Source organism: Mobula birostris, unplaced genomic scaffold (genome assembly GCF_030028105.1).
Source record: "Mobula birostris isolate sMobBir1 unplaced genomic scaffold, sMobBir1.hap1 scaffold_1923, whole genome shotgun sequence".
Taxonomy (NCBI): domain Eukaryota; kingdom Metazoa; phylum Chordata; class Chondrichthyes; order Myliobatiformes; family Myliobatidae; genus Mobula; species Mobula birostris.
In genome coordinates, this window is record NW_027274971.1 from 7,733 (window position 1) to 73,674 (window position 65,942).

At 51.1% G+C, this 65,942-nt stretch overlaps 1 protein-coding gene across 1 annotated transcript; it reads right to left on the minus strand.

Annotated features, from left to right (window-relative positions):
• Positions 1–7,648: 7,648 nt before the first annotated feature.
• LOC140192641 (growth factor receptor-bound protein 7-like) lies at positions 7,649–59,815 on the minus strand (the record flags this gene model as incomplete). The annotated part of the gene is made up of 5 exons (XM_072250172.1): positions 59,704–59,815; positions 37,873–38,032; positions 30,841–30,973; positions 13,525–13,681; positions 7,649–7,770 (listed from the first exon to the last, which is right to left on the minus strand). Coding segments are annotated over exons 1-5 (684 nt in total), but the record flags the coding sequence as incomplete, so codon positions are not given.
• Between the last annotated feature and the right edge of the window lie 6,127 nt (positions 59,816–65,942).

A 65,942-nucleotide genomic window follows, 5' to 3' on the forward strand; every position in this document is an offset into this window, starting at 1 on the left:
AAAGGGAAGGGAGAGGAGAATCATGGTTGGGAAAAGGGGAAGGGAGAGGGGAATCACGGTTGGGAAAAGGGGAAGGGAGAGGGGAATCACGGTTGGGAAAAGGGGAAGGGAGAGGGGAATCATGGTTGGGAAAAGGATAAGGGAGAGGGGAATCATGGTTGGGAAAAGGGGGAGGGAGAGGGGAATCATGGTTGGGGAAAGGGGAAGGGAGAGGGGAATCATGGTTGGGAAAAGGGGAAGGGAGAGGGGAATCATGGTTGGGAAAAGGGGAAGGGAGAGGGGAATCATGGTTGGGAAAAGGATAAGGGAGAGGGGAATCATGGTTGGGAAAAGGGGGAGGGAGAGGGGGATCACGGTTGGGAAAAGGGGGAGGGAGAGGGGAATCACGGTTGGGAAAAGGGGGAGGGAGAGGCGAATCACGGTTGGGAAAAGGGGAAGGGAGAGGGGAATCATGGTTGGGAAAAGGATAAGGGAGAGGGGAATCATGGTTGGGAAAAGGGGGAGGGAGCGGGGAAGGGAGAGGGGAATCATGGTTGGGAAAAGGGGAAGGAAGAGGGGAATCATGGTTGGGAAAAGGGGAAGGGAGAAAGGAATCATGGTTGGGAAAAGGGGAAGGGAGAGGGGAATCACGGTTGGGAAAAGGGGAAGGGAGAGGGGAATCATGGTTGGGAAAAGGGGGAGGGAGAGGGGAATCATGGTTGGGAAAGGGGGAGGGAGAGGGGAATCATGGTTGGGAAAAAGGGAAAGGAAAGGGGAAGGGAGAGGGGAATCATGGTTGGGAAATTGGGGAGGGAGAGGGGAATCATGGTTGGGGAAAGGGGAAGGGAGAGGGGAATCATGGTTGGGAAAAGGGGAAGGGAGAGGGGAATCATTGTTGGGAAAAGGGGGAGGGAGAGGGGAATCATGGTTGGGAAAGGGGGAGGGAGAGGGGAATCATGGTTGGGAAAAAGGGAAAGGAGAGGGGAAGGGAGAGGGGAATCATGGTTGGGAAATGGGGGAGGGAGAGGGGAATCATGGTTGGGGAAAGGGGAAGGGAGAGGGGAATCATGGTTGGGAAAAGGGGAAGGGAGAGGGGAATCATGGTTGGGAAAAGGGGAAGGGAGAGGGGAATCATGGTTGGGAAAAGGGGGAGGGAGAGGGGGATCATGGTTGGGAAAAGGGAAGGGAGAGGAGAATCATGGTTGGGAAAAGGGGAAGGGAGAGGGGAATCACGGTTGGGAAAAGGGGAAGGGAGAGGGGAATCACGGTTGGGAAAAGGGGAAGGGAGAGGGGAATCATGGTTGGGAAAAGGATAAGGGAGAGGGGAATCATGGTTGGGAAAAGGGGGAGGGAGAGGGGAATCATGGTTGGGGAAAGGGGAAGGGAGAGGGGAATCATGGTTGGGAAAAGGGGAAGGGAGAGGGGAATCATGGTTGGGAAAAGGGGAAGGGAGAGGGGAATCATGGTTGGGAAAAGGATAAGGGAGAGGGGAATCATGGTTGGGAAAAGGATGAGGGAGAGGGGGATCACGGTTGGGAAAAGGGGGAGGGAGAGGGGAATCACGGTTGGGAAAAGGGGGAGGGAGAGGCGAATCACGGTTGGGAAAAGGGGAAGGGAGAGGGGAATCATGGTTGGGAAAAGGATAAGGGAGAGGGGAATCATGGTTGGGAAAAGGGGGAGGGAGAGGGGAAGGGAGAGGGGAATCATGGTTGGGAAAAGGGGAAGGAAGAGGGGAATCATGGTTGGGAAAAGGGGAAGGGAGAAAGGAATCATGGTTGGGAAAAGGGGAAGGGAGAGGGGAATCACGGTTGGGAAAAGGGGAAGGGAGAGGGGAATCATGGTTGGGAAAAGGGGGAGGGAGAGGGGAATCATGGTTGGGAAAGGGGGAGGGAGAGGGGAATCATGGTTGGGAAAAAGGGAAAGGAGAGGGGAAGGGAGAGGGGAATCATGGTTGGGAAATGGGGGAGGGAGAGGGGAATCATGGTTGGGGAAAGGGGAAGGGAGAGGGGAATCATGGTTGGGAAAAGGGGAAGGGAGAGGGGAATCATGGTTGGGAAAAGGGGAAGGGAGAGGGGAATCATGGTTGGGAAAAGGGGGAGGGAGAGGGGGATCATGGTTGGGAAAAGGGAAGGGAGAGGAGAATCATGGTTGGGAAAAGGGGAAGGGAGAGGGGAATCATGGTTGGGAAAAGGGGAAGGGAGAGGGGAATCACGGTTGGGAAAAGGGGAAGGGAGAGGGGAATCATGGTTGGGAAAAGGATAAGGGAGTGGGGAATCATGGTTGGGAAAAGGGGGAGGGAGAGGGGAATCTTGGTTGGGGAAAGGGGAAGGGAGAGGGGAATCATGGTTGGGAAAAGGGGAAGGGAGAGGGGAATCATGGTTGGGAAAAGGGGAAGGGAGAGGGGAATCATGGTTTGGAAAAGGATAAGGGAGAGGGGAATCATGGTTGGGAAAAGGGGGAGGGAGAGGGGGATCACGGTTGGGAAAAGGGGGAGGGAGAGGGGAATCACGGTTGGGAAAAGGGGGAGGGAGAGGCGAATCACGGTTGGGAAAAGGGGGAGGGAGAGGGGGATCACGGTTGGGAAAAGGGGAAGGGAGAGGGGAATCATGGTTGGGAAAAGGGGAAGGGAGAGGGGAATCATGGTTGGGAAAAGGATAAGGGAGAGGGGAATCATGGTTGGGAAAAGGGGAAGGGAGAGGGGGATCATGGTTGGGAAAAGGGAAGGGAGAGGGGAATCTTGGTTGGGAAAAGGGGAAGGGAGATGGGAATCACGGTTGGGAAAAGGGGAAGGGAGAGGGGAATCACGGTTGGGAAAAGGATAAGGGACAGGGGAATTATGGTTGGGAAAAGGACAAGGGAGAGGGGAATCATGGTTGGGAAAAGGGGAAGGGAGAGGGGAATCATGGTGGGAAAAGGGGGAGGGAGAGGGGAATCATGGTTGGGAAAAGGGGGAGGGAGAGGGGAATCATGGTTGGGAAAAGGGGAAGGGAGAGGGGAATCATGGTTGGGAAAAGGGGGAGGGAGAGGGGGATCACGGTTGGGAAAAGGGGGAGGGTGAGGGGGGATCACGGTTGGGAAAAGGGGGAGGGAGAGGGGAATCACGGTTGGGAAAAGGGTGAGGGAGAGGCGAATCACGGTTGGGAAAAGGGGGAGGGAGAGGTGGATCACGGTTGGGAAAAGGGGGAGGGAGAGGGGAATCACGGTTGGGAAATGGGGGAGGGAGAGGGGAATCACGGTTGGGAAAAGGGGGAGGGAGAGGGGAATCACGGTTGGAAAAGGGGGAGGGAGAGGGGAATCACGGTTGGGAAAAGGGGGAGGGAGAGGGGAATCACGGTTGGGAAAAGGGGAAGGGAGAGGGGAATCATGGTTGGGAAAAGGATAAGGGAGAGGGGAATCATGGTTGGGAAAAGGGGGAGGGAGAGGGGAATCATGGTTGGGAAAAGGGGGAGGGAGAGGGGAATCATGGTTGGGAAAAGGATAAGGGAGAGGGGAATCATGGTTGGGAAAAGGATAAGGGAGAGGGGAATCATGGTTGGGAAAAGGGGAAGGGAGAGGGGAATCATGGTTGGGAAAAGGGGAAGGGAGAGGGGAATCATGGTTGGGAAAAGGATAAGGGAGAGGGGAATCATGGTTGGGAAAAGGGGAAGGGAGAGGGGAATCATGGTTGGGAAAAGGATAAGGGAGAGGGGAATCATGGTTGGGAAAAGGGGAAGAGAGAGGGGGATCATGGTTGGGAAAAGGGAAGGGAGAGGGGAGTCATGGTTGGGAAAAGGGGAAGGGAGAGGGGAATCATGGTTGGGAAAAGGGGGAGGGAGAGAGGGATCACGGTTGGGAAAAGGGGGAGGGAGAGGGGAATCACGGTTGGGAAAAGGGGGAGGGAGAGGAGAATAATGGTTGGGAAAAGGGGAAGGGAGAGGGGAATCATGGTTGGGAAAAGGGGAAGGGAGACGGGAATCACGGTTGGGAAGAGGGGAAGGGAGAGGGGAATCATGGTTGGGAAAAGGGGGAGGGAGAGGGGGATCATGGTTGGGAAAAGGATAAGGGAGAGGGGAATCATGGTTGGGAAAAGGGGGAGGGAGAGGGGAATCACGGTTGGGAAAAGGGGGGAGGGAGAGGGGAATCATGGTTGGGAAAGGGGGAGGGAGAGGGGAATCATGTTTGGGAAAAAGGGAAGGGAGAGAGGAAGGGAGAGGGGAATCATGGTTGGGAAAAGGGGAGGGAGAGGGGAATCATGGTTGGGAAAAGGGGGAAGGGAGAGGGGAATCATGGTTGGGAAAAAGGGAAGGGAGAGAGGAAGGGAGAGGGGAATCATGGTTGGGAAAAGGGAGGGAGAGGGGAATCATGGTTGGGAAAAGAGGACGGGAGAGGGGAATCATGGTTGGGAAAAGGGGAAGGGAGAGGGAAATCATGGTTGGGAAAAAGGGAAGGGAGAGGGAAATCGTGGTTGGGGAAAGGGGAGAGAGAGGGGAATCATGGTTGGGAAAAGGGGGAGGGAGAGGGGGAATCATGGTTGGGAAAAGGGGAAGGGAGAGGGGAATCATGGTTGGGAAAAGGATAAGGGAGAGGGAAATCATGGTTGGGAAAAGCGGGAGGGAGAGGGGAATCATGGTTGGGGAAAGGGGAAGGGAGAGGGGAATCACGGTTGGGAAAAGGGGAAGGGAGAGGGGGAATCATGGTTGGAAAAAGGATAAGGGAGAGGGGAATCATGGTTGGGAAAAGGGGAAGGGAGAGGGGAATCATGGTTGGGAAAAGGGGAAGGGAGAGGGGAATCATGGTTGGGAAAAGGGGAAGGGAGAGGGGAAGGGAGAGGGGAATCATGGTTGGGAAAAGTGGAAGGAAGAGGGGAATCATGGTTGGGAAAAGGGGAAGGGAGAAAGGAATCATGGTTGGGAAAAGGGGAAGGGAGAGGGGAATCACGGTTGGGAAAAGGGGAAGGGAGAGGGGAATCATGGTTGGGAAAAGGGGGAGGGAGAGGGGAATCATGGTTGGGAAAGGGGGAGGGAGTGGGGAATCATGGTTGGGAAAAAGGGAAAGGAGAGGGGAAGGGAGAGGGGAATCATGGTTGGGAAATGGGGGAGGGAGAGGGGAATCATGGTTGGGAAAAGAGGACGGGAGAGGGGAATCATGGTTGGGGAAAGGGGAGAGAGAGGGGAATCATGGTGGGAAAGGGGAAGGGAGAGGGGTATCATGGTTGGGAAAAGGGGAAGGGAGAGGGAAATCATGGTTGGGAAAAAGGGAAGGGAGAGGGGAATCGTGGTTGGGGAAAGGGGAGAGAGAGGGGAATCATGGTTAGGAAAGGGGAAGGGAGAGGGGAATCATGGTTGGGAAAAGGGGAAGGGAGAGGGGAAGGGAGAGAGGAATCATGGTTGGGAAAAGGGGGAGGGAGAGGGGAATCATGGTTGGGAAAAGGGGAAAGGAGAGGGGGAATCATGGTTGGAAAAAGGGGGAGGGAGAGGGGAATCATGGTTGGGAAAAGAGGAAGGGAGAGGGGAATCATGGTTGGGAAAAGGGGAAGGGAGAGGGGAATCACGGTTGGGAAAAGGGGAAAGGAGAGGGGGAATCATGGTTGGAAAAAGGGGGAGGGAGAGGGGGAATCATGGTTGGGAAAGGGGGAGGGAGTGGGGAATCATGGTTGGGAAAAAGGGAAAGGAGAGGGGAAGGGAGAGGGGAATCATGGTTGGGAAATGGGGGAGGGAGAGGGGAATCATGGTTGGGAAAAGAGGACGGGAGAGGGGAATCATGGTTGGGGAAAGGGGAGAGAGAGGGGAATCATGGTTGGGAAAGGGGAAGGGAGAGGGGTATCATGGTTGGGAAAAGGGGAAGGGAGAGGGAAATCATGGTTGGGAAAAAGGGAAGGGAGAGGGGAATCGTGGTTGGGGAAAGGGGAGAGAGAGGGGAATCATGGTTAGGAAAGGGGAAGGGAGAGGGGAATCATGGTTGGGAAAAGGGGAAGGGAGAGGGGAAGGGAGAGAGGAATCATGGTTGGGAAAAGGGGGAGGGAGAGGGGAATCATGGTTGGGAAAAGGGGAAAGGAGAGGGGGAATCATGGTTGGAAAAAGGGGGAGGGAGAGGGGAATCATGGTTGGGAAAAGGGGAAGGGAGAGGGGAATCATGGTTGGGAAAAGGGGAAGGGAGAGGGGAATCACGGTTGGGAAAAGGGGAAGGGAGAGAGGAATCACGGTTGGGAAAAGGGGAAGGGAGAGGGGAATCACGGTTGGGAAAAGGGGAAGGGAGAGGGGAATCATGGTTGGGAAAAGGGGGAGGGAGAGGGGAATCATGGTTGGGAAAGGGGGAGGGAGAGGGGAATCATGGTTGGGAAAAGAGGACGGGAGAGGGGAATCATGGTTGGGGAAAGGGGAGAGAGAGGGGAATCATGGTTGGGAAAGGGGAAGGGAGAGGGGAATCATGGTTGGGAAAAGGGGAAGGGAGAGGGAAATCATGGTTGGGAAAAAGGGAAGGAAGAGGGGAATCGTGGTTGGGGAAAGGGGAGAGAGAGGGGAATCATGGTTGGGAAAAGGGGGAGGGAGAGGGGGAATCATGGTTGGGAAAAGGGGATCGGAGACGGGAATCATGGTTGGGAAAAGGATAAGGGAGAGGGGAATCATGGTTGGGAAAAGGGGGAGGGAGAGGGGAATCATGGTTGGGGAAAGGGGAAGGGAGAGGGGGAATCATGGTTGGGAAAAAGGGAAGGGAGAGGGGAATCATGGTTGGGAAAAGGGGAAGGGAGAGGGGAATCATGGTTGGGAAAAGGGGAAGGGAGAGGGGAATCATGGTTGGGAAAAGGATAAGGGAGAGGGGAATCATGGTTGGGAAAAGGGGGAGGGAGAGGGGGATCACGGTTGGGAAAAGGGGAAGGGAGAGAGGGAATCATGGTTGGGAAAAGGGGAAGGGAGAGAGGGAATCATGGTTGGGAAAAGGGGAAGGGAGATGGGAATCATAGTTGGGAAAAGGGGAAGGGAGCGGGGAAAGGAGAGGGGAAGGGAGAGGGGGAGGGAGAGGGGAATCATGGTTGGGGAAAGGGGAGGGAGAGGGGAATCATGGTTGGGAAAAGGGGGAGGGAGAGGGGGAATCATGGTTGGGAAAAGGGGGAGGGAGAGGGGGAATCATGGTTGGGAAAAGGGGAAGGGAGAGGGGAGGGAGCGAGAGGCACCAGAGAGACATTCTGTAATGGTCAATAAACAACTGTTTGGAATCAAATGACCTTGCCTGGTTTCTCAGGGCTGGGTGTGTCTGCACCCCCTTCCCCCAGCACTCCCCCTCCGCCACTTGTCCCCACATCCCTCCCACGGTGCCCCACCCTCGCCATTCCCGACATCCTTTGCTCCCAGCAGATTTACAAACTCGCTGTCCGCTCCACGCTGACCAATACAGTACTGTGTGCAGAAGTCTTGGGCACCCTAGCGATATGTACGTGTGCCTAAGACTCTTGTGGCAGTACTGTATATATACATACAGGTTTTATTTTAAAGTTATAGTATATGTTATGTGTTGCACTGTGCTGCTGACACAAACCAACATATCTCACGGAATTCTGATTCTGATTTTGATTCAGACTATGATGGAGAAGGTTGTAATTCAGCGTCGAGCATTCCTTTGGGAATAATTGTGATTTGCCGCCTGAGGTCCTGAGAGGGAGGGGGGAGGAGGCCGGCGTGGTCAATCTCCCTACCTCGGGGTTCCTGAAGACCTCGTACTTGGCGTAGTGCTTTCTGAAGATGAACTTGCTGCCGCTGTTGGGTGGCCAAGCGGCCTGTAGGTCCGCCAGCGGCTCGTGATCCTCCACGTACCTTTCTGGGGCGGGCAGAGAGAGCCGAGTTAGTGCAAGTTGGGAAGAGGAAGGCGGCTGTCTGTCTGTCTGTCTCTCTCTCTCTCCCCACCCACCGTGTCTCCTTCACCCGTCGGCAAGGTGTGGCCGGCCGGGGAGCTAACTGTCAGTGATGAGGCTTCCAGCATCTGCAGAAGCTCCTGTGTTTATGGTCTGCAGCTCCGGGGAAGTCCCCAACTGTTTCTGAGAAGTCTCTGAGGTACAATGCCATGCAAACGTCTCAGGCACGTATCTACAGCGGGGGTGCCTAAGACTTTTGCACGGTACTGTAGTAATTTGATGTCTTGCACTGTACTGTGCGTGGGCACTTGGCCAAGTGGTTAGGGCAGTGGACTAGCAACCTGAAGGTCGTGAGTTCGAGCCCCAGCTGAGGGAACGTGTGTTGTGTCCCTGCGACGACACTGGTGCCAAGCTGTATGGGTCCTAATGCCCTTCCCTTGGACAACATCGGTGGCGTGGAGAGGGGAGACTTGCAGCATGGGCAACTGCCGGTCTCCCATACAGCCTTGCCCAGGCCTGTGCCCTGAAGACTTTCTAGGCGCAGACTGATGGATGCTGCCACAAAAAAAAACAAATTTCATGACATACGTGAGTGATGATAAACCTGATTCTGATCTGGGTCTCTATTGTGGACTGAGAGAGGGGAAGGGGGCAGGGAGAGGGGGAATCATGGTTGGGAAAAGGGGAAGGGAGAGGGGAGGGAGCGGGAAGCACCAGAGAGACATTCTGTAATGATCAGTAGACCAATTGTTTGGAATCAAATGACCTTGCCTGGTGTCTCAGGGCTGGGTGTTACTAAACCCCCACCCAGGCACTTCTCTGCCAACCGTCCCACACCCCTCCACCCTCACCATTCCCAACACCCTCTGCTCCAGCCAGATTTACAAACTCTCTCTCCTCTCCACATTGACAACTGCAGTCCTGTGCAAACGTCTTAGGTACCCTAGCTACGAGACTTTTGCACAGGACTGTGGTTATGCCTGCCTTGAAGAAGTTAACATCTTCTCTTCAGTGGGAATTCAGTGAGACCCACCCCAACGTTCTCACCACCCCCACTCCTCAACGTTCTCTGCCCATTTCAGGTTCCCCCTTTCACCCCATCTGTTCTCCTCAGCAGCCCTTCATCTCCCTCCCAACCAGTTTCTCCTCCTCCTCCTTCCTCCACAGTCCACTCTCCTCTCCAGTCAGATTCCTCCCTCCCCAGCCCTTTACCTCTTCCATCTACCAGCTCCCAGCTTCCCATTTCATCCCTCACGAACCCACCTTTCTGCTCACCTGGTCTCAACTATCACCTGCACCAGACGCAAAATGCTGGAGGAACTCAGCAGGTCGGGCAGCATCTACGGAGAGGAATAAAGAGTCGACGTTTCGGGCTGAGACCTTTCAACCTATTCCAAGATCAATCTCACCCTTCCCTCCCACATAACCCTCCATTTTTCTATCTAAGAGTTTCTTCAATGTCCCTAATGTACCTGACTCCATCACCTCCCCTGGCACACCCACCACTCCCTGTGTGAAAAACCTGCCTCTGACAACACCTTTACACCTTAAAATTGTGCTCCCTGGTGTTAGACATTTTCACCCTGGGGAAAAACTCTTTGACTGTCCACTCAACCTGTGCCTCTTATCATCTTGCACACCTCTATCAAGTATCCTCTCATCCTCCTTCGCTCCAAAGAGAAAAGCCCGAACTCGATCAACCTTTCCTCATAAGACACGCTCTCTAATCCAGGCAGCATCCTGGTGAATCTCCTCTGCAACCTCTCTAATCCAGGCAGCATCCTGGTGAATTTCCTCTGCACCCTCTCTAATCCGGGCAGCCTCCTGGTGAATCTCCTCTGCACCCTCTCTAATCCGGGCAGCATCCTGGTGAATCTCCTCTGCAACCTCTCTAATCCAGGCAGCATCCTGGTGAATTTCCTCTGCACCCTCTCTAATCCGGGCAGCCTCCTGGTGAATCTCCTCTGCACCCTCTCTAATCCGGGCAGCATCCTGGTGAATCTCCTCTGCACCCTCTCTAATCCGGGCAGCATCCTGGTGAATGTCCTCTGCACCCTCTCTAATCCAGGCAGCATCCTGGTGAATCTCTTCTGCACCCTCTCTAATCCAGGCAGCATCCTGGTGAATCTCCTCTGCACTCTCTCTAATCCAGGCAGCATCCTGGTAAATCTCCTCTCTGCACCCTCTCTAACCCAGGCAGCATCCTGGTGAATCTCCTCTGCACCCTCTCTAATCCGGGCAGCATCCTGGTGAATCTCCTCTGCACCCTCTCTAATCCAGGCAGCATCCTGGCAAATCTCCTCTTGTGTTTAAAATGTCTTTACGAATGGCTGTCAACAGGTTAAAGAGCTGTGTTCTCAACAATTCAATTCTATACAAAGTCAGTGGAGGTTTAGGTGCCAGAGAGTTGTGTACAACCTGTACTGCAGTTCTCCCACTGTCCACTCTCCTCTCCAATCAGATTCCTTCCTCTTCAGCCCTTTGCCTTTTCCACCTATCACCTCCCAGCTTCTTACTACCCCCTCCCCACCCACCTGTCTTCACCTATCACCTTCCAGCTATTCTCCTGCCCCCTCCCCCCACCAGCCTTCTTATTCTGCCCACTTCCTTTCCAGTCCTGACGGTCTCGAATGGTCGATTGTTTATTCTCCCTCCACAGATGCCGCCTGACCTGCTGAGCTCCTCCAGTATTCTGTGTGTGTGTGTGTGTTTCACTCTGGATTTCCAGCATCTGCAGAATCTCTTGCGTTTGTGGCAGCATTAAAGGGGCTCTTTCGATCAGACATTTCAACACGTAGAGGAATGCAGACCTTGTGCAGACAGGTGGGATTCATTTAGTTTGACATCGGGGCAGCACAGATATGATGGGCCAAATGTTCCCCCGATTTTATTTTTAGGGCTGTGCGGACCAACCGTGGCTCTAAGCAGGAAATTTATATATGGCCTGAAAACTGCGCTCCACTTTAAATGTGGGGTTTTTTTTGGTGATATTCATATCCAGCAAACACAAACCACACCTCGCAATGCAAGTAAGCAATGTCAGGCGGTCAAAGCAACCGACAGGCACCATGACAAAAGTAAAATGTTTTGACTAGATGGCGTTGCGTTCAGTGGGTTGCCGGTTTATTAACAGTGAGCTACCGACTTCCATTCTGTGTTTATTGTTACAATTTGTAATGGTGTTGTAACTTGAAAAACTTATAAGGTGTGGACGTTTAAGCTCTAAAATGTTTCAAATTAAAGGTTGTGGTATGTTTATTATTTAGAAAATTTATGGATTATATTAATAAATGCATAATTATTCACAGGGTATATCACAATGATATCAACATAGATTTCAAAATTATATTAACATTATATAAAAGGAAATTCCAGCCGTAGGGTAACAAAGGCTATGTGCGTGGGGGCATTTCAGTTACCGCGTGGCCACACACTCACTCGGCTTAGAGGGCCCATTCTGTGTTCTTCTAACTCAGTGGTCAGGGAACGAGAGCCATGGAGTGGTCCGGGAGAACGAGAGGTGTTGGGGTGAGATGCATCAGATAGGGAGGGCAAGGAACGAGTTTGGTTCAGGGTTTCAGGGTAGCAGGAAGGGGAGGAGGTGTGTCAGATGGAGTGAGCGGCAGGATGTGAGGGGATGTGTGAAGGATGTGGGGGGCTGTTTAAAGGACAGAGCAGGGTGTGGACAGTGTGTGATGTCAGAGGTGCCACCGTAGCAGTTACTGTGACGCTATCACAGGTTGGGGCATTCTGGAATCCGAGTTCAATTCTAGCGCAGTCTGTGCGGAGCCCCTGTGGAATGAGTAGGTCTCCTCCGGGTGCTCCGGTTTCCTCCCACAGTCCAAAGACGTACTGGGTCGGTCAATTGGTCATTGTAAATTGTCCCGTGATTAGGTTAGAGATTGTTGGAAGCTGGAGGGTGGCAAGGCTTGAGGGGCCAGAAGGGTCCACTCTGCACTCTGTCGTTAAATAAATAAACAGATAGATCGATAGACGGATAGACACACAGATAGATAGACAGCTAGATAGATAGATAGATAGACACAGATAGAGAGATGGACAGATAGACAGATAGATGGATAGATGGACAGATATACAGATAGACAGATAGATGGACAGATATACAGATAGATAGATCGATAGACGGATAGACACACAGATAGATAGATAGATAGATAGGTAGACAGATAGATAGATAGACAGTTAGATAGATATACAGATAGACAGATAGATAGATCGATAGACAGATAAACAGATAGATAGACAGATAGATTGACAGATAGATCGATAGATAGACAGATAAACAGATAGACAGATAGATAGATACAGATAAATAGATAGATAGACAGACAGATAGATAGACAGACAGATAGATAGATAGACGAACAGATAGATAGACGAATAGATAGATTGACGAATAGATAGATTGACGAATAGATAGATAGATGGATAGATAGATAGGTAGATAGACAGATAGATGGATAGATAGATAAATTAATAAACAGATAGATAAACAGACAGATAGATAGATAGACAGATAGACAGATAGACAGACAGATAGATAGATAGACAGACAGATGAACAGACAGACAGATAGATCGATAAGCAGATAGATAGACAGATAGAGAGACAGATAAATAGATAAATAAGTAGATAGATAAATAGATAGACAGATAGTTAGACAGATAGATAGAGAGATAGATAGAGAGAGAGATAGACAGATAGATAGACAGACAGATAAATAGACAGATAAACAGATAGACAGATAGATAGATACAGATAAATAGATAGATAGATCGATAGACAGATAGATAGATACAGATAAATAGATAGATAGACAGACAGATAGATAGACAGACAGATAGATAGATAGATGAACAGATAGATAGACGAATAGATAGATTGACGAATAGATAGATTGACGAATAGATAGATAGATGGATAGATAGATAGGTAGATAGACAGATAGATGGATAGATAGATAAATTAATAAACAGATAGATAGATAAACAGACAGATAGATAGATAGACAGATAGACAGACAGATAGATAGATAGACAGACAGATGAACAGACAGACAGATAGATCGATAAGCAGATAGATAGACAGATAGAGAGACAGATAACTAGATAAATAAGTAGATAGATAAATAGATAGACAGATAGTTAGACAGATAGATAGAGAGATAGATAGAGAGAGAGATAGACAGGTAGATAGACAGACAGATAAATAGACAGATAAACAGATAGACTGACAGTTAGACAGACAGACAGACAGAGAGAGAGAGAGAGAGAGAGAGAGATCAATAGACATACATATAGATAGATAGACAGATAGAGAGATAAATGTGGGAGAGAGTTGGAGGGGTTAGCTTCCGGTGAGGAATAGGGATGATGATGAGTGGCAGCTGACAGGGTGAGTGTGATGTCGGGTAAGAGGGGGAAGGTTAGGGAGACAGGATGGGGCGAGTGACAGGCAAAGAGGAAGGAAGGTGAGGATGGGAAAGAGAGGAGGGAGGGAGGGTATTGGAAGGGAGAGTCGGGAGCAGGGGTGCAGTGTTGAGAAGGGTCGGTGTTGGGGGAACATGTAGGGTGAGGGTCCGGCTGGGGAGAGGGAGGCTGTACAGGTCCCTATCTCACCCGGAGCAGAGTTGGTGTGAGGAGAATGGCGGGGGAGAGTTGGGCCAGCGAGAAGGAGGGGGTAGGACGTCTGGGTCTCACCCAGAGCAGCGTCGGTGTGGGCCTCCACCAGGGCCCAGCTCTCCTCGTCCAGGCAGCGACCCCTCTCGACGAGCATGCTGCAGACATCGCGAGCTGTCGCCGTGGCCCCCACCTCCAGTGACCTCCGCGTCCCGCCCTCGCTGAAGACCGTGATCACCTGACGAACACAAAGGAGGTGAGTGTAGGAGAGGCCTGTGCCCGGCCGCGACTCTAGGCTTGAGGTGAGGGCGGGCCAGCTGCCCCATTCTGCCGCTCGAGAGCAAGGCTCGATCTTACCCGTAATATTTTATTTATTCGTTTTATAGGTACTGCATGGAAAAGGCCGTTCCTACCCAATGATCCACACAGCCCAGTAATCCCCCTACTTAACCCCAGTCTCATCACAGGAGAGTTTACAATGACCAATTAACCCGCCGACCGATACGTCTTCGGACTGTGGGAGGAAACCGGAGCACCCGGAGGAAACCTACGCGGTCACGGGGCTGGAACGTACACACGGTCCCCCCTCCCCCTGGACGCCGACCGTCACTGGCAGTTCCAACGTCATGACATCAGCACTCGTACGAACCAACACCCAGCTAGATTCCACTTCCTTACCGCACCTTCTAGTGACCAGTTCTACCCGCCCTATACCTTTGATCAAACTCAACCCTCCCACTGGCACTTCTCCCGAAGTGCGGAAATCCACCCCACTTAGCACGCACGTATGATTCACCGGTACGCCCTCTAACTCACACCAGCTTGCAATCTTATCTTGCTCCATCTCCGCACTACTTAATGTGGCAATTTATACAGCTTTACCGAAAATTCCAAACCCGGACGTCTGCCCCCACCAATGCAACGCTCAGCTACATTGGCTCGTATTTATCTAGGGGAACCCCGTCGGCCGCCCAACCTTGTTTCCCGGTTGCGTCGGTTGCTGTACAAATGCCACCTGATTCAGCCTCAAACATCAATCATCAGCCACCACACAATGTACGTTTTACCAATTACACTTTATAAATCTTACTAGGACTATGAGATTAATAGAGGTTCAATACAAAAAGGAACATCAAAGGCGCCAAACTTATCAAAGATCAATTTCTTCGTGCACACAGTTGGAGCTCAGGGACCTCTTCGGGACCACTCCAACCCCCTCGACTCGTAGCTCGGGACACCATCCGAAGGGATTGACCAGAGCACTCCCAGCACGTCCGTTGTCCTCCCGGTCTCTCCTCCAACTGCCCCCCCAAAAACCCCCATTTCCCAGCCACATGAGACAGCATATCACCCCAAGAAAGAATAACATGGACACCCATTGGTTCGTTCGCTCTGTTATCAATAATATAACCCAAGCAAACTGCTAGCAAGAGAACTTTCTCAGCATTTAACATAACAAAGAAGCCACTTTGATTAACATACGCAGTAACACTTGCTTACAGAGGACGCTGGAATTGGACTCCGAACTCCGACGTCTCGAGCTTCAATAGCATCGCGCTAAACCACTATGCTACCCGGGCGCCCCACTTAATCTCTCCATCACCGACTGATAACACAAGTTAATAGCCAAACCCTTCAACCAACCTGTTTCCTTGGCAACGCACACAGACACACACACACACACACACACACACACACACACAAATGCACAGACACACACACACACACACTGACACACAATCACACACACTGACACAGACACAAACAACTTCCCCCTCACCTGGTCTCACCTGTCACCTTGCCTTCCTCCCCTTCCCCAACCTTCTCATTGTGGCTTCCAAACCCCTTCCTTTCCAGTTCTGATGAAGGGTCTCAGCTGAAAGATGTCAACTGTTTATTCCCCTCCACAGCTCCTGCCTGACCTGCTGAGTTGCTCCAGTGTTTTGTGTGTGTGTGCGTTGCTCTGGATTTCCAGCATTTACAGATCCTCTTGTATCTTTCACTGATGCTAGACCACTGCTGGCAGTTTGCCATGAGATCTCAAGACCATGAGACGCAGGAGTAGAATTACACCATTCAGCCCATCGAGTCTGCTACACCATTCCATCACGGCTGATTTACTATCCCTCTCGACCCCATTCTCCTGCCTTCTCCCCGTAACCTTTGACACCCTGACTAGTCAACCACCTATCAGTCACCACTTTAAATATATTTAATGACTTGGCTTCCATGGTCTTCTGTGGTGATAAATTCCATAGATTCACTACCATATGGCTAAAGAAATTCCTCCTCATCTTGGATCTAAATTGACGTCCCTCTATTCTGAGACTGTGTCCTCTGGTCCTAGACTCCCCCCACTGCAGGAAACATCTTCTCCACATCCACTCTATCTGTGTCCTCTGGTCCTAGACTGCCCCACTACAGGAAACATCTTCTCCACATCCACTCTATCTGTGTCCTCTGGTCCTAGACTCCCCCACTATAGGAAACATCCTCTCCACGTCCACTCTATCTGTGTCCTCTGGTCCTAAACTCCCCCCACTACAGGAAACATCCTCTGCACGTCCACTCTGTCTCGGCCTTTTGAGAGAAGGTGAGGGTGGAGGCTGCAACCAGAACCTCGTTAATTCACAGGCCCCAATGAGCGGAGCTGGAGTGAAGACGGAATTCCACTGACTACACGTGCTACTGCTGCAGGCAGAGCCCCCCTCTGCCAGACCCGCACAGGCAGGCACCCGCTAGTCTCCAACCAGCTCACCGGAGTCACCATCACTGGCGGCCTACTTAAACCCAGCTCTCAGCCACAGTCCTCGTTCACCAATCGAACCAGCCAGCCTCAACCAGTTGCTCCTCGCCTTCATTACCCTTGCAAACTTTCTCTACACTCTTTCAATGTTATTGACATCTTTCCTGGTAGGGTAGGTGACCAGAACTCCAGATAATACTCCAAATTAGCCCTCACCAACGTCTTATACAACTTCAACATAGCACTCCCATCTCCTGTGCTCAACGCTATGATCTATGCAGGCCAATGTGCCAAAAGCTTCCTTTGTGACCCTGTCAGCTGGTGACATTGCTTTCAAATGTCACTCTCGTCTGTCAGCGGTGACAGGTGTGACAAAGGCGCGATTGTGGGCTCCATCTGATAACCAGTCCTGCAGATAATGCAGGTTCGTCAGGCTATCTCGTCTCCCTAGTAACAGGGAGGTTCTCGATTCTGCTCTTGGCTAGAGCACAGCTTTCTTTTAATAATTACAATGCTGTGTGAGCTCACAGCCTGCTCACTTACTGGCCGGCACTGTTTCGGGCTCCAGTGAATGTGCTCTGACTCTGTCTGTCGAAAACTGTGCCAAAAGCTCTCTTTACCTGTGACATCACTTTCAAGGAATTATGGACCTGTGTCCCCAGATCTCTCTGTTCTTCCACACTCCTCAGAGCCCTATCACTCACCGTCTAAGTCCTAACCTACCTGGCTCGCCCTCCCAAAGTGCAGCACCTCACACTTGTCTGCATTAAATTCCACCTGCCATTTTCCCAACCAGTCCAGATCCCGCTGCAAGATTTGACGGTCTTAACCCGTTCATCCTCTCCCCGCTGACTCAAATGTTTTTTTTCCTAATTACGGACACCAGATCACTCCCAGGCTCAGCTGCCCCTCGTTCCCAACTTGTCACCTGCAGCCTATTAAAATCCAGCTTGTCATGGTCCGAATTGGGGTCTCTGTAAATTTACTTTGTTTATGTTACGATTCGGACCGTTGACTCCCCGTTTCCCTTTGGTTCCCTGTTTTCCTGTGTCCCTCGGCTTTGGTGATTAGAGGCAATTTACTCTCACCTGAACCGGTAGTTTATAGTCTCCAGTTTTCAGCCGTTCGGCGTGAGAACGTCTGCAAAGTCACCAAGGTACGGCGTGCCAATGTCATCTGGCTGGAGCAAGCCTAGTCTCCGCCCGAAGCGAGTGCCGGTAATTCGCCTTTCCTCACCGGAGCAACCCTGTCCAGTTACCTCGCCAAAGCGAGCCTGCAAAGTTTCCTCACCGAGGTGGGTCCGTCAGTTAACCCGCCGGAGGGAATCAAGAACCGCTGTCTACTGTCCCCGGGCCGAGTCAAGAGCTCACCACTACCCAGAGGCTGCAAGTCAAGTCCTGGCTCCAGGGGCACCCAAGTTCCGAGTCAAGTCCCGGCCCTGGTGGCATCCAAGTACCGAGTCGAGTCCTGGCCCTGGGGGTCTGTGATTCCTGTCCTACCCCCCTGTCTGAATCCCTTCTCCACCCTCTCACCTCTAGCCCTCATCTGCAGCCCTCGCCTGCACTTCAGTCTAGTTCTATCGCCGGAGCTAGATAGGTATTGTCTGGTGTTCTTTCGTGTTTGTCTTGTCTTGTCCTCGCCTCCGTGGGGTAAGTCTGGCCGTCTTGCTGTTGCCCCGCGGGGGGTCATGAGTCCCGGCCCTATGTCCTGTACCCAAGGAGGGGTCCTGGCTCTCTGTTCTATGTGTGAGTCCCGGCCCTATGTCCTGTTCCCAAGGAGGGGTCCCGGCTTTGTGTTCTGTGTATGTGTCCATGGTTACATATACCTGCTCTCCCGAGACCGAGGCTCTGTTTTCCATGTTCCTCCTCTCCCTAGCCCATGTCATGTCCATGCCTGGTTCTGGGGTCCGAGCCCGAGGCAAGACCCAGGTACTGGGTCCTTGCCCAGTCTTGGGCTCGGAGTCCATACCTATCCTCCCATAGCCTCTTCATGTCTCCTCTAGTTCTGGGATCTGATTCCGAGTCCCAGCCCAGACCCTTAGTCCCAGCCTCGTCGTAGTCCTCAGTCCTTGTCTGGTTCGTTATTCCTGCTCCTGTCTTGCTCTCCTGGTATCGAACAATACACTAAATCTAAGTAACCTCACAAGATGTGTCTTGCATTTGGGTCCACCCTTGCTCCCAGTGCCCGCCCGCCCCCACTGTGACACAGCTCTGATCCACTGTCCTTCTTCACTTGATCAGCTGGCCACTGCCGGTTATTCCTAGCCTCCAGTTACCTGGTTTCGTTGTCGAGTTAGGCACCTGCTCTCACTTGTTTAGTCCCCCCCACCACCGCGGCCTGTTATTTTTGCAGTTGACTGTCCTGTGGATAGTCAGAGGCTTTTCCCCAGGGCTGAAATGGCTAGCACGAGAGGGCAAAGTTTTCAGGTGCATGGAAGTAGGTACAGGGGAGATGTCAGGGGTAAGTTTTTTTACGCAGAGAGTGGTGAATGCGTGGAACGGGCTGCCAGCGGTGGTGGTGGAGGTGGATACGATTGGGTCTTGTAAGAGACTCCTGGATAGGTAGATGGAGCTTAGAAAAACTGAGGGCTATGGGTAACCCGAGTTAATTTCTAAAGTAAGTACGTGTTTGGCACAGCATTGTGGGCCGAAGGGCCTGTATTGTGCTGTAGGTTTTCTATGTTTCTATGTTTTTTTTTAATATTAAAGTATGGCTCATTGCTAAGTCATCTCCACTGCTCTATGCTTGGGTTAAGCCTCATTACATTACCTGACGTGCTTTTGACTGATTCACTGTGAACTCTCCTCCAACATGTCTGTAGGGCTCTCAGTAATACTAGATGGACTGTTAACTGTTGATCAATTATTACCAGAATGGTTTCTCTGAAGTGTTATATTAAAATGGCTTCTCGTACTGTTAACTGCTGAGCAAGGGGTTCTCTGTAACTGCAATGTTTGGGTTAAACAGTGTGATCATGGAAACAGTATTCATTTGTTAGCCAGTGGAAGTCATGTTCTGTTATCTTGTACCTGCGTGCTGAGTTGAGGAGCGCGGGCTTTTTCGGGAGGCGAGCGGAGAGGACCGACGTGTGAGGAACGGACAGCGGTTCCAGGGCAGCGGACACCGGACCTCAGGGGTTCGGAGAGTGGCCGGAGTCTCGGAAGGACGTTGTGGATGGAGTCGGAGGCGTGAGCTCCAACGTATTAAAATATTGTGTGCACCAGACTGATAAGTTACTCATGTGGCGTCCTTTCCTGTAGTTGTTTCTACTAACCTAACACCAAAAATTTGCTATAGAGTACAATTCTTTACTCGCACTTTGTATATTGTCTCATATTTGTGTCGTGGCTGTTCATTGGGCGACTCACACCTTATCTGCACCAAAGCATTTGCACTGTTTGGCGGGGTTGATGGCTATTCACCCGAGGCAATGGGGGGGGGGGTCAGTGGGGCAAAGACCGTTACAGGATCATAACCTTCTCATAGAGTTTGGGAGGATTTCCTGTCTCAATGACCGGGGGGCTACGCAGGCTGGAGTCAGGGCTTTGTGCCTTGGCTCTTGGTCGGGTCAACCAAGCCAAACAGGTCAAAGGGTAGAGGCGGACTAAGAGCGGTCCGGGTTTGGGGGGTTCAGCTCAGGGCTAACTACCCTGACCGGTCAAACTTCAGAAGTTTTCGGATGACTCTGCCATAGTTGGATGCATCAGCAAGGGAGATGAGGCTGAGTACAGGGCTACGGTAGGAAACTTTGTCACATGGTGTGAGCAGAATTATCTGCAGCTTAATGTGAAAAAGACTAAGGAGATGGTGGTAGACCTGAGGAGAGCTAAGGTACCGGTGACCCCTGTTTCCATCCAGGGGGTCAGTGTGGACATGGTGGAGGATTACAAATACCTGGGGATACGAATTGACAATAAACTGGACTGGTCAAAGAACACTGAGGCTGTCTACAAGAAGGGTCAGAGCTGTCTCTATTTCCTGAGGAGCCTGAGGTCCTTTAACATCTGCCGGACGATGCTGAGGATGTTCTACGAGTCTGTGGTGGCCAGTGCTATCATGTTTGCTGTTGTGTGCTGGGGCAGCAGGCTGAGGGTAGCAGACACCAACAGAATCAACAAACTCATTCGTAAGGCCAGTGATGTTGTGGGGATGGAACTGGACTCTCTGACGGTGGTGTCTGAAAAGAGGATGCTGTCCAAGTTGCATGCAATCTTGGTCAATGTCTCCCATCCACTACATAATGTACTGGGTGGGCACAGGACTACATTCAGCCAGGGACTCATTCCACTGAGATGCAACACAGAGCGTCATAGGAAGTCATTCTTGCCTGTGGCCATCAAACTTTACAACTCCTCCCTTGGAGAGTCAGACACCCTGAGCCAATAGGCTGGTCCTGGACTGGTTTCATAATTTCCTGGCATAATTTACATATTACTATTTAACTATTTATGGTTCTATTACTATTTAATTATTTATGGTGCAACTGTAACGAAAACCAACTTCCCCCGGGATCAATAAAGTGTGACTATGAAACTATTCCAAAAACGTCAGTGAAGTCTCCTTCTTCATCCGAGTGAGATGTTTTGGACGGACAGAGATGGAGGACTTTTACTGGAGCCCTAAACAGCGCCGGTCAGTAAGTGAGCAGGCTGTGAGCTCACACAGCGTTGTAATTATTAAAAGAAAGCTGTGGTCTAGCCAAGAGCAGAATCGAGAACCTCCCTGTTACTAGGGAGACGAGATAGCCTGACGAACCTGCGTTATCTGCGGGACTGGTTATCAGATGGAGCCCACAATCGCGCCTTTGTCACACCTGTCACCGCTGACAGACGAGAGTGACATTTGAAAGCAATGTCACCGGCTGACAGGGTCACAAAGGAAGCTCTTGGCACATTGGCCTGCATAGATCATAGCATCGAGCACAGGAGATGGGAGTCTTATGTTGAAGTTGTATAAGATGTTGGTGAGGGCTAATTTGGAGTATTATGCACAGGTTTTGGTCACCTACCTACGGGAAGGAGATATCAATCAGGTTGAAAGAGGACAGAAAAAAATTTACAAAGATATTGCCAAGGCTAGAGGACCCGAGTGATAGGGAAAGGTTGAACAGGTTCGGAATTTACTCCCTGGAACGTAGGAGATTGAGAGGAGATTTGGCAGAGGACTACAAAATTATGAGGGGTATAGATAGGGTAAATGCAAGCAGGCTTTTTCATAGAAACATAGAAAACCTACAGCACAATACAGGCCCTTCGGCCCACAAAGCTGTGCCGAACATGTCCCTACCTTAGAAATTACCTAGGGTTACCCATAGCCCTCTATATTTCTGAGCTCCATATACCTGTCCAGGAGTCTCTTAAAAGACCCTATCCTATCCACCGGCAGCCCATTCCACGCACTCACCACCCTCCACTGAGGTTGGGTGGGGCACTGGAATGAGAGGTTTATGGGTGAAAGGTGGAAAGTTTTAAAGGGGAACGTGAGGGGAAACTCCTTCACTCGGAGGGAGAGCGTGGAACAAGCTGCCGGCACAAGCGGAGGACGAGGGTACGACGGTGACGTTTAAAGGGAAGCTCGGGGAGGTAGCTGGGTGGAAAGGGGTGCGGGTCGACGGGAGTAGAAAGGTTTGGCACAGACTAGATGGGCTGAAGGGCCTGTTTCTGTTCTGCCGTGCTCTATGACTGCTCAGGAAGGAAGATAATATGCGTGAATATTCCGTCAGTTCTTCCCACGAGTACTAAGTTAACCAATTCAATCTCTTGAAACTAACCTGAGCAGCTGTGGACTCTTTCTCTGCCACACTCTGGGTGATGTTGGGGGGGGTGGTGGGGAGCACAATATACTCTCTATATATATTTTTTTAACAGGTATTCACTCCCTCTGTGTCAAAGGCAGCCACGTATCTGATCAGACCGGTAATCTAAACCTGCCAACAAACCGGATGATCGAGTTGTTCAAAGTCCACCATTGCTCCCTCAGCACACTTCACCAGCGAGTGCAGAGACAAGCCAGCAAGGGAGATGGGGACCGTTCCGGTTTTCCGTGAGCGGGAACGAGGCCGGGCGGGTGGATGGGAGAACCCCTGAGGCGACCGGGACCAGGCAGGCTCGCGTCCCCGTCGCTGACGGAGAGGGTGTGTGCCTGTGCCCGAACCGGACGGGAACACTGAGGGAAGGCATTTCCTCCACAGACTCTGCCCTACAGCTCAGCTTACGGAACCAACCCACCGGCAGAGCCACTGGTGGTAACCGTACCACAGGCTGTCCCCACCCCTCAACACAGGCAGAGGGTTTACCCCATCATAACCTCTCCCACAGCCCACCCTCACCTCCTCATCTCACCTCAACTGCCTCAAAAAAAAACCTTCTACACTGTTGCTCATCCCCCCACCAAACCTACAGCCCTCACTGCCTCCTCCCTTGCCTGCCCCTCTCACCTCCTGCTCCCTTACCTTGTCCCTCACCTCATCCCTCACTTTGTCCTCCCCTACCACCTCCCTCCCTCCTCCCTCACCTCATCCATTACTTTGTCCTTCCCCACCTCTTCCATCACCTCCTCCCTCACCTCCTCTATCCTCTCTTCCTCCTCCCTCACCTCATCCTCACTTCCTCCTCCCTCTCCTTACACCCCCTCACCCTCATCTCTCCTCGCCTCACCTCCCTTCCCCCTTCACCTTATCTCACCTCTGGCCCCTCACCTCTTCCCTCATCTCCTCTCCCCATCCCCTCACCCTCACCTCCCCTCCCCCTTCACCTTACCTCACCTCTCCTCCCCCTCACCTCACCACTCATCTCTGCCCTTCCCCTCTGCTGGGTGAAGTCATTCCCCATTGTAGTGGCCGAGTGTGTTGGGACCCCTGGTGCTGCAGGTGATACGCTGATGATAACTGCCCTGAGATTTCTTCACGCAAGCCTGACCCAACAACGGTCTGAAAAGCCGTCAGGCCTGGCTGTATCTTGCTTGCTGACGAGAGCGTGCAGTACATTGAGTGTCTGATTACCATCGGCGTTTAGTGGTATGTAAACTGCATGGAGTGTGGTGCGTGGCCAAGTGGTTAGGGCGTTGGGCTCACGATCTGAAGGTCGTGGGTTCGAATCTCGGCCAAGGCAGCTTGTTGTGTCTTTGAGCAAGGCACGCACTGCTCCAGCTGAAAATGGGTACTGGCAAATGCTGGGGGTTAACCTCACGATAGACTGGCGTCCCATCCGGGGGGTAGTCTCGTACTCCCAGTTGCTTCACGCCACAGAAACCGGCATAAGCACTGGCCTGATGGGCCACAAAGGCTCGGGACAGACTTTGACTAAACTGCATGGAAGAGAATATTTTCTTCGGTTGGTCTGGGGATCAAGAGTTCCAGAAAGAGTTCATCATTGAACAAAGACTCCCTCCCTGCACCAACACTTCTCTGAATCAGCAGCCTGGCTCAACCTGCATATCAGGAAGCCCTCAAGTCTGACCAACATATCTGCAGTGAGCCACGTCTCCGTGAAATAGAAAACGCAGCAATTTCTCATCTCCCTCTGATATCGCAATCTTGCCCTCAACTCCTTGATCTTGTTCTCCAGCAACAACACATATGCTAACCGGATACTGGGAAGAGGGAGTTTCATACCCCAGCTTGGAGTCCACCCCTCCTCCCCCATGGCCATGGCGATGTATAGGAATCTTCACTTGGTCCTACAGCGAGCAGTTTTGGGCCCCTTATTTAAGAAAGCATGTGCTGATATTGGAGAGGGTTGAGAGGAGGCCCACCAGAATGATCCCTGGAATGAATGGGTTATCATACAAGGAGTGATTGATAGCTCTCGGCCTGTACTCACCAGAATTCAAAAGAATGAGGGGGGGATCTCATTGAAACATATTGAATGTTGAAAGGCCTCGATAGAGTAGATGTGGAGAGGATGTTTCCTATAGTGGGGGAGTCTAGGACCAGAGGGCACAGATAGAGTGGATGTGGAGAGGATGTTTCCTATGGTGGGGGAGTCTAGGACCAGAGGGCACAGATAGAGTGGATGTGGAGAGGATGTTTGCTATAGTTGGGGAGTCTAGGACCAGAGAACACAGATACAGTGGATGTGGAGAGGATGTTTGCTATAGTGGGGGAGTCTTGGACCAGAGGACACAGATAGAGTGGATGTGGAGAGGACGCTTCCTATAGCGGGAGAGTCTCGGACCAGAGGACATAGCTTTGGAATAGAGGGACGTCCATTTAGAACGGAGATGAGGAGGAATTTCTTTAGACAGAGGGTGGTGAATCTGTGGAATTCATTGCCACAGACGTCTGTGGAGGCCAATTCACTGGGTGTATTTAAGGCGGAGGTTGGCAGATTCTTGATTTGTCAGGGCATGAAAGGTTAGGGGGAGACGGCAGGAGACCGGGTTTGAGAGGGAAGTGGATCGGCCATGGTGGGATGGCTGGGAACACTCGATAGGCTGAATGGCCTGATCTTGTTCAAGTTTTAAGGTCTTATGTTTGCTTGCAGCAGGGAGATAGGGCCGCTGTGTCCTTCAGAAGACGGTTCAAATGAACATGATTCAGAGGGGAATTACAGGCTGCAGACTGCGGTGAGAGTAGTTCAAAAGAAGTTTATATAGAAGTTTTGTAAGCTGCCTGAAACACGTCGCCGTGGTTCACCAGCACCAGCGTCATCGTACTGTGACATTACTTGAGTGACTGGTTGGTTCTCCATCATATCCGACGGTGACAGTCAGTTTTGTGCAGTTCTGCCGTGTGTTGGGGGCCGAGGGGGGGGGGGGGGGCGCCTGCCGGAGACCAAGTCTTGAGAGACCTGGATGCCCCACCATAAGGACGTGGAAACCGTGCTGGACCTGGCAGTGGAGGTGCTGCTCCTTTTCCTTCCTTGTCGGGCAGCAATAGTACTGCCTGGCGTCTCTCCTAGAGGTTGCAGTGAACGGTTCTAAGCAAGGATCGGCGGACAATCTGGTCTCACGTGTCCTCTTTCAGATGTTCTGTTATCCAAGCAGCAACACCATATGTGTGTGAAAACAGATAGCATATTTTGCATATTACAGACAGTAATATGCAAAATTCTTGGACACATATATATTGCTAGGGTGCCTAAGACTTTGGGCTCAGTCTAGTAATTTTATGCATTGCACTATACTGCTGCCACAAAGAAAGAACAAATTTCATGACCTATATGAGTGATGATAAGCCTGATTCTGATATGGGACTGAGAGTGGGAAGGGGAGTGCAGAGAAAGGGGAGTCACAGTTGGGAAGAGGGGAAGGGAGAGGGGAGGGAGTGGGAAACACCAGAGAGACATTCTGTAATGATCTGGGAACCAATTGTTTGTGATCAAATGACCTTGCCTGCTGTCTCAGGGCTGGGTGTCTCTGTACCCCCCCATATCCTGGCACTGCCACTTGTCCCTCACCCCTCCCTTGGCGCTCCACCCTCGCCATTCCCAACGTCCTCTGCTCCCGCCAGATTTACAAACTCGCTCTCCGCTCCACGCTGACAAACACAGTAGTGTGTGCAAAGTCTTAGGCACTCTAGTTATATACAGTATTTGCGCCTGAGAATTGCCCACAGGACTGTATGTATTGCAAGGTCCTGCTGCTACAAAGCAACATATTTTTTGACAGATGCCAGTGATACTAAATCTGGTTCCGATTCTGACCAGGACAGCTCAGAGTTGGGAGCCGAGTGGCAGACACAGAACATAGAATAGTACAGCACAGTACAGGCTCTTCGGCCCACAATGTTGTGCCGACCCTCAAACCCTGCCTCCCATATAAGCCCCCACCTTAAATTCCTCCATATACCTGTCTAGTAGTCTCTTAAACTTCACTAGTATATCTGCCTCCACTACTGACTCAGGCAGTGCATTCCACGCACCAACCACTCTCTGAGTAAAAAACCTTCCTCTAATATCCCCCTTGAACTTCCCACCCCTTACCTTAAAGCCATGTCCTCTTGTATTGAGCAGTGGTGCCCTGGGGAAGAGGTGCTGGCTGTCCACTCTATCTATTCCTCTTAATATCTTGTACACCTCTATCATGTCTCCTCTCATCCTCCTTCTCTCCAGAGAGTAAAGCCCTAGCTCCCTTAATCTCTGATCATAATGCATACTCTCTAAACCAGGCAGCATCCTGGTAAATCTCCTCTGTACCCTTTCCAATGCTTCCACATCCCTCCTATAGTGAGCTGACCAGAACTGGGCACAGTACTCCAAGTGTGGCCTAACCAGAGTTTTATAGAGCTGCATCATTACCCCCGCGACTCTTAAGCTCTATCCCATAAGCTTTCTTAACTACCCCATCTACCTGTGAGGCAACTTTCAGGGATCTGTGGACATGAACCCCCAGATCCCCCTGCTCCTCCACACTACCAAGTATCCTGCCATTAACTTTGTACTCTGCCTGGGAGTTTGTCCTTCCAAGGAGTACCACCTCACACTTCTCTGGGTTGAACTCCATCTGCCACTTCTCAGCCCACTTCTGCCTCCTATCAATGTCTCTCTGCAATCTTTGACAATCCTCTGCACTATCTACAACACCACCAACCTTTGTGTCGTCTGCAAACTTGCCAGCCCACCCTTCCGCCCCCACATCCAGGTCGTTAACAAAAATCACGAAAAGTAGAGGTTCCAGAACAGATCCTTGTGGGACACCACTAGTCACAATCCTCCAATCTGAATGTACTCCCTCCACCACCACCCTCTGCCTTCTGCAGGCAAGCCAATTCTGAATCCACCTGGTCAAACTTCCCTGGATCCCATGCCTTCTAACTTTCTGAATAAGCCTACCGTGTGGAACCTTGTCATATGCCTTACTAAAATCCATGTAGATCACATTCACTGCACTACCCTCATCTATATGCCTGGTCACCTCCTCAAAGAACTCCATCAGGCTTGTTAGACATGATCCGTCCTTCATCACTGCCAACACGTTCTGGTCAAAATTCAAAGGAGCCTCTTGTTGTTCCACTGCGACGGGGAAAACCCAGGTGGAAGGGTCTCAAATGACAGCCTCCCTGGAGGTGAGTGACTTCACCCTGGAGGGGGTCGGGGTGGGGGGGTGGGGGGATACTCATCGCAGAACTGGTGGCGGACCTGAAGCGTTAACTCCGCTCTCCCTCCGCAGCCGTGGCGGACAGCGCTCCCGCTGAAGCGTTAACTCCGCTCTCCCTCCGCAGCCGTGGCGGACAGCGCTCCCGCTGAAGAATAATCTCATTGGTGGATGCATGATTATCGGCACCCAATTGCCCACCATTGAGAACATCTACCATAAACGCTGCGTGGGCAGGGCGAAAAGCATTATCAGGGATGCATCTCACCCTAACCATGGACTTTTTACTCTCCTCCCATCCGGTAGGTGCTACAGGAGCCTCCGCTCCCGCACCAGCAGGCACAGGAAGAGCTTATTCCCTGAGGCGGTGACCCTGCTGAACCTCACATCACAGTATTGCACCCGTCTTGTACTGTCTCAGTACTTTTATATTTGTGTGCTGTAGCACTTACTTTTTATTCACAGTTAGTTTGTAAATAACACTATTCTTTGCACTGATGCTAACTGCATTTCATTGGCTTTGTAACTGTACTCGGCACAATGACAATAAAATAATCTAATCTAATCTAATGAGCAGTCTGCTCCGCCGAGGAGCTGGGGAACTGACTGAGGACAGACTCCGAATCGTGCGTTTATCCGGGGGGGGTGGGGGGGGAGGGAGTGATTCACGTCTCGGCATAAAAGGGCAGGTTAATCTGCCAGTGACATCTGACCTGACCCTGATTACCGCATTAATATTGTGTGTTACGTGTACGACTGTGTTCTACACTCTACTCTGGGGAAACGCTTGTCTCGTTTCTACAAACGTTAAATGGTCACTTATGTTTTACATATACAGACAAACAGTTAAATGACAACGGGCTTCACTTGGCTCCTGGGGTGAGGTTGTTTAACCTTGGTTTCCCAAACTCAGCAGTCCGCCTTGTTTGCAGAGCAAATCAATCACAGCCACGTGACCGGTGTCCAGGCACGATTTCCACTGTCACCAGGCAACACCGAAAGTGGTTTCAAGCGTGAGTCAGGGACTGAACTTTGAGTTCTCAGGCAGAGGCTGGGCGCCCAGATGGGTTCGCCCGCGCAGTACAAACAAAGGGTAGGGGGAGAGTGTGTCGCGGCAAGTGAGGAGGTTCAAAGCCAACTTTTTTAAAAAGTTCAGAGTTCAAAGTGAATTCAGTATCAAGGTACATACCTGTCACTATACACAACCCTGAGATTCACTTTGTAAGCCCATAGGGCAGTACAGGAGCAGAAGTAGGCCACTCAGCCCATCTAGTCTGCTCCACCTTTCCATCATGGCTGATTTACTATCCCTCTCAACCCCATTCTCCTGCCTACCCCCCTTAACCTTTGACGCCCTGACTAATCAAGAATCTATCAACCTCCATTTAAATGTACCCAGTGACTCAGCCTCCACAGCCGTCTGTGGTAATAAATTCCACAAATTCACCACGCTCTGGCTAAAGAAATTCCTCATCTCTGTTCTAAATGGACGTCTCTCTATTCTGTGGCTGTGCCCTCTGGTCCTAGACTCCCCCACTACAGGAACCATCCTCTCCACATCCACACTATCTGTGCCCTCTGGTCCTAGACTCCCCCCACTATAGGAAACATTCTCTCCACATCCACTCTATCTGTGTCCTCCGGTCCCAGACTCCCCCACTATAGGAAACATCCTCTCCACATCCACTCTATCTGTGTCCTCTGGTCCTAGACTCACCCCACTATAGGAAACATCCTCTCCACATCCACTCTATCTGTGTCCTCTGGTCCTAGACTCCCCCACTATAGGAAACAACCTCTCCACATCCACTCTATCTGTGTCCTCTGGTCCTAGACTCTCCCACTATAGGAAACATCCTCTCCACATCCACTCTATCTGTGCCCTCTGGTCCTAGACTCCCCCACTATGGGAAACATCCTCTCCACATCCACTCTATCTGTGTCCTCTGGTCCTAGACTCCCCCACTATAGGAAACATCCTCTCCACATCCACTCTATCTGTGTCCTCTGGTCCTAGACTCTCCCACTATAGGAAACATCCTCTCCACATCCACTCTATCTGTGTCCTCTGGTCCTAGACTCCCCCACTATAGGAAACATCCTCTCCACATCCACGCCATCTGTGTCCTCTGGTTCTAGACTCCCCCACTACAGGAAACATCCTCTCTATGTCCACTCTATCTGTGTCCTCTGGTCCTAGACTCCCCCACTATAGGAAACATCCTCTCCATATCCACTCTATCTGTGTCCTCTGGTCCTAGACTCCCCCACTATAGGAAACATCCTCTCCACATCCACTCTATCTGTGCCTCTGGTCCTAGACTCCCCCACTATAGGAAACATCCTCTCCACATCCACTCTATCGCGGCCTTTCAATATTCGATAGGTTTCAATGAGGTCCCCCTCGTTCTTCTAAATTCTAGTGAATTGAGGCCTGGAGCCATCAGACACTCTTCATATGACAAGCCTTTCAATCTTACAATCATTTTCCCCAACCTCTTTTGAACCTTCTCCAGTTTCAGCACATCCTTTCTCAGATAAGGAGCCCAGAACTGCTGACAGTACTCCAAGTGAGGCTTCACCAGCACTTTTTAAAGCCCCAATGTTACATCCTTGCTTTTATATTCTAGTTCTCTGGAAATGAATGCTAATATTGCATTTGCCTTCCTCACCACCTTCCTCAGGGAATCCTACACAAGGACTCCCAAGTCCCCTTTGTATGTCTGAATTTGCTCCCTGGTTCGAAAATTAGTCTGCGTTTTTATTCATTCTAACAAAGGGCATGGCCATACACTTCCCTCTCTATCTCTTTCCTCACCTGGCTATCACCACCTCTCCCCTGGTGCTCCCCCCTCCCACGGTCCACTCTCCTTCCTTCTCCAGCCCAATGTCTTTTCTGCCGATCACCAGTGCCTTCAAAAGGCTCAACATCACACGCCTGCTCTTCCATGACAGCCACAGTCTCTCTGGTGAAGGTCCTCTCACAGTGGGGTTCGGGAGGGACGCCAGCACCTGAGCAGCCCCTGTGCTCGGCCCGGTTGAGTTTTTGGTCAGTGGCAGATCTCCCGGTAGGTTGGCAGTGGAGTTCAGCACTGGTCCCTTTTTTAAAAGTCCGTCCCGAGCCTTGTGGCCCATCAGGCTGCAGCTTACGCCGATTTCCGTGGCGTGAAGCGACCGAGAGTACGAGACTCCACCCTCACCCCCCGGATAGGACGCCAGTCTGTCGTGAGGTTAACCCCCCCAGCATTTTTGCCGGTACCCAGTTTCAGCCGGAGCTGTGTGTGGTTCAGTGCCTTGCTCAAGGACGCAACGCGCTGCCCTGGCCGAGGCTCGAACCCACGACCTTCAGATCGCGAGCCCAACGCTCTAATCACTTGGCCACGCTCTGGCGTAGTCCGTTAGAAATCCTGTGCCGCACGGGTTTCACACGGGTGAGGCGCTTACCGCCCAGAGACCAAAGGCGTACTGGATAACCGGTCGTTGTAAATCGTCGCCGTGTTTAGACTGGGGTTAAGTCGGTGGGCCGCTCGTAGGGCCTGTTCTGAGCTCTAGGTAGATAAATACTCATCAGACATTTCGACCGCAGGGCGAGGCAGGAGACGACTGCCGGTACTTACGAGGGTGGATCTGCTGGCCGGTGGCTTGGAGCTGTTGCCGAGGCTCGGGGAGCAGGGCTGGTTGCAGAGCTCCGGGAAAGGGTTGGGGATGGCCGGCATCGATGACGTGTGCAGTTCCCCCTCCTGCAGCGGCCTGTGGGAAATTAAAACCACAAACTGAGTGCTGTCGGATGGCTCTGGGCTGTACCCTCTGGAGCTCAGAAGAATGGGGGTGGGGTGTGGAGGTGAGATTTCATTGAAACCTATCAAATAATAATATAACCATACAACAATTACAGCACGGAAACAGGACATCTCGGCCCTTCTAGTCCGTGCCGAACTCTTACTCTCACCTAGTCCCACCGACCTGCACTCAGCCCATAACCCTCCATTCCTTTCCTGTCCATATAACTGTCCAATTTAACTTTAAATGACAACATCGAACCTGCCTCAACCACTTCTGCTGGAAGCTCGTTCCACACAGCTACCACTCTCTGAGTAAAGAAGTCCCCCCTCATGTTACCCCTAAACTTTTGCCCTTTGTCCGGTGAAATCATCGGACAAAGTCAGCATGGATTTGTGAAAGGAAAATCATGTCTGACGAATCTCATAGAATTTTTTGAGGATGTAACTAGTAGAGTGGATAGGGGAGAACCAGTGGATGTGGTATATTTGGATTTTCAGAAGGCTTTTGACAAGGTCCCACACAGGAGATTAGTGTGCAAACTTAAAGCACACGGTATTGGGGGTTAAGGTATTGATGTGGATAGAGAATTGGTTGGCAGACAGGAAGCAAAGAGTGGGAATAAACGGGACCTTTTCAGAATGGCAGGCGGTGACTAGTGGGGTACCGCAAGGCTCAGTGCTGGGACCCCAGTTGTTTACAATATATATTAATGACTTGGATGAGGGAATTAAATGCAGCATCTCCAAGTTTGCGGATGACACGAAGCTGGGTGGCAGGGTTAGCTGTGAGGAGGATGCTAAGAGGATGCAGAGTGACTTGGATAGGTTAGGTGAGTGGGCAAATTCATGGCAGATGCAATTTAATGTGGATAAATGTGAAGTTATCCACTTTGGTGGCAAAAATAGGAAAACAGATTATTATCTGAATGGTGGCCGATTAGGAAAAGGGGAGGTGCAACGAGACCAGGGTGTCATTATACACCAGTCATTGAAAGTGGGCATGCAGGTACAGCAGGCGGTGAAAAAGGCGAATGGTATGCTGGCATTTATAGCAAGAGGATTCGAGTACAGGAGCAGGGAGGTACTACTGCAGTTGTACAAGGCCTTGGTGAGACCACACCTGGAGTATTGTGTGCAGTTTTGGTCCCCTAATCTGAGGAAGGACATTCTTGCCATAGAGGGAGTACAAAGAAGGTTCACCAGATTGATTCCTGGGATGGCAGAACTTTCATATGATGAAAGACTGGATCGACTAGGCTTATACTCTCTGGAATTTAGAAGATTGAGGGGGGATCTGATTGAAACCTATAAAATCCTAAAGGATTGGACAGGCTAGATGCAGGAAGATTGTTCCCGATGTTGGGGAAGTCCAGAACGAGGAGTCACAGTTTAAGGATAAAGGGGAAGCCTTTTAGGACTGAGATGAGGAAAAACTTCTTCACACAGAGAGTGGTGAATCTGTGGAATTCTCTGCCACAGGAAACAGTTGAGGCCAGTTCATTGGCTATATTTAAGAGGGAGTTAGATATGGCCCTTGTGGCTAAAGGGATCAGGGGGTATGGAGGGAAGGCTGGTACAGGGTTCTGAGTTGGATGATCAGCCATGATCCTACTGAATGGCAGTGAAGGCTCAAAGGCCGAATGGCCTATTCCTGCACCTATTTTCTATGTCTCTATGTTTAACTCACAACTCATGTCCTCTTGTTTGAATCTCCCCCACTTTCAATGGAAAAAGCCTATCCATGTCAACTCTATCCATCCCCCTCATAATTTTAAACACCTCTATCAAGTCCCCCCCTCAACCTTCTACGCTCCAAAGAATAAAGACCCAACTTGTTCAACCTTTCTCTGTAACTTAGGTGATGAAACCCAGGTAACATTCTGGTAAATCTTCTCTGTACTCTCTCAATTTTGTTGACATCTTTCCTATAATTCGGTGACCAGAACTGTACACAAAACTCCAAATTTGGCCTCACCAATGCCTTGTACAATTTCAACATTACATCCCAACTCCTATACTCAATGCTCTGATTTATAAAGGCCAGCATACCAAAAGCTTTCTTCACCACCCTATCCACATGAAATTCCACCTTCAGGGAACTATGCACCATTATTCCTAGATCCCTCTGTTCTACTGCATTCTTCAATGCCCTACCATTTACCATGTGTGTCCTATTTTGATTAGTCCTACCAAAATATAGCACCTCACATTTATCAGCATTAAACTCCATCTGCCATCTTTCATCCCACTCTTCTAACTGGCCTAAATCTCTCTGCAAGCTTTGAAAACCTACTTCATTATCCACAACGCCATCTATCTTAGTATCATCTGTATACTTACTCATCCAATTTACCACCCCATCACCCAGATCATTAATGTATACGACAAACACCACTGGACCCCAGTACAGATCCCTGAGGCACACCACTAGTCACCGGCCTCCAATCTGACAAACAGTTTATTCACCACTACTCTCTGGCATCTCCCATCCATCCACTGCTGAATCCATTTTACTACTTCAATATTAATAGCTAACAATTTAATATTCCTTTTAACTGTTGAAAAGCCTAGATAGAGTTGACCTGGAGAGGATGTTTTCTGTAGTGGGGGAGTCTAGGACCAGAGAACACAGATAGAGTGGATGTAGAGAGGATGTTTCCTATAGTGGGGGGAGTCTAGGACCAGAGGACACAGAGTGGATGTGGAGAGGATGTTTTCTATAGTGGGGGAGTCTATGACCAGAGGATACAGATAGAGTGGATGTAGAGAGGACGTTCCCTATAGTGGGGAGTCTAGGACCAGAGGACACAGATAGAGTGGATGTGGAGAGGATATTTCCTACAGTGGAGGAGTCTATGACCAGAGGACACAGATAGAGTGGATGTAGAGAGGATGTTTCCTATAGTGGGGGGAGTCTAGGACCAGAGGATACAGATAGACTGGATGTAGAGAGGATGTTCCCTATAGTGGGGGAGTCTAGGACCAGAGGACACAGATAGAGTGGATGTGGAGAGGATGTTTCCTATAGTGGGGGAGTCTGGAACCAGAGGGCACAGATAGAGTGGTTGTGGAGAGGATGTTTCCTATAGTGGATCTAGGACCAGAGGACACAGCCTCAGAAATGAGGGACATCCATTTAGAACAGAGATGATGAGAAATTTCTTTAGTTAGAGGGTATTGAACCTACGGAATTTATTGTCACAGTTGGCTGGTGGAGAAGGCTTGATGGGTCTTACGGTTTTATCATCTGAAGGTTCTCAACACGTCACTTAGAACAAGATGATTAGGAGGTGACTTGCTCGAGATGATCTGAAGCACCAGTAGAGTGGAGAGCCGGAGACCTTTTTCCAGGGTAGAAATGGTTAATACAAGAGGGCATAATTTTAAAGATTGGAGAAGGTATGGGTTGGGGGGAATATCAGAGGAATTCTTTTTTTTTTTTACACAGAGAGTGGTGGGTGTGTGGAACACCCGGCCAGGGGTGGTGGGAGAGGCAGGTACATTAGGGACATTGAAGAGACTCTTAGATGGGCACATGGATGATAGAAAAACGGAGGGTTACGTGGGAGGGAAGGGTAAGATTGACCTTGGAGTAGGTTAAAAAGTTTTCACAATGTCGTGGACCCCAAGAATCTGCACTATGCAGGAAGGTTCTAAGCTCTCTTAAACACTGAGACCGAACCCGCATCCATCACTTGCATTGGCGGCTCATTCCGCACCCTCACCTTCCTCCCGGTGAAGAAGATCCCCCTCAGGTTCCCCTTGAACTTTTCACCTTTCACCCTTGATCCTTGACTTCTCATTCCTGTCTCTCCAAACCACGGTGGGTAAACGCCTGCTTGCATTTACCCTATCTCTACCCCTCGCAATTCTGTAAGCCTCTCTCAAACCTCTCCTCAATCCAGGGAATGAAGTCCTCGCCTGTTCTTCAACCTTTCCCTGTAACTCGGGTCCCCAAGTCCCGGTAACATCCTTGAAGAGTTCTGCGCGAAGTTCTGAGGTACAATTGTATAGCGAGGGTGCCCCAGACTTTTGCACAGTACTGTAGTAATTTTATGTATTGCACTGTACTGCTGCCACAAAATAACACAAATTTCCTGACACGTCTGAGTGACGATAAACCTGATTCTGATCTGGGTCTCTATTGTGGACTGAGAGTGGGAAGGGGGGGCAGGGAGAGGGGAATCATGGTTGGGAAAAGGGGAGGGAGAGGGGAATCATGGTTGGGAAAGGGGAGGGAGAGGGGAATCGTGGTTGGGAAAAGGGGAAGGGAGGGGGAATCATGGTTGGGAAAAGAGGAAGGGAGAGGGGAATCATGGTCAGGAAAAGGGGAGGGAGAGGGGGAATCATGGTTGGGAAAAGGGGAAGGGAGAGAGAGAATCACGGTTGGAACAGAGGATAGGAAGAGGGGAATCATGGTTGGGAAAAGGGGAGGGAGAGGGGAATCACGGTTGGGAAAAGGGGGAGGGAGAGGGGGAATTGTGGTTGGGAAAAGGGGAAGGGAGAGGGGGAATCATGGTTGGGAAAAGGGGAAGGGAGAGGGGGAATCATGGTTGGGAAAAGGGGAAGGGAGAGGGGAATCATGGTTGGGAAAAGGGGGAAGGGAGAGGGGAATCATGATTGGAAAAGGGGAAGGGAGAGGGGAATCATGGTTGGGTAAAGGGGAAGGGAGAGGAGAATCATGGTTGGGAAAAGGGGAAGGGAGAAGGGAATCATGGTTGGGAAAAGGGAAAGGGAGAAGGGAATCATGGTTGGAAAAAGGGGAAGGGAGAGGGGGAATCATGGTTGAGAAAAGGGGAAGGCAGAGGGGGAATCATGGTTGGGAAAAGGGGAAGGGAGAGGGGAATCATGGTTGGGAAAAGGGGAAGGGAGAAGGGAATCATGATTGGGAAAAGGGGAAGGGAGAAGGGAATCATGGTTGGGAAAGGGGAAGGGAGAGGGGGAATCAATGGTTGGGAAAAGGGGAAGGGAGAGGGGAATCATGATTGGGAAAAGGGGAAGGAAGAGGGGGAATCATGGTTGAGAAAGGGGGAGGGAGAGGGGAATCATGGTTGGAAAAAGGGGAAGGGAGAGGGGAATCATGGTTGGTAAAAGGGGAAGGGAGAGGGGAATCATGGTCTGGAAAAGGGGGAGGGAGAGGGGAATCTGGGTTGGGAAAAGGGGAATGGAGAGGGGAATCATGGTCTGGAAAAGGGGGAGGGAGAGGGGAATCGTGGTTGGGAAAAGGGGAAGGGAGAGGGGGAATCATGGTCAGGAAAAGGGGGAGGGAGAGGTGAATCATGGTTGGGAAAAGGGGAAGGGAGAGGGGAATCATGATTGGGAAAAGGGGAAGGAAGAGGGGGAATCATGGTTGAGAAAGGGGGAGGGAGAGGGGAATCATGGTTGGGAAAAGGGGAAGGGAGAGGGGAATCATGGTTGGGAAAAGGGGAAGGGAGAGGGGAATCATGGTCTGGAAAAGGGGGAGGGAGAGGGGAATCGTGGTTGGGAAAAGGGGAAGGGAGAGGGGGAATCATGGTCAGGAAAAGGGGAAGGGAGAGGGGAATCATGGTTGGGAAAAGGGGAAGGGAGAGGGGAATCATGATTGGGAAAAGGGGAAGGAAGAGGGGGAATCATGGTTGAGAAAGGGGGAGGGAGAGGGGAATCATGGTTGGGAAAAGGGGAAGGGAGAGTGGAATCATGGTTGGGAAAAGGAGAAGGGAGGGGGGAAGGGAGAGGGGGAATCATGGTTGGGAAAAGGGGGAGGGAGAGGGGAATCATGGTTGGGAAAAGGGGAAGGGAGAGGGGAATCATGGTTGGGAAAAGGGGAAAGGAGAGGGGAGGGAGCGGGAAGCACCAGAGAGACATTCTGTAATGATCAGTGAACCAAATCACCTTCCTTGTCTCTCAGGGCTGGGTGTGTCTGCACCCATACCACCTTCCCCCCACCCCCCCGGCTCTCCTTCTCTGCCACCTGTCCCACACCCCTCCTGCAGCGCTCCACCCTCGCCATTCCCAACATCCTCTGCTCCCCACCAGATTTACAAACTCGCTCTCCGCTCCCCGTTGACAAATACAGCACCGTGCAGAAGGCTCAGCACCTGAGCTATATATATGTGCCAAAGACTTTTGTGCAGTCCTGAATATTTCCCCTGTATTCCTTCAATCCTATTGAATAGTAATCAACCATCAATATTATCAAATACTCTCTTGTGTGTCTGCTGCCTAACTGGCTGAGTGTCTGCTGGCTTATGTTTGCATTCAATATTTTGTGTGTTTTCACCTAAGAGATAAGCAAAATGTAAACGTTGGTCTAGTGACAAAGAGGGAATTTCAAAGGTAATTATATCATCCCCACTCCCCCACCCACCTTTCCCCTCACCTGATCTCACCTGTCACCTGTCAGCTTGTCCTCCTCCCCCTCCCACCCACCTTCCCCCTCACCTGGTCTCACCTGTCACCTGTCAGTTTTTCCTCCTCCCCCTCCCCCACACACCAACCTTCCCCCTCACCTGGTCTCACCTGTCCTCCTCCCACCTTCTTATTCTGGCCTCTTCCCTCTACCTTTCCAGTCCTGATGAAGGGTCTCGGCCTAAAACGTCGATCGTCTCTTGTCCTCTGTAGATGCTGCCTGAACTGCTGAGTTCCTCCAGTGTTTAGTGTGTGTTGCTCTGGATTTCTAGTGTATGCGAAATACCTTCTGTTTGTCTTCCCCCCCCCCCCCCCCCGGTTGCCCTCTCCACTCCTCCAACTCTACGTCCCAAAGACCCGTCTGGCATCTGGGTAGATGCCCACCTCGCTCCCCCATTGGCTGCCATATACTACAAATGGTGACCGAACGTTTCCTGGAACTGACTCCACCCTGCCGATCCTTCCTTTGAGATATTTTACCTTCTCACTTGTATGTGGACTGGCTGTGACCTCTGACCCGGTTCGGGCCGGCTGGACGTCCGGTGGCCATTGGGCCGGACTGCGACAGCATCCCTCTGGTACAGCTGGTCCAGCCTGCTGCTCGCGGTCTCCTCCAGCGCGACCACCTCCATGTCAGCAGCTGTCGAAGACAACGGGTTACTTCACCGTCAGGAAGTTCTGAGGACGCTTTCCCAGATCAACTGCCCACCACCTCCCATCCCCGGAGATTTCCCGACCCTCGTCTAATCCAACTCTTGGTTAAAACTGCTTCCGCCAGCCTTTCAGAGATACAGTGCGATTCACCGTCAGGCTGGGCGTCCCTCGCCACCAGGTTCAGGAACAGTTATTAACCCCTCAACCATCAGGAAGGAGGTACAGGAGCCTCAGGACCCACACCACCAGGTTCAGGGACAGTTATTACCCCTCAAACATCAGGAAGGAGGTACGGGAGCCTCAGGTCCCACACCACCAGGTTCAGGAACAGTTATTAACCCCTCAACCATCAGGAAGGAGGTACAGGAGCCTCAGGACCCACACCACCAGGTTCAGGAACAGTTATTACCCATCAACCATCAGGAAGGAGGTACAGGAGCCTCAGGACCCACACCACCAGGTTCAGGAACAGTTATTACCCCTCAATCATCAGGAAGGAGGTACAGGAGCCTCAGGACCCACACCACCAGGTTCAGGAACAGTTACTACCCCCTCAACCATCAGGAAGGAGGTACACGAGCCTCAGGACCCACACCACCAGGTTCAGGAACAGTTATTACCCACCCCCCCCAACCATCAGGAAGGAGGTACAGGAGCCTCAGGACCCACACCACCAGGTCAGGAACAGTTATTACCCCTCAACCATCAGGAAGGAGGTACAGGAGCCTCAGGTCCCACACCACCAGGTTCAGGAACAGTTATTACCCCCTCAACCATCAGGAAGGAGGTACACGAGCCTCAGGACCCACACCACCAGGTTCAGGAACAGTTACTACCCCCTCAACCATCAGGAAGGAGGTACATGTGCCTCAGGACCCACACCACCAGGTTCAGGAACAGTTATTACCCCCGCAACCATCAGGAAGGAGGTACAGGAGCCTCAGGTCCCACACCACCAGGTTCAGGAACAGTTATTACCCCTCAATCATCAGGAAGGAGGTACAGGAGCCTCAGGACCCACACCACCAGGTTCAGGAACAGTTATGAACCAACATGAGTAACTCCATTGACCACAACTCTGAACTAATTCCACAACCTAAGGAGTCAGTTTCAAAGACTCTTCACATCTCATGTTCTCAGTATGATTTATTTATTTATATTTACACAATTTTCACTTCTTTTCTGATTGGGGTTTTTCACTAATTCGACTGTATTTCTTTGGATCTGCTGTGAATGCCAGCAAGAAAATGAATCTCGGGGTCGTATACGGTGACATGTATGTAATTTGACAATAAATTTGCTCTGAACTGTTTACCGTGGCTCACTGCAGAAAAGGAGATCTGCCTCACCCTAAGACCACCGCCCCCCCCCCCAGGTCGTTGTACTTCGTAACAATCCACTGCCACCCGCTGCGTGAAACCCCCTCCACCCCCACCCCGACTCCCCAACTCACGGGCACAGTCCCCTCCTGCACTGGTCCCTTTCCACCTTTCATTGCTGCTGTGTCACGTATTTGTACGACTGCTTGTTTGATTACAATAGTGTCAGTAACATTACACTGTCTCATAGAAGCACCTTAACCTTTACGTCAACCAGTCAGTATTCAGGCCATGTCACCCTGGGACATGTGATGGTGTTGCTTTGTGACTGTATGTGGTGGATAATAAGTTTCTGTAATGTGTGTGACCATTTGTGCTGCGTGTGACTGTATGTCCTGTGTGTGACTGTGTGTACTGTGTGGGCTGAGTGTGGCTGTATATCCTGTGTGTGACTGTATGTGCTGTCTGTGACTGTGTACTGTATGTGACTGTGCTGAATGTGACTGTGTCCTTTGTATGACTGTATGTGTAGTGTGTTACAGTGTGTGACCTCATGCGCTGTATGTGACTATATGTTCTTTGTATGATTATGCTCTGTGTGTGACTATATATGCTGTGTGTGACTGTATTTCATGTGTGTGACTGTATGTCCTGTGTGAGACTGTATGTTCTGTGTGTGACTGTATGTATTGTGTGACTATCTGTACTGTGTGTGACTTGACTGTATGTGCTGTGTGAGTGGCTGTGTGTGACCTATGTCCTGTGTGTGATTGTATGTACTTTGTGTGACGGTATGTGCTCTGTGTGACTGTATGTGGTGGGTTATAACTGTAGTACTGTGCTTTACACCGTGGCCCAGAGGAACGATGTTTCGTTCAGCTGTGAACCGTGTATGGTTGAATGACAATAAACTCCAACTTGAAATGATGAAGCAAGATGTTGGGTTTTTAATATCTCAGTAATATTTGAGTAATGTTGTATGTATATATTGTTGGATTAAGCAATCTTGTTTATTTAAAGAATTCATTACGGGTTTTTGTATGAATATGTGAACAGCAAACATCATTACTCTGCCACATGATACGAGCGGACCTCGCTTACAGTAAACTCGAAGTTAGACCCACATTCCCGGCTCCCTTACCCACTTTTGTAATAGTTTAATGTTTCAAAGTGTTTGAACATAACATAAGGGACATGTACTAACATAATTTTCAGACTCCATGTGGTGGGTCGTGACTGTAGTTCTGTGCTTTACACCGTGGCCCAGAGGAACGATGTTTTGTTCAGCTGTGTACCCGTGTATGGTTGAATGACAATAAGCTCCAACTTGACATTAAATTTGAAGCATAGGACGTGGGGCAGAATTAGACCATTTGCTGCCCCATTCCGTCATGACTGATTTACTATCCCTCTCAACCCCATTCTCCTGCCTTCTCCCCATAACCTCTGACATCCTGACTAATCAAGAATCTATAAATCACCGCCTTAAATATACCCAGTGATTTGGACTCCACAGCCACCTGTGGCAATGAATTTCACAGATTCACTAACATCTGGATGAAGAAATTCCACCTCATCTCTGTTCTAAATGGACATCCTCTGGTCCTAGACTCCCCCACTATAGGAAACATCCTCTCCACATCCACTCTATCTGTGTCCTCTGGTCCTAGACTCCCCCACTATAGGAAACATCCTCTCCACATCCACTCTATCTGTGTCCTCTGGTCCTAGACTCCCCCACTATAGGAAACATCCTCTCCACATCCACTCTATCTGTGTCTTCTGGTCCTAGACTCCCCCACGATAGGAAACATCCTCTCCACATCCACTCTATCTGTGTCCTCTGGTCCTAGACTCCCCCACGATAGGAAACATCCTCTCCACATCCACTCTATCTGTGTCCTCTGGTCCTAGACTCCCCCACTATAGGAAACATCCTCTCCACATCCACTCTATCTGTGTCTTCTGGTCCTAGACTCCCCCACGATAGGAAATATCCTCTCCACATCCACTCTATCTGTGTCCTCTGGTCCTAGACTCCCCCACGATAGGAAACATCCTCTCCACATCCACTCTATCTGTGTCCTCTGGTCCTAGACTCCCCCACTATAGGAAACATCCTCTCCACATCCACTCTATCTGTGCCCTCTGGTCCTAGACTCCCCCACTATAGGAAACATCCTCTCCACATCCACTCTATCTGTGCCCTCTGGTCCTAGACTCCCCCCACTATAGGAAACATCCTCTCCACATCCACTCTATGTGTGTCCTCTGATCCTAGACTCCCCCACTATAGGGAACATCCTCTCCACATCCACTCTATCTGTGTCCTCTGGTCCTAGACGCCCCCACTATAGGGAACATCCTCTCCACATCCACTCTATCTGTGTCCTCTGATCCTAGACTCCCCCACTATAGGGAACATCCTCTCCACATCCACTCTATCTGTGCCCTCTGGTCCTAGACTCCCCCACTATAGGGAACATCCTCTCCACATCCACTCTATCTGTGTCCTCTGGTCCTAGACTCCCCCCACTATAGGAGACATCCTCTCCACATCCACTCTATCTGTGTCCTCTGGTCCTGGACTCCCCCACTATAGGAAACATCCTCTCCACATCCACTCTATCTGTGTCCTCTGGTCCTAGACTCCCCCCACTATAGGAGACATCCTCTCCACATCCACTCTATCTGTGTCCTCTGGTCCTGGACTCCCCCACTATAGGAAACATCCTCTCCACATCCACTCTATCTGTGTCCTCTGGTCCTAGACTCCACCATTATAGGAGACATCCTCTCCACATCCACTCTATCTGTGTCTTCTGGTCCTAGACTCCCCCACTATAGGAAACATCCTCTCCACACCCACTCTATCTGTGTCCTCTGGTCCTAGACTCCCCCAGTGTAGGAAACATCCTCTCCACATCCACTCTATCTGTGTCCTCTGGTCCTAGACTCCCCCACTATAGGAAACATCCTCTCCACATCCACTCTGTGTCCTCTGGTCCTAGACTCCCCCACCATAGGAAACATCCTCTCCACATCCACTCTATCTGTGCCTTTCAATATTCTGTAGGGTTTGATTCCTCTGAATTGCAGTGAGTACAGGCCCAGGGCCAACAATCGGTCCTCTCACGGTAACCACTTTCGTCCTTGGGATCATCCTTATGAATCCACTCTGGACCCTTTCCAATGCCAGCAGATCTTTTCTTTAGATACGGGGTCCAAAACTGATCCCGAGACACACCAAGAGCTGCCTGACCAGTGTCTTGACATTACATCCTTGCTTTTATATTCTAGTCCTCTCAAAATGAATACTAGCATCACCAGACATCCCACCCTGCAAAAACTCATTTTGGGGAGGTAGCACCATCAATTTGCGGGAGACTCCCGGACCTTCCGGGAGAGGTGGGATGTCTGCAATAGAGTAGCTCCTTAGCAGCCGGCCAGCTAGTTTAAATAACGTTAGGGGGAAGTTGGGTGGGTGGGGGAAGGGAAGATTACAAGCTGACAGGTGACAGGCGAGACCAGGTGAGGGGGAAGGGAAGATTACAAGCTGACAGGTGACAGGTGAGACCAGGTGATGGGGGAAGGGAAGATTACAAGCTGACAGGTGACAGGTGAGACCAGGTGAGGGGGGAATGTGGGTGTGGTGAGGAGGACAAGCTGACAGGTGACAGGCGAGACCAGGTGAGGGGGAAGGGAAGATTACAGGCTGACAGGTGACAGGCGAGACCAGGTGAGGGCGAAGGGAAGATTACAAGCTGACAGGTGACAGGCGAGACCAGGTGAGGGGGAAGGGAAGATTACAAGCTGACAGGTGACAGGCGAGACCAGGTGAGGGGGAAGGGAAGATTACAAGCTGACAGGTGACAGGCGAGACCAGGTGAGGGGGAAGGGAAGATTACAAACTGACAGGTGACAGGCGAGACCAGGTGAGGGGGAAGGGAAGATTACAAGCTGACAGGTGACAGGCGAGACCAGGTGAGGGGGAAGGGAAGATTACAAGTTGACAGGTGACAGGCGAGACCAGGTGAGGCGGAAGGGAAGATTACAAGCTGACAGGTGACGGGTGAGACCAGGTGATGGGGGAAGGGAAGATTACAAGGTGACAGGTGACAGGTGAGACCAGGTGAGGGGGGAATGTGGGTGTGGTGAGGAGGACAAGCTGACAGGTGACAGGCGAGACCAGGTGAGGCGGAAGGGAAGATTACAAGCTGACAGGTGACAGGCGAGACCAGGTGAGGGGGAAGGGAAGATTACAAGCTGACAGGTGACAGGCGAGACCAGGTGAGGGGGAAGGGAAGATTACAAGCTGACAGGTGACAGGTGAGACCAGGTGATGGGGGAATGTGGGTGTGGTGAGGAGGACAAGCTGACAGGTGACAGGTGAGACCAGGTGATGGGGGAAGGGAAGATTACAAACTGACAGGTGACAGGCGAGACCAGGTGAGGGGGGAATGTGGGTGTGGTGAGGAGGACAAGCTGACAGGTGAGGGGGGAATGTGGGTGTGGTGAGGAGGACAAGCTGACAGGTGACAGGTGAGACCAGGTGATGGGGGAAGGTAGGTGGGAGGGGAAAGGGGAAGGAGGCAGCATCTATGGGGGAGTGTAAAGCTGATATATCGAGCTGAGACTCTTCAACAGGGCTGGAAAGGGGGGGGGGTAGATGCCAGAATAAGAAGGAGGGGGGAGGGAACAGAGGACTATGCAAAAGTTCCAAATGTGAGGAAGCGGAAAGGATTATACTTTTACACAAGGGTTGGTTCCTATGTGGACTGGGGCTGCCTGAGGAAGTGGCTGGGGCAGGTACAGCAACATTTAAAGGACAGTTGGGTGGGTACATGGAGAGGAAAGGTTGAGAGGTTTGCAGGCCAGGGACCATGAACACCATTTTTGCTGCCCCTCTTTGCATCGCTGGCTTGACTTAGCTTTTTCTTTTACATACACTTGTTGTAATCGATAGCCTTTAATTTTTATCGTCTACGGCACCGCACCGATACCACGAAACAGCAAATTCATGCCATGCGCCAGTGACATTAAAAACCAGATTGTGATTCTGATCCCCTTGTTTAACAACAGAAACACACTCACCGTGACTCTCAGATGAAAAGGCTCTTTGTTCGCAGTTATCTGATACCTGATTTGTCAGTCAAACAAATGATAATTGGGCTGATTGGAATGTGGGTTAGCAGGCAGTGCTGCCGGGCAGTGTCTCATTTCAGCCATCGACACGGAACTGCACAGCACAGAAACAGGCCCATTGGCCCATTGCGTCTGTTCCTGCCAACAAACATACAGTTCACACGCGATTGTGAACGTCTTTATTGTGGTTGCAGGACCCCGCTGGGCTTCGGCTGTGCAGGGCTGGTGACACAGGACGAGACAGCACAAAGTCAGCGTGGTTTCCTTCAGGGAAATTCCTGCCTGACGAACCTGCTGGAGTTCTTTGAGGAGATTACAAGTGGGATAGATAAAGGGGATGCAGTGGACGTGGTAGATTGGGACTTCCAGGAGGCCCTTGACAAGGTGCCACACACGAGGCTGCTTACCAAGTTAAGAGCACCAGTATAGGAAAGTTGGCATGGTTAGAGCATTGGCTGATTGGTTGGAGGCAGCGAGTGGGAATAAAAGGATCCTTTTCTGGTTGTCTGCCAGTGACTAGTGGTGTTCCGCAGGGGTCGGTGTTGGGACCGTTTCTTTTCATGCTGTATATCAATGATTTAGATGATGGTATAGATGGCTTTGTTGCCAACATGAGGAAATCTTCAGATGCTGGAATTTCAGGCAACACACATCAAAGTTGCTGGTGAACGCAGCAGACCAGGCAGCATCTCTAGGAAGAGGTACAGTTGACGTTTCGGGCCGAGACCCTTCGTCAGGACTGACTGAAAGAAGAGCTAGTAAGAGATTTGAAAGTGGGAGGAGGAGGGGGAGATCCAAAATGATAGGAGAAGACAGGAGGGGGAGGACTGGAGCCAAGAGCTGGACAGATGATAGGCAAAAGGGATATGAGAGGATCATGGGACAGGAGGTCCGGGGAGAAGGAAAAGGGGGAGGGGGGAAAACCCAAAGGATGGGCAAGGGATATAGTCAGAGGGACAGAGGGAGAAAAAGGAGAGAGCGAGAAAGAATGTGTGTATATAAATAAATAACAGATGGGGTACGAGGGGGAGGTGGGGCATTAGCGGAAGTTTGAGAAGTCGATGTTCATGCCATCAGGTTGGAGGCTATAAAGTGTTGTTCCTCCAACCTTTGTTGCCAAGTTTGCAGATGATACAAAGATTGGTGAGGGGCAGGTAGTGTTGAGGAGGCTGCAGAAGGACCTAGACAGATTAGGAGAATGGACAGGAAAGTGGCAAATGAAATACAATGTTGGGAAATGCATGGTCCTGCACTTTGGTAAGAGAAGTAAATGTGCCGACTATTTTCTAAATGGAGAAAATCCAGGAATCTGAGATGCAAAGGGACTTGGGAGACCTTGTGTAGGACTCCCTGACGGTTAGTGTTCCCCTGCTCATTTAACCCTTTATATGTTGTCACTGCCCTGGCCATAAGACCAAATGTATTGGAGCAGAATTAGGCCATTCGGCCCATCGAGTCTGTTCCACCATCTCATCGTGGCTGATCCATTTTCCCCTCTCAGCCTCAAACTCCTGCCCTCTCCCCGTATCCCTTCATGCCCTGAAGTGGAGAGAGTGACCTAACCCGAACGCAGACGGGACCCGACACGTCGATGCAGCTGTAAAGCAAGCAAGACAGCGGCTAGGTTTCATTCAGAGTTTGAGGAGATTTGGTTTGTCCACGAAAACACTCAAAAACTTCTACCACTGGACCGTGGAGATCACTCTGACTGGCTGCACCACTGGCTTGTAAGCTACAGAGAGCTGTAAGATTAGTCAGCACCATCACAGGCACCAGCTTCTGTAGGATCTTCAAGAAACGGTGCCACAGGAAGACAGCGTCCATCACTAAGGACCCCCAACACCCAGGACACGCCCTCTTCTCACTGTTACGGTCGGGAAGGAGGTACGGGAACCTGAAGACACACACTCAGCGATTCAGGAACAGCTTCTTCCCCTCTGCCATCAGGGAGGAGGTACAGGAGCCTGAAGACACACACTCAACGATTCAGGAACAGCTCCTTCCCCTCTGCCATCAGGGAGGAGGTACAGGAGCCTGAAGACACACACTCAACGATTCAGGAACAGCTTCTTCCTCTCTGCCATCAGGGAGGAGGTACAGGAGCCTGAAGACACACACTCAGCGATTCAGGAACAGCTTCTTCTCCTCTGCCATCAGGGAGGAGGTACAGGAGCCTGAAGACACACACTCAATGATTCAGGAACAGCTTCTTCCCCTCTGCCATCAGGGAGGAGGTACAGGAGCCTGAAGACACACACTCAGCGATTCAGGAACAGCTTCTTCCCCTCCGCCATCCGATTCCTGAACGGACACTGAACCCGTGAACACGACCGAACTAGTTCTTTTTATTTCTGTTTTGGCACCCTGTATTTAATTTAACTTTCACAAACTTCATGACTCAGGCCGGTGATGTTAAACCTGATTCTTCTTCACAGCCGAACAAAGAAACACGACAGAAGCAATGAGCGGCCGCACACAGAGACTGACAGACAGCCCAGTGTGCAAGAGGAGACAGACTGTGTAGCTAAAAAATGATTAACACCGAGTGAAAATACGAGTTGTAGAGTCCTTGCAGATGAGGGCACAGGCTGGGGAATCAATTCAGAGTTTACAATGTATGCACTGCGTGTTGGACTCTGGTTCCAGAGGAACGAGGCTGCATTTTGCTGAACCCTTCCTCAATGCTCCATAACGACGAGTCCCATTGGAACCCGACAAACTCTGAAGGGCTTGGGTTGTTACGGCACGCACCCGGCCGCGGGAGATTAGGCGCTCTGGTGCTCCAGAGTAGGGTTAGTAGCAGTGCTCCCGTTCAAGATCCCGGCCCGCTCCGCTAACTGGCGGCCATGTCTTGGCGGTAAGGTTTGGATATTTAAAGAGCTCCCGACCTCAGGTTCGATGCTCGATCGTCAGCTCGACTTCATTTGGATTCTTGCTTGGATCCTCATCTAGTCTCTTGTCTGGCATCTGGTCGAGTACCCCGTTCTCGTCTTCGTCTCGAAATCACCTATCTCGGATACTCAAGCAATTGGGTCCCTACCATCTGTGTCTCGGCCTCTCAGCACACAGTGGGGGAGTCTAGGACCAGAGGACACAGCCTCAGAATAGAGGGACGTCCATTTAAGACAGAGATAAGGAGAATTTCTTTAGCCGGAGGGTGGTGAATCTGTGCAATTCATTGCAACAGACGGCCGTGAAGGCCAAATCATTGGGTATAGTTAAAGCAAAGGTGGATTGGACCAGATTAGTCAGGGAGCCGTCAATAACGGGGAGAAGGCAGGTGAATGGGGTTGAGAGGGATAGTAAATCAGCCGTGATGGACTGGCACAGCAGTCCAGATGGGCTGAATGGCCTGGTTCTGCTCCTATGCCTTGTGGTCTTATCTGCATTGGTCTGGGACAGGACTTGTTTCTGACACAACCCGGGCCTGCTTGCGGGTTTGATGTGATTGGCCAGTTGGCTTTAGTCCCGGATTACAACCCCGCTGCCGCGGGGGCTGGGACGAAGCCATCAACGACGTGGAGACACCTGAATCCCAAACGTTGCAGCCCGCACGGCGCCACCGACACGCCCCAATCACTCCTCAGGTGCTTTCATGAGCACGCCCCAGGTGCAGGCACGCCGAGCTGGAGGTCTGCCAGACAGGGTGTGAGCTGAAAGCACAGAACTGTCAGGTCCTGAGTGGATTTAACAGTCACTGGCAATGGACAGGTAAATCAAACACTTGGAGAATTACGTTCACCTTAGCACGGGTGCAGAGGAGATTCACCAGGACGCTGCCTGAATTAGAGAGGGTGCAGAGGAGATTCACCAGGATGCTGCCTGGATTACAGAGGGTGCAGAGGAGATTCACAAGGACGCTGCCTGAATTAGAGAGGGTGCAGAGGAGATTCACCAGGATGCTGCCTGGATTACAGAGGGTGCAGAGGAGATTCACCAGGATGCTGCCTGGATTAGAGAGGGTGCAGAGGAGATTCACCAGGATGCTGCCTGGATTAGAGAGGGCGCAGAGGGAGATTCACCAGGATGCTGCCTGGATTAGAGAGGGTGCAGAGGAGATTCACCAGGATGCTGCCTGGATTAGAGAGGGTGCAGAGGAGATTCACCAGGATGCTGCCTGGATTAGAGAGGGTGCAGAGGAGATTCACCAGGATGCTGCCTGGATTAGAGAGGGTGCAGAGGAGATTCACCAGGATGCTGCCTGGATTAGAGAGGGTGCAGAGGAGATTCACCAGGATGCTGCCTGGATTAGAGAGGGTGCAGAGGAGATTCACTAGGATGCTGCCTGGATTAGAGAGGGTGCAGAGGAGATTTACCAGGATGCTGCCTGGATTAGAGAGGGTGCAGAGGAGATTCACCAGGATGCTGCCTGGATTAGATAGGGTGCAGAGAAGATTCACCAGGATGCAGCCTGGATTAGAGAGGGTGCGGAGGAGATTTACCAGGATGCTGCCTGCATTAGAGAGGGTGCAGAGGAGATTCACCAGGATGCAGCCTGGATTAGAGAGGGTGCGGAGGAGATTTACCAGGATGCTGCCTGCATTAGAGAGGGTGCAGAGGAGATTCACCAGGATGCTGCCTGGATTAGAGAGGGTGCGGAGGAGATTCACCAGGACGCTGTCTGGATTAGAGAGGGTGCAGAGGAGATTGACCAGGATGCTGCCTGGATTAGAGAGGGTGCAGAGGAAATTCACCAGGACGCTGCCTGGATTAGAGAGGCTGCAGATGAGATTCACCAGGATGCTGCCTGGATTAGAGAGGGTGCAGAGGAGATTCACCAGGATGCTGCCTGGAATAGAGAGGCTGCAGAGGAGATTCACCAGGATGCTGCCTGGATTAGAGAGGGTGCAGAGGAGATTCACCAGGATGTTGCCTCGATTAGAGAGAGTGCAGAGGAGATTGACCTGGATGCTGCCTGGATTAGAGAGGGTGCAGAGGAGATTCACCAGTATGCTGCCTGGATTAGAGAGGTTGCAGAGAGAGATTTAAAAGGGTGCTGCCTGGATTAGAGAGGGTGCAGAGGAGATTTACTAGGATGCTGCCTGGATGAGAGAGGGTGCAGACGAGATTGACCAGGATGCTGCCTGCCTTAGAGAGAGTGCAGAGGAGATTTACCAGGATGTTGCCTGGATTAGAGAAGGTGCAGAGGAGATTCACCAGGTTGCTGCCTGGATTAGAGAGGGTGCAGAGGAGATTCACCAGGATGTTGCCTCGATTTGAGAGAGTGCAGAGGAGATTGACCTGGATGCTGCCTGGATTAGAGAGGGTGCAGAGGAGATTCACCAGTATGCTGCCTGGATTAGAGAGGTTGCAGAGGAGATTGACCAGGATGCTGCCTGGATTAGAGAGGGTGCAGAGGAGATTCACCAGGACGCTGCCTGGATTAGAGAGGCTGCAGAGGAGATTCACCAGGATGCTGCCTGGATTAGAGAGGGTGCAGAGGGGATTCACCAGGATGCTGCCTGGAATAGAGAGGCTGCAGAGGAGATTCACCAGGATGATGCCTGGATTAGAGAGGGTGCAGAGGAGATTCACCAGGATGTTGCCTCGATTAGAGAGAGTGCAGAGGAGATTGACCTGGATGCTGCCTGGATTAGAGAGGGTGCAGAGGAGATTCACCAGTATGCTGCCTGGATTAGAGAGGTTGCAGAGAGAGATTTAAAAGGGTGCTGCCTGGATTAGAGAGGGTGCAGAGGAGATTCACCAGGATGCTGCCTGGATTAGATAGGGTGCAGAGAAGATTCACCAGGATGCAGCCTGGATTAGAGAGGGTGCGGAGGAGATTTACCAGGATGCTGCCTGCATTAGAGAGGGTGCAGAGGAGATTCACCAGGATGCAGCCTGGATTAGAGAGGGTGCGGAGGAGATTTACCAGGATGCTGCCTGCATTAGAGAGGGTGCAGAGGAGATTCACCAGGATGCTGCCTGGATTAGAGAGGGTGCGGAGGAGATTCACCAGGACGCTGTCTGGATTAGAGAGGGTGCAGAGGAGATTGACCAGGATGCTGCCTGGATTAGAGAGGGTGCAGAGGAGATTCACCAGGACGCTGCCTGGATTAGAGAGGCTGCAGATGAGATTCACCAGGATGCTGCCTGGATTAGAGAGGGTGCAGAGGAGATTCACCAGGATGCTGCCTGGAATAGAGAGGCTGCAGAGGAGATTCACCAGGATGCTGCCTGGATTAGAGAGGGTGCAGAGGAGATTCACCAGGATGTTGCCTCGATTAGAGAGAGTGCAGAGGAGATTGACCTGGATGCTGCCTGGATTAGAGAGGGTGCAGAGGAGATTCACCAGTATGCTGCCTGGATTAGAGAGGTTGCAGAGAGAGATTTAAAAGGGTGCTGCCTGGATTAGAGAGGGTGCAGAGGAGATTTACTAGGATGCTGCCTGGATGAGAGAGGGTGCAGACGAGATTGACCAGGATGCTGCCTGCCTTAGAGAGAGTGCAGAGGAGATTTACCAGGATGTTGCCTGGATTAGAGAAGGTGCAGAGGAGATTCACCAGGTTGCTGCCTGGATTAGAGAGGGTGCAGAGGAGATTCACCAGGATGTTGCCTCGATTTGAGAGAGTGCAGAGGAGATTGACCTGGATGCTGCCTGGATTAGAGAGGGTGCAGAGGAGATTCACCAGTATGCTGCCTGGATTAGAGAGGTTGCAGAGGAGATTGACCAGGATGCTGCCTGGATTAGAGAGGGTGCAGAGGAGATTCACCAGGACGCTGCCTGGATTAGAGAGGCTGCAGAGGAGATTCACCAGGATGCTGCCTGGATTAGAGAGGGTGCAGAGGGGATTCACCAGGATGCTGCCTGGAATAGAGAGGCTGCAGAGGAGATTCACCAGGATGCTGCCTGGATTAGAGAGGGTGCAGAGGAGATTCACCAGGATGTTGCCTCGATTAGAGAGAGTGCAGAGGAGATTGACCTGGATGCTGCCTGGATTAGAGAGGGTGCAGAGGAGATTCACCAGTATGCTGCCTGGATTAGAGAGGTTGCAGAGAGAGATTTAAAAGGGTGCTGCCTGGATTAGAGAGGGTGCAGAGGAGATTTACTAGGATGCTGCCTGGATGAGAGAGGGTGCAGACGAGATTGACCAGGATGCTGCCTGCCTTAGAGAGAGTGCAGAGGAGATTTACCAGGATGTTGCCTGGATTAGAGAAGGTGCAGAGGAGATTCACCAGGTTGCTGCCTGGATTAGAGAGGGTGCAGAGGAGATTCACCAGGATGTTGCCTCGATTTGAGAGAGTGCAGAGGAGATTGACCTGGATGCTGCCTGGATTAGAGAGGGTGCAGAGGAGATTCACCAGTATGCTGCCTGGATTAGAGAGGTTGCAGAGAGAGATTTAAAAGGGTGCTGCCTGGATTAGAGAGGGTGCAGAGGAGATTTACTAGGATGCTGCCTGGATTAGAGAGGGTGCAGAGGAGATTGACCAGGATGCTGCCTGGTTTAGAGAGAGTGCAGAGGAGATTTACCAGGATGTTGCCTGGATTAGAGAAGGTGCAGAGGAGATTCACCAGGTTGCTGCCTGGATTAGAGAGGGTGCAGAGGAGATTCACCAGTATGCTGCCTGGATTAGAGAGGGTGCAGAGAGAGATTTAACAGGGTGCTGCCTGGATTAGAGAGGGTGCAGAGGAGATTCACCAGGATGCTGCCTGGATTAGAGAGGGCGCAGAGGTGATTCACCAGGATGCTGCCTGGATTGAAGAGGGTGCAGAGGAGATGTACCGGGATGCTGCCTGGACTTGAGAGGGCAGAGGAGATTCACCAGGAATTTGCCTGGATTAGAGAGGGTGCAGAGGAGATTCACCAGGATGCTGCCTGAATTAGAGAGGGTGTGGAGGAGATTCACCAGGATGCTGCCTGGATTAGAGAGGGTGCAGAGGTGATTTACCAGGATGCTGCCTGGATTAGAGAGGGTGCAGAGGAGATTCACCAGGATGCTGCCTGGATTAGAGAGGGTGCAGAGGAGATTCACCAGGATGCTGCCTGGACTAGAGAGGGTGCAGAGGAGATTCACCAGAATGCTGCCTGGACTAGAGAGGGTGCAGAGCAGATTCACCAGGATGCTGCCTCGATTAGAGAGGGTGCGGAGGAGATTCACCAGGATGCTGCCTCGATTAGAGAGGGTGCGGAGGAGATTCACCAGGATGCTGCCTGGATTAGAGAGGGTGCGGAGGAGATTCACCAGGAAGCTGCCTGGATTAGAGAGGTTGCAGCGGAGATTCACCAGGATGCTGTCTGGATTAGAGAGGGTGCAGAGGAGATTCACCAGGATGCTGCCTGCATTAGAGATGGTGCAGAGGAGATTCACCAGGATGCTGCCTGGATTAGAGAGGGTGCAGAGGAGATTCACCACGATGCTGTCTGGATTAGAGAGGGTGCAGGGGAGATTTACCAGGATGCTGCCTGAATTAGAGAGGGTGAAGAGGAGATTCACCAGGGTGCTGCCTGGATTAGAGAGGGTGCAGAGGAGATTGACATGGATGCTGCCAGGATTAGAGAGGGTGCAGAGGAGATTCACCAGGATGCTGCCTGGATTAGAGAGGGTGCAGAGGAGATTCACCAGGATGCTGCCTGGATTAGAGAGGGTGCAGAGGAGATTCACCAGGATGCTGCCTGGATTAGAGAGGGTGCAGAGGAGATTCACCAGGATGCTGCCTGGATTAGAGAGGGTGCAGAGGAGATTCACCAGGATGCTGCCTGGATTAGAGAGGGTGCAGAGGAGATTCACCAGGATGCTGCCTGGATTAGAGAGGGTGCAGAGGAGATTCACCAGGATGCTGCCTGGATTAGAGAGGGTGCAGAGGAGATTCACCAGGATGCTGCCTGGATTAGAGAGGGTGCAGAGGAGATTCACCAGGATGCTGCCTGGATTAGAGAGGGTGCAGAGGAGATTCACCAGGATGCTGCCTGGATTAGAGAGGGTGCAGAGGAGATTCACCAGGATGCTGCCTGGATTAGAGAGGGTGCAGAGGAGATTCACCAGGATGCTGCCTGGATTAGAGAGGGTGCAGAGGAGATTCACCAGGATGCTGCCTGGATTAGAGAGGGTGCAGAGGAGATTCACCAGGATGCTGCCTGGATTAGAGAGGGTGCAGAGGAGATTCACCAGGATGCTGCCTGGATTAGAGAGGGTGCAGAGGAGATTCACCAGGATGCTGCCTGGATTAGAGAGGGTGCAGAGGAGATTCACCAGGATGCTGCCTGGATTAGAGAGGGTGCAGAGGAGATTCACCAGGATGCTGCCTGGATTAGAGAGGGTGCAGAGGAGATTCACCAGGATGCTGCCTGGATTAGAGAGGGCGCAGAGGAGATTCACCAGGATGCTGCCTGGATTAGTGAGGGCGCAGAGGAGATTCACCAGGATGTTGCCTGGATTAGAGAGGGCGCAGAGGAGATTCACCAGGATTCTGCCTGGATTAGAGAGGGCGCAGAGGAGATTCACCAGGATGCTGCCTGGATTAGAGAGGGCGCAGAGGAGATTCACCAGGATGCTGCCTGGATTAGAGAGGGTGCAGAGGAGATTCACCAGGATGCTGCCTGGATTAGAGAGGGTGCAGAGGAGATTCACCAGGATGTTGCCTCGATTAGAGAGAGTGCAGAGGAGATTGACCTGGATGCTGCCTGGATTAGAGAGGGTGCAGAGGAGATTCACCAGTATGCTGCCTGGATTAGAGAAGTTGCAGAGAGAGATTTAAAAGGGTGCTGCCTGGATTAGAGAGGGTGCAGAGGAGATTTACTAGGATGCTGCCTGGATTAGAGAGGGTGCAGAGGAGATTGACCAGGATGCTGCCTGGCTTAGAGAGAGTGCAGAGGAGATTTACCAGGATGTTGCCTGGATTAGAGAAGGTGCAGAGGAGATTCACCAGGTTGCTGCCTGGATTAGAGAGGGTGCAGAGAGAGATTTAACAGGGTGCTGCCTGGATTAGAGAGGGTGCAGAGGAGATTCACCAGGATGCTGCCTGGATTAGAGAGGGCGCAGAGGTGATTCACCAGGATGCTGCCTGGATTGAAGAGGGTGCAGAGGAGATGTACCGGGATGCTGCCTGGACTTGGGAGGGCAGAGGAGATTCACCAGGAATTTGCCTGGATTAGAGAGGGTGCAGAGGAGATTCACCAGGATGCTGCCTGGATTAGAGAGGGTGTGGAGGAGATTCACCAGGATGCTGCCTGGATTAGAGAGGGTGCAGAGGTGATTTACCAGGATGCTGCCTGGATTAGAGAGGGTGCAGAGGAGATTCACCAGAATGCTGCCTGGACTAGAGAGGGTGCAGAGCAGATTCACCAGGATGCTGCCTGTATTAGAGAGGGTGCAGAGGAGATTCACCAGGATGCTGCCTCGATTAGAGAAGGTGCGGAGGAGATTCACCAGGATGCTGCCTGGATTAGAGAGGGTGCAGAGAGGATTCACCAGGATGCTGCCTGGATTAGAGAGGGTGCGGAGGAGATTCACCAGGAAGCTGCCTGGATTAGAGAGGTTGCAGAGGAGATTCACCAGGATGCTGTCTTGATTAGAGAGGGTGCAGAGGAGATTCACCAGGATGCTGCCTGCATTAGAGAGGGTGCAGAGGAGATTCACCAGGATGCTGCCTGGATTAGAGAGGGTGCAGAGGAGATTCACCACGATGCTGTCTGGATTAGAGAGGGTGCAGGGGAGATTTACCAGGATGCTGCCTGAATTAGAGAGGGTGAAGAGGAGATTCACCAGGATGCTGCCTGGATTAGAGAGGGTGAAGAGGAGATTCACCAGGATGCTGCCTGGATTAGAGATGGTGCAGACGAGATTCACCAGGATGCTGCCTGGATTAGAGAGGGTGCAGAGGAGATTCACCAGGATGCAGCCTGGATTAGAGAGGGTGCAGAGGAGATTTACCAGAATGCTGCCTGAATTAGAGAGGGTGCAGAGGAGATTCACCAGGATGCTGCCTGGATTAGAGAGGGTGCAGAGGAGATTTACCAGGATGCTGCCTGGATTTGCGAGGGTGCAGAGGAGATTCACCAGTATGCTGCCTGGATTAGAGAGGGTGCAGAGAGAAATTTAACAGGGTGCTGCCTGGATTAGAGAGGGTGCAGAGGAGATTCACCAGGATGCTGCCTGGATTAGAGAGGGTGCAGAGGAGATTCACCAGGATGCTGTCTGGATTAGAGAGGGCGCAGAGGAGATTCACCAGGATGCTGCCTGGATTAGAGAGGGTGCAGAGGAGATTTACCGGGATGCTGCCTGGACTAGAGAGGGTAGAGGAGATTCACCAGGAAGTTGTCTGGATTAGATAGGGTGCGGAGGAGATTCACCAGGATGCTGCCTGGATTAGAGAGGGTGCAGAGGTGATTTACCAGGATGCTGCCTGGATTAGCGAGGGTGCAGAGGAGATTTACCAGGATGCTGCCTGGACTAGAGAGGGTGCGGAGGAGATTCACCAGGATGCTGCCTGGACTAGAGAGGGTGCAGAGGAGAGTCACTAGGATGCTGCCTGGATTAGAGAGGGTGCAGAGGAGATTCACCAGGATGCTGCCTGGATTAGAGAGGGTGCAGAGGAGATTCACCAGGATGCTGCCTGGATTAGAGAGGGTGCAGAGGAGATTTACCAGGATGCTGCCTGGATTAGAGAGGGTGCAGAGGAGATTCACCAGGATGCTGCCTGGATTAGAGAGGGTGCAGAGGAGATTCACCAGGATGCTGCCTGGATTAGAGAGGGTGCAGAGGAGATTTACCGGGATGCTGCCTGGATTAGAGAGGGCGCAGAGGAGATTCGCCAGGATGCTGCCTGGATTAGAGAAGGTGCAGATGAGATTCGCCAGGATGCTGCCTGGATTAGAGAAGGTGCAGAGGAGATTCACCAGGATGCTGCCTGGATTAGAGAGGGTGCAGAGGAGATTCACCAGGATGCTGCCTGGATTAGAGAGGGCGCAGAGGAGATTCACCAGGATGCTGCTTGGATTGGAGAGGGTGTAGAGGAGATTCACCATGATGCTGCCTGGATTAGAGAGGTTGTCTTTATGAGGATAGGTTGAGTGAGCTCGGCCTTTTCTCTTTGGAGCGAAGGAGGATGAGAGTTGACCTGATAGAGGTGTAGAAGATGGTATGAGGCACAGATTGATTGGATGACCACAGACATCCTTCCCCCTAGCGTGGAGGTGGCGAGTACTTGGAGCCACTAGCGGCTGGGTGTAGCTGTTCCCCAATGTTGGCCATCTGTTTCGCAAATGTTTCGTCACCACGTGTTAAGAGGGGAAGACAAGGTAGACAGCCGGCGACTGTTTTCCCCGGGGAGTAGAGGACGCGACTTTACGGAGATTGGAGGAAATTGTAAGCGGGGGGATGTCAGAGGCATGTGGGTGGGTGGGTGACAGGGATAGGTGCCAGGGACAGATACATTGGAGACATTTAAGAAACTCTTGGATAGGCAGATGGGTGATAGAAAAACAGAGGGAGGGGTTTGGCTGATCTTAGAGTGGTTTAAAAGGTTAGTTCACTGTGCCGGAGGGCCAGTACTGTGCTGAAAACGTTCTGTGTTTCTCGTGCCTCCTGTCTGGTCAGCGCTAGCGGGAGTCAGCGTGTGGCCATTCCCTGTCCCACTGGTGGTTCTGTGCACCAGGACGGCATCGGAGGGGAGTGGATGCCTGCCCTCCTTCTGGGGGTGAGGCAGCACCTGTTGCAACAAGTGGGCTGGCTTTTAATCCCAGTGAGAGGGATTAAAAAGGAGAGAGAGAGAGAAAGAATGTGTGTATATGAATAAATAAATAACGGATGGGGTACGAGGGGGAGGTAGAAGTTAGAGAAGTCAATGTTCATGCCATCAGGTTGGAGGCTACCCAGACGGAATATAAGGTGTTGTTCCTCCAACCTGAGTGTGGCTTAATCTTTACAGTAGAGGAGGCCGTGGATAGACATGTCAGAATGGGAATGGGACATGGAATTAAAATACCCCACCTCCCCCTCGTACCCCATCCGTTATTTATTTATATACACACATTCTTTCTCTCCCTCTCCTTTTTCTCCCTCTGTCCCTCTCACTATACCCCTTGCCCATCCTCTGGGTTCCCCCCCTCCCCCTTTTCCTTCTCCCTGGGCCTCCTGTCCCATGATCCTCTCATATCCCTTTTGCCAATCACCTGTCCAGCTCTTGGCTCCATCCCTCCCCCTCCTGTCTTCTCCTATCATTTTGTATCTCCCCTCCCCCTCCCCTCCCAAATCTCTTACTAGCTCTTCCTTCAGTTAGTCCTGACGAAGGGTCTCGGCCTGAAACGTCGACTGTACCTCTTCCTAGAGATGCTGCCTGGCCTGCTGCGTTCACCAGCAACTTTGATGTGTGTTGCTTGAGTTTCCAGCATCTGCAGATTTCCCCATGTCTGCGTTTTGTGTGTGTTGCTCTGGATTTCCGGCAGCTGCTGATTCTCTCTTGCTTGTGGTTGCACAAACTTGGGCTGTTTTCTCCGGACAGCCGGAGGCCGAGGGGAGATCTGATAGAGGTTTACAAGATTATGAGAGGCATAGATAGAGTGGACAGGGAGTATCTGCTTCCCAGGGTTGAAATGTCTAACACCAGAGGACATTGAAGGTGAGAGGGGGTAGGTTCAAGGAGGATGTGAGGGGTAAGTGTTTCACTCAGAGAGTGGTGGATGTCTGGAATGAGCTGCCTGGTATGGTGGTGGAGGCAAATAGGTTAGAGGCTTTTAAGAGACGTTTGGATGGGCACATGGATGAAAGGAAGATGGAGGGATGTGGACAGGGTGTAGGTAGGTGGGATTAGTGTGAGCGGGTGTCTGATTTGCTTTTTAGCTGGTTCAGCACAACGCTGTGGGCTGAATGGCCTGTTTGTATACTGCACACTTCTCTACATACTCTAGCCCCCACCCCGACCTCGCTAGGCTCTGCCGCCTGTCGGGGGTGTGGGGGGTGGGGGGTGGTGTGAGCTGAGGAGAGAGTGTGCGGAGAGCGAGCACGCGGGGAGCCAGGCCCTTTCCACAGCCTCTCTGCTCAGCCGTGCCCGTCGGGCTGGGGCTGGGGCTGGGATGTTTACAGTTCCCAACCATGGTTCCGACGCAGTCCAGTCCGACTGTTCACCACCAGGAACCTCCCGGCAGAGAGAGGGGGAGCGACTGCGTGTGTTGGACTAGATTTTGCTCTCACACACAGACACACACACACACACCCACCCCCACATATCTCCTTCGTTGGACAAGAGAGAGGTTGGGTTTAAACCTGAAACATGTGGGGTTTCTACAGTCAGGCTAAAGTGTCCAACCTCACCTGCACGGGACCATCTCGGGGGGGTGGAATGAGTGAGACCGTCCCGGAGGGGAGGGGGGGGGGACTGGATGGGTGAGACTGTCCCGGGGGGAGGGGGGGGAATGAGTGACACCGTCAAACCCAATCTCAGGGGAAAAAGTCTGTTTGCATTTACCCTCATAATTTTGTGTACCACTACAAAATCTCCCCCTCCCACCCCACCCCAGGAGATTCTCAATGCCTGACTGTTCACTGTACGACCTACCCTGGCTGGTTCTACTGAAGAGCAACACCTCACACTCGTTGGCATTAAATTCCACCTGCCATTTTTCAGTCCATTTTCCCAGCTGGTCCGGATCCCACTGCAATCTCTGGTAGTCTTCCTCGCTGTCCACTACTCCCTCAGTCTTGGTGTTATCTGCAAATTTGCTGATCCAGTTAACCACGCCATCATCCAGATCGTTGATACAGATGACAATAGATACTGCAACAATCTCTGCAGCACACCATGAGTCACTGGCCTCTAGTCAGAGAGGCAACCCTCCCACAAACCTTCTCCCACAAAGCCAATGTCTTATCCGATTTTCTACCTCATCTTGAATACCAAGTGCCTGAACCCTTGTGACCAAACTCCCATGCGAGTGCTTGTCAAATGCCTTGAAAAAGTCCACATAGACAACATCCACTGCCTTGCCTTCATTAACTTTCTTGGTAACTTCCTCAAAAATCTCTATAGGATTGGTTTAGACACGTCCTACCACGCACAAAACCCTAAATCAATCCCTGTCTCTCCAAATACTCATCTATCCAATCACTTTCCCACTGCTGGTGTCAGGCCTGTCTTATTTTGAGAGCCTTTCTTAAACGGCAGGACCATATCGTCTATCCTCCAATCCTCCGGTATCTCACCTGTCACTGAGGGAAGATTTAAACATCTCTGCCTGGGCCCCTGCAGTGCCCGCACTTGCCTCCTGAAAGGTCCGAGGGAAGACCCTGTCGGGCCCTGGGGATTTATCCACCCTGATTTGCCTCGAGACGGCGAACACCTCCTCCTCTGTGATCTGTTTAGGGCCCATGACTTCGCTGTTGCTTTGCCTCACTTCGACAGACTCTGTGCCTATTTCCCGAGTAAATACAGATGCAAAAAAAACCATTTAAGATCTCCCCACCTCTTCTGGCTCCACACATGGATTACCGTTCAATTTCGGCGGGAGGAGAAGATGGCAGCGCACCGCGTGTGCGCAGCTCTCCGGTGAAAAATGATGTCGTATCCGTTAAATAGGGGACGTAGACAATTCCGATTTGATGGAGACGGACATGAAAGCACAGAGGAACATCTGGAGAAATTTCTGAAACGCTCGTTCGCTGCTGTCGTTACTGCGCGGTCGGGAATCTCTCGGAGGGTAGGCCTCAAAATCCCCGGCCTTGCCTGCTTTTGGCGACCGAGAAAGAGGTCGAATCGCTCGGACAGAGGTGGCGCTCAGTACTCGGTGTCGGAGAGCTGATCAGAGCTCGAAGTTTTCGGATGACTCAGAGTCGGATTGTGGTCGGGCATGGCAGGGAGATTTTTTCTTCCTTCTCCCGTCTGCGTGAGATGTGGGACATTTGAGAGACTTTGAACTTTACTGTGCTCACGGACTTCTTCATCCAGTTATGGTATTGTTACACTGTTTGTAACTATATGTTATAGTTATGTGGTTTTGTTAGTTTTTTTTAGTCTCGGTTTGTCCTGTGTTTTGTGATATCACACTGGAGGAAATAACGTATCATTTCTTAACGCACGCATTACTAAATGACAGTAAAAGAGGACTGCGTGTCTTCATAATCTAAATTTTGTCCCTTGTAGTCTTTGCGCTCTTAACGTATCTGTAGAAGCCCCTGGGATTCAGCTTCACCTTGTCTGCCAGAGAAGTGTGCCCATGGTTTGCTCTTCATCAAATCATGGTATTGCTTTGCACTGCTGTAACTATATGTTATAATTATGTGGTTCTGTCAGTGTTAGTCTTTGGTCTGTCCTGCTTTCTGTGATATATCACTCCGGACGGAGGAACATTGCATCATTTCTCAATGCATGTATGCATTTCTAAATGACGATAAACGAGGACTGAGTGTCCTCATAATCTAATCTAAGTCTTCTCTCATCCCTCTTTTAGATTATGAAAACATGTAGCCCTCTTTTAAAAAGAAAGGGAAAGAGAAGCAGAATAAACGGTGTAAAGACAGTAAGGTAGAAGGGCTGAAATGTGTGTACCTCAATGCAAGAAGCATCAGGAACAAAGGTGATGAACTGAGAGCTTGGATACATACATGGAATTATGATGTAGTGGCCATTACAGAGGCTTGGCTGGCAGCAGGGCAGGAATGGATTCTCAATATTCCTGGATTTCAGTGCTTTAAAAGGGATAGAGAGGGTGGAAAAAGGGGAGGAGGGGTGGCATTACTGGTCAGGGATACTATTACAGCTACAGAAAGGGTGGGTAATGTAGCAGGATCCTCTTTTGAGTCAGTATGGGTGGAAGTCAGGAACAGGAAGGGAGCAGTTACTCTATTGGGGGTATTCTATAGGCCCCCTGGTAGCAGCAGAGATACAGAGGAGCAGATTGGGAGGCAGATTTTGGAAAGGTGCAAAAATAATAGGGTTGTTATCATGGGTGAATTTAACTTCCTTAATATTGATTGGCACCTGATTAGTTCCAAGGGTTTAGATGGGGCAGAATTTGTTAAGTGTGTCCAGGATGGATTCCTGTCACAGTATGTGGACAGGCTGACCAGAGGGAATTCCATACTAGATCTAGTACTAGGTAATGAACCGGGTCAGGTCACAGATCTCTCAGTGGGTGAGCATCTGGGGGACAGTGACCACCTCTCCCTGGCCTTTAGCATTATCATGGAAAAGGATAGAATCAATGAGGACAGGAAAATTTTTAATTGGGGAAAGGCAAATTATGAGGCTATAAGGCTAGAACTTGTGGGTGTGAATTGGGATGATGTTTTTGCAGGGAAATGTACTATGGACACGTGGTCGATGTTTAGAGATCTCTTGTGGGATGTAAGGGATAAATTTGTCGCGGTGAGGGAGATAAGGAATGGTAGGGTGAGGGAACCATGGGTGACAAGTGAGGTGGAGAATCTAGTCAGGAGGAAGAAGGCAGCATACATGAGGTTTAGGAAGCAAGGATCAGATGGGTGTATTGAAGAATATAGGGAAGCAAGAAAGGAGCTTAAGAAGGGGCTGAGAAGAGCAAGAAGGGGGTATGAGAAGGCCTTGGCGAGTAGGGTAAAGGAAAACCCCAAGGCATTCTTCAATTATGTGAAGAACAAAAGGATGACAGGAATGAAGGTAGGACCAATTAGAGATAAAGGTGGGAAGATGTGCCTGAAGGCTGTGGAGGTGAGCGAGGTCCTCAATGAATACTTTTCTTCGGTATTCACCAATGAGAGGGAACTTGATGATGGTGAGGACAATATGAGTGAGGTTGATGTTCTGGAGCATGTTGATATTAAGGGTGAGGAGGTGTTGGAGTTGTTAAAATACATTAGGACAGATAAATCCCCGGGTCATGACGGAATATTCCCCAGGCTGCTCCACGAGGCGAGGGAAGAGATTGCTGAGCCTCTGGCTAGGATCTTTATGTCGTCGTTGTCCATGGGAATGGTACCGGAAGATTGGAGGGAGGTGAATGTTGTCCCCTTGTTCAAAAAAGGTAGTAGGGATAGTCCGGGTAATTATAGACCAGTGAGCCTTACGTCTGTGGTGGGAAAGCTGTTGGAAAAGATTCTTAGAGATAGGATCTCCGGGCATTTAGAGAATCATGGTCTGATCAGGGACAGTCAGCATGGCTTTGTGAAGGGCAGATCATGTCTAACAAGCCTGATAGAGTTCTTTGAGGAGGTGACCAGGCATATAGATGAGGGTAGTGCAGTGGATGTGATCTATATGGATTTTAGTAAGGCATTTGACAAGGTTCCACACGGTAGGCTTATTCAGAAAGTTAGAAGGCATGGGATCCAGGGAAGTTTGGCCAGGTGGATTCAGAATTGGCTTGCCTGCAGAAGGCAGAGGGTGGTGGTGGAGGGAGTACATTCAGATTGGAGGATTGTGACTAGTGGTGTCCCACAAGGATCTGTTCTGGGACCTCTACTTTTCGTGATTTTTATTAATGACCTGAATGTGGGGGTAGAAGGGTGGGTTGGCAAGTTTGCAGACGACACAAAGGTTGGTGGTGTTGTAGATAGTGGAGAGGATTGTCAAAGATTGCAGAGAGACATTGATAGGATGCAGAAGTGGGCTGAGAAGTGGCAGCTGGAGTTCAACCCGGAGAAGTGTGAGGTGGTACACTTTGGAAGGACAAACTCCAAGGCAGAGTACAAAGTAAATGGCAGGATACTTGGTAGTGTGGAGGAGCAGAGGGATCTCGGGGTACATGTCCACAGATCCCTGAAAGCTGCCTCACAGGTGGATAGAGTAGTTAAGAAAGCTTATGGGGTGTTAGCTTTCATAAGTCGAGGGATGGAGTTTAAGAGTCGCGATGTAATGATGCAGCTCTATAAAACTCTGGTTAGGCCACACTTGGAGTACTGTGTCCAGTTCTGGTCACCTCACTATAGGAAGGATGTGGAAGCATTGGAAAGGGTACAGAGGAGATTTACCAGGATGCTGCCTGGTTTAGAGAGTATGCATTATGATCAGAGATTAAGGGAGCTAGGGCTTTACTCTTTGGAGAGAAGGAGGATGAGAGGAGACATGATAGAGGTGTACAAGATAATAAGAGGAATAGATAGAGTGGATAGCCAGCGCCTCTTCCCCAGGGCACCACTGCTGAATACAAGAGGACATGGCTTTAAGGTAAGGGGTGGGAAGTTTAAGGGGGATATTAGAGGAAGGTTTTTTACTCAGAGAGTGGTTGGTGTGTGGAATGCACTGCCTGAGTCAGTGGTGGAGGCAGATACACTAGTGAAGTTTAAGAGACTACTGGACAGGTATATGGAGGAATCTAAGGTAGGGGCTTATATGGGAGGCAGGGTTTGAGGGTCAGCACAACATTGTGGGCCGAAGGACCTGTACTGTGCTGTACTATTCTCTCTCTCTATTGTGCTAAAAAAAGATACAGTATTTCCTCCAGTGTGATATCACAGAAATACAGAACAGACCAACACTGAAAAAACTGACAAAACCACATAATTATAACATATAGTTACAACAGTGCAACAATACCATAACTTGATGAAGAACAGTCCATGGACACAGTAAAAAGTTCAAAGTCTCTCACCATGTCCCACATCTCACGCAGACGGGAGAAGGAAGAAAAACTCTCCCTGCCATGCCCGACCACAATCCGACTCTGAGTCGTCCGAAAACTTCGAGCTCTGATCAGCCCTCCGACACCGAGTCCCGAGCACCATCTCTATCCGAACGCTTCGACCTCAGCCTCGGTTGCCAACAGCAGGCAAAGCCGGGGATTTTGAGGCCTTCCCTCCGGAAGATTCCCGACCGCGCAGTAACAACAGCAGCGAACGAGCGTTTCAGAAATTTCTCCAGATGTTCCTCTGTCTCCATCAAATCAGAATTGTCCACGGCCCCTATTTAACAGATACAATATCATTTTTCCACCGGAGAGCTGTGCACACACGCGGTGCGCTGCTCTCTCTCCTCCTGCCTCCTTCTTAAGAGTTCTTGTGCATTTCCTCTACTCCTCAGGGACCCCATTTGTTCCTCCCTGCTTATAACTACTAGGCATCTTTTTTCTTTTTTTCCCCCTTAACCAGGAGACCGAGGTCCCTTCTATTCTGACAGGCACGCACAAGCTTTGCATTCTCAAAATTTCACTTCTGGAGGCCTCCCAGTTGCCAAGTGCACCTTAACCAGAAACCAGCCCGTCCCAGTCCACACTTGACAGATCTTTCCTGGTACCATCAGATTTGGCCCCTCTCCAGTTTAGAATCTCAACCGGTGAACACCTATCTTTTTGCATATTTAAATTGAAACTAATGGCGTTGTGATCGCCCGACGCAAAGCGTTCCCCCTCCACAAACTTGTGTCACCTGCCCTGCCTCATCCTCCAATGCCAGAGTAAGTATCGCACGCTCTCTCGTTGGGAATTTGAGGTACTGATTAAGAAAACTTTTCTGAACACATTTGGCAGACTCTGTCCTGTCCTGTCCTTTTACAGTTTTGGAGTCCCAGTCAATATGTGGGAAGTTAAAAATCACCTGCTAACACAACCTTATGTTTCTCGCAACAGGCTGTGACCTCTCCACAACCCTCCAAATCCCCCGGATTATAATATTAAATCCATTAGTCTGGCGAGACCATGGATCTGCGCCTGGAAAGTCTTCACTCTCCAGGGCGCAGGCCTGGGCAAGGTTGTATGGAAGACCAGCAGTTGCCCATGCTGTAAGTCTCCCCTCTCCACGACACCAATGTTGTCCAAGGGAAGGGCACGAGGACCCATACAGCTTGGCACCGGTGTCGTCGCAGAGCATTGTGGGGTTAAGTGCCTTGCTCATGGACACAACACGTTGCCTCGGCCGGGGCTCGAACTCACGACCTTCAGGTCACTAGTCCAATGCCTTAACCACTTGGCCACCTGCCCACTCTGTAATATAGCCCCACTTAAATGGTCACATCTTTTGAGAGTTTCTTACAGTGAGTTCGCTGTCTGTGCACTGTGAGAGGAAACCAGGGCACTCGGAGGAAACCCATGAGGGTGCAGGGAGAACGTTCCAATTCCTTACCGGCGGCGTCGGAATTGAACTCTGAACCCTGACCTGTTGTAGCACAGCGCTGGCCACTGCGGTACCGTGGCGTGCTCTGAGAGCACAAGGTGCTGCCGCGCGGTGCGGGGAACTACCTGAGATCGAAGTACTTCACCAGTCACAGACGCCTACAACGCTGTCGGTAGTTTCCCAAGCAGAGTACAGCCCCCCTCTTCTCATTGCTGAAGACACACACTCAGCAATTCAGGAACAGCTTCTTCCCCTCTACTATCAGGGAGGAGGTACAGGAGCCTGAAGACACACACTCAACGATTCAGGAACAGCTTCTTCCCCTCTGCCGTCAGGGAGGAGGTACAGGAGCCTGAAGACACACACTCAACGATTCAGGAACAGCTTCTTCCCCTCTGCCATCAGGGAGGAGGTACAGGAGCCTGAAGACACACACTCAACGATTCAGGAACAGCTTCTTCCCCTCTGCCATCAGGG